General features: G+C 31.7%; 2 protein-coding genes across 2 annotated transcripts in view; one reads left to right on the top strand and one right to left on the bottom strand.

Moving 5' to 3' along the window:
• Positions 1 to 5,763, bottom strand: part of LOC139495648 (mediator of RNA polymerase II transcription subunit 23-like) — a 46,043-nt gene extending 40,280 nt beyond the window's left edge. The window contains exons 1-2 of the mRNA XM_071283943.1: positions 5,598 to 5,763; positions 1,327 to 1,449 (exon numbers count right to left, since the gene is read on the bottom strand). Of these exons, the coding sequence (XP_071140044.1) occupies positions 1,327 to 1,449; positions 5,598 to 5,651 (177 nt within the window). The 5' untranslated portion in view covers positions 5,652 to 5,763. The remainder of the gene's footprint in view (positions 1 to 1,326; positions 1,450 to 5,597) is intronic.
• Positions 5,764 to 15,895: 10,132 nt separating this feature from the next.
• Positions 15,896 to 61,010, top strand: LOC139492064 (protocadherin Fat 3-like). Its single transcript, XM_071280226.1, has 24 exons — positions 15,896 to 15,939; positions 25,274 to 25,410; positions 26,664 to 26,831; positions 37,433 to 37,508; positions 39,237 to 39,403; positions 41,326 to 41,511; positions 43,364 to 43,479; positions 44,191 to 44,359; positions 45,889 to 46,022; positions 46,814 to 46,985; positions 47,691 to 47,824; positions 48,628 to 48,799; positions 49,099 to 49,232; positions 49,819 to 49,990; positions 50,787 to 50,923; positions 51,470 to 51,638; positions 51,894 to 52,052; positions 52,271 to 52,411; positions 52,675 to 52,797; positions 53,910 to 54,092; positions 54,745 to 54,932; positions 55,951 to 56,317; positions 57,718 to 58,078; positions 59,490 to 61,010. The coding sequence occupies exons 1-24, from the start codon at positions 15,896 to 15,898 to the stop codon at positions 59,539 to 59,541; spliced, it is 3,861 nt and encodes a 1,286-aa protein (XP_071136327.1). The 3' UTR covers positions 59,542 to 61,010.
• Positions 61,011 to 72,089: the final 11,079 nt, after the last annotated feature.

The raw sequence follows: 72,089 nt of genomic DNA, 5'->3' as shown, positions 1-72,089 counted from the left end.
TATGCAATATGAAAATTAGAAAATGTATTGTATCATATATATACCAAGCTTTGTATAACCAAGTGTTTTATTTTGTAAACAGTACACTAAAGATATTTGCCTTTCCAATGTTTCGTTGTAAGACTTAGCTCTTATGATACAAGGATATGCCTTGAAAGCAGTTTTTGTTCCTTGATTGAACACTTCTGATATTAACTCCAATTTCATATAACTTTGCCTTATCAGATTCTGTTATAAAAAATAGATTGTTTTAACAGGGTTTAAGCTAGGATTTTGAGGGCTTTAGTCACTTTTGAACGCTATTAAAATCTAACTTATTTTGTGGAAAAGCAAGGGACCAATGATGTATATTACTAGCTTCATCTTTTGACTTTGTCAGATTTTAAGGGATTGAGGCACCAGCATGATTGGCATTTATTGTATGACTGTAATGGCCCTTATTATGAATGATTCTGAAATGGGATTAGGAAATTTAGTTCACACTTTCTCTTCAGTTTCAGGGGACATTCCTGATCAACAAAAGTTGGATTCTAATTTATTTAAACAAGGAATCACAGCAGAAATTAACTTGCCACGATTATCTCACTGCATAATCATTATCCTTATAAAAGGTATAAATCGATATTTGAAAATCATTTCTATTAAGTTGGAACTGATCGTTTGAGAAATATTGAAATTCAAATGCCAACTGTCCAGGGTGTAACAATTTTGATTAAATGATGAAACTACACTCCTGGTTGTTGAAATGCAGACTGACTGATTCTCCTGGGGAAATAATTATGATGGTCAATTATGAGGTTTATTAATAATTAACGGATAAGTGACCCATCCGATGGCGATAAGCGAATTAGATGTAATCACAACTTGTAACACCTGTTGGAAATGTTAATTACCTGGTGGTCATAAACTTGTCAAAAACATGAAGACAGGTAGATTTATAGTTTTTTAATGCGATTTTATTTTTACAGTAACACTTTCAAAATTTAAGTGATGAAATTGATTTGAAATACTTTCGTCAATGAGAAAACCCTTTTGTAAATTATGAAAATGACGAGCACTAGCAAAATCACTGGTTTATGTCTCAGAATTACTTAACTTAGTAGAATGGAAAATTATGGATGATGAAAGAGACTGTTGTGAACACCCAATTACATGTAAGCAACCAGATGTGTCTTTTGACAGTGGGGAGAAAAGCAAGGAGACTGACAGGATAGAAAGTTCGCTCTAGTCTACTATTCTTTTTCTGTTGCTAAGATCTTCCTCAATTAAACTGACTAAAATAAATGTACATATAGGTCTTGATGATACAATTATGATATAACTTACTTCTTGCTGGGCCTGAGTAAACATATTTTTCATTTTGTTGACACAATATTCCTTCTTCCATTTTTCTGTTTCTTCTGTATGACAGATAACAGAACAAAAAGCTTCTTCAAATGCTTCACCTTTCTGAAAATGAATGATAAATCAAACATAATGTACATGTAATGTAACAAGTGTATACTAGGTGTATAAAACTTACAAGCACTGTAGCATGTCTTGTATTAATAATTAGTCATTAAACAAGCTCATTTACAAAAATGTATGTCATGCTTACTTAATTGAATTATTAAAGGTCTGTTTGCCCCAAAACAATACTGGTGTCCCTCCCATTCACATTCACACCCTTTTTACTGCTTTTGTGTTTAATAATTTTGTAATTGGTATTATTTTTTATTGTTCCTTGTTTCAAAATAAAATGAGATTCTGACAACATTTTCTTTGTGTTGAATAAATCTTAATCATGTTTTGGTTTGTGTATTGCTAAAAAAAAATCATTGTTTCTAAACATGCTAAATAAGCATGATAAGTTAGATTCTGAAAATATTTTTGTTTTGTTTAAATAAATCTTAATCGTGTTTGGTTTAGTGTATTACTATAATTTATTTTTTATAGTTTCAAAGTATTCAGGAAAATACATGTATCTATATAATACATGTATTACAACTGGAATTAAAATAAAAATTGGGTGCACATGTGTACGATGCGAACAGGCATATTGGAGTATACATCTATATATTCACTGTATTTACAATGTACATGTATCCATGAATAAATATAAAAAAAAATGATTAAGGTTCATGTGGACCCTATGGCTAAAATGGCCGTATTTTCACCTCAAAATTTACTCTGAGTACAGACAAACCTGCGCATCTGTAAAAAAATTCAGACATAGCATGCCCTAGATAAATGACTTTCAAGTATGTTTTATGTTTTAGAAAAATAAAAACTTACCAGGATTTTGAGGTAACATGAATGACCGAATAACACTGTTATTATCCGAATAACACATGTAATGACCGAATAACTCTTCAAATATCAATATTAACACATTTGAGTGACTTTTAAACATATATTATTGAATAAAATTATAATAGAAGTGTATTTAATAACCTATAAATGATTTACAAGTTGCAGGTAAGTTAATATTGATCATTATAAATTTATGAATATCGGTGTGTATTTCCAAGATGGCGACCAAGGAAATCGTATAGAATGAATAAAAGAAAGATTGCATACAATCCCTCAACCTGTTCATCTTAGACCACCAAAGTGGAGCCCTCACGCCACGTCAAGGCAATGAACAATGTGAGGGTGGGCCTTTTTTAAATAAAATATGGAATAGTAAACTGTTTAAATTAGTTTTTGTTTCAATTTTAGTTAGTTATTAAAAAAATTATGATCTTTATCAAATTATTATTTTTTTAATTTAGAAATGGATGTTAACCAAGCCCCTAATTTGCCAGAAGAAAGCTTTTTTTAACAGGAAAACTCAAATCAACTTTAAATACTTTTTTTTTTTTAATAATTTTAAATAATTTTATTTTAAATAATCAAAAATTATTGGTGAAACATTGAACATTATTACCCTTTCACAGAAAGCTAACATAGGATGTACATATTGTATATAGTTGTAAATATTTATTTGTGTTCTTTTTTTCATTTTTATAATTATTGGTCAGTGTTCTCCTTTTTTCACTAAGGTAAGGTGGGTGTTTTGAAAAAAAACACTTGCAACCGGTTGATTTTTTTAACATTTTCAACCGGGTTGATTTTTTTCAGTTTTACTGTGGGTTCGGGTCACAAATAGAATGATAAATATTGTATTTACATTTAATGGAATTGAACCATTCTTCTGCTATCACTGCCAGCCTTTCATTAAATGATTTGACAAAATAGTTTTGTGCATTTCGGATAGCAGTTCATAATTGCTTTTGCAGGACTCCCTCCTCCTACGAAATCTGCTAATGCATGGCCTATCGAACCAAGTTTCTGTCCTGTTCCTTGCTTTGGTGCTGTTTTGGCACACAGAACAGTAATATCTTTCTGTGACGATATCCATTGAAAGTCCTGTTCATATTTATCACCACCCCTCAAATGAGGGGTAATCTCTCAATTTAATGACTATCCCTTTTATGAGGGGTACATTTAAAGAGAAACAAATGAGCACATATTTGTTTTGGGCCTTTTTATCTCATTATGGACACTCTTGTAGAAAAGTTGTACCAAATAAAACGATTTCCCCCCTTTTAAGGTAATAAATCTAAGTTTTTCTTTTTCTTTTCTTCCGAGTTTCTTCCACAGTAATATGACCCCTTTCCTGATGGACAGTCCCTCATTTGAGGGATATCCCTCATTTTGGGATTGTTCCCAACCTGTTTATCTTCGCGATCACCTGTGTGCCGATTCTGTTGTTTTGATACTTTTTTTTCAATTTCAACAATTTCAATTCAACTATCCGTTTTAGTTGACTTATATGGCTTAGAATTTTTCTGGTCATCTGCCTTTCTATTCCCCTGATTAATAAAAGAAAACATTGAAATTTGACAATCCGCCATTTTTGTCAATGAAAACAAACTGCGAGGCGCGATTAGTATTTAAATTTTTATGGTGCGGAACCGAAAAAAATCCGGAATTTGAAAAAAAAAGCCGACCACCTCCTAAAATGGAAAGGTGGTCGGCACACCCGGCTTAAATGCTGAATGGAAAACACTGTTGGTGTTGGTAATGCAGCCTTGGTAAACCAAGACAGTCACAAGCCTGTTTAATGCAGAGTGTCCATACCGTAATATAATTTCATTATCTCTTAATGATTAATTATGTAATGGGCACGTGTCAGTAAACAACAACCGAATTAACAATATAACAGAACTTTGATATTTAAGATATATCCATTGGACTCACTACCAACGATATGCACAGCACAAATGTCTTCATGGTTTTTTATACAAAATTATAGTTACTTGTAAAAACATTTATATTTGCCAATGAAAATCTTTAATTTAGTTTTGAGAAAATTTTATTAGAACAAACATACGAATCATCCATTCAGAAGCTTTGTTTTTATTAAAAACAATCAAGTATAATAATTTTTTAATTAAATTTGAATTGAATATGTGAAAATTCTTAATTACATTTTATTTAATGTTGAGTAAATTGTTATGAAAAGTAATTAGTGATTGGAGTAATTGCATTGCTTTGATGTACTGGTTAAATTTTCAAATCCTTTCTGAAAAACAATCATTAGACAATTCTCTGTACATAAATGTATATACAGTAAAATATTTAATACTATATTTTCATAGCGTTTTCCTTTGAAGGCATATGCAATCTTTCTTTTATTCATTCTATACGATTTCCTTGGTCGCCATCTTGGAAGTACACACCAATATCCATAAATTTTGGTGATCAATATTAACTTACCTGCAACTTGTAAATCATTTTTAGGTTATAAAATACACTTCTTATATAATTTTATTCAATAATATATGTTTAAAAGTCACTCAAATGTGTTAATATTGATATTTGAAGAGTTATTCGGTCATTACATGTGTTATTCGGACAATAACAGTGTTATTCGGTCATTCGAGGTACCGAGGATTTTGCTGTGCACTTTTTTTCATTCCTCCAGAAGGTGCCAAAATAAACTAAGTTGGGAAACAGGTTTGAGAACTTCCCCACAGGTAAAAATTAAAGTGAGTATTTTTAATTGACATGGACATTAGATGGACAATAGATACCTGACAATAATTGGTTATTTAAACTGTGTACCTGAGTGGACCATATCAAAGTAAACTCAACTGATTGTTAATTTTATCATCTTCTGCAGAGACGAAAAAAAGTGTACCGCAAAAATCCAGTTAAGTTATGAATTTTCTAAATCATACAATGCATTTGAATTCTATTTATCTAGGGCATGCTATGCCTTAAAACTTTTCCAGATGCACAGGTTTGCCTGTACTCTGAGAAAATTTTGAGGTGAAAATATGGCCATTTTAGCAATAGGGTCCACATGAACCTTAACATGTACAAATTATGTATATTGATGTACATTTTTGTATTATATTACAAAATAGCAATAACCAGTTTAAAAATAAGCCTGCCTTTACATCATATAAGGAAGGCTAATCTACCATAAATTAACATGTGTCAATTCTGCTTCTAATGGTACCAAGTTACTTAAAATCAAGTAACAAATTTACCCCAAAAATTTAGTTTTCTGTGAAAACATCTCAAGAAGCGAATACTTATGGCCACACTCTGTATATTTAACTTACTAGTATATCATTGAATACGTCAAAAACGACATCTTCTATGGTTCTTTGTGACATTTTCTTGTTTCCTGAAAACAATTTACATTAGATTATAAAAGAAAAAGAAAACAATTTTGTATTTTCCTCCATGGACGCCGCCATTTTCTACAATTCTAAAGTAAAAAGCAACGTCCGAGGGAGAACGAGAAAAATCCGTTTAAGGTACAGAGGTTTTCTAAATTAAAATCGATAGATTTTTTGAAGAATTTTCAAAGATGTATTGAATATTATATCCGGTTTTTTTTTAAATATTAAAAAATATGGATCTTAGGGTTCCCTTTAAAACTCGAAAAATATGTCTGTCATCCGGGATAGAGAGACAACAAAAATGAGCGATATAACCTTTTTAAAAGAGATTTCTAATAATGTGCATAAAGAAAATAAAAAAAAATGAGTCACAGGACTGTTTTCAAGCTGCCCCCCCCAAAAAAAACCAAACGTAAGTGAGTAATCAGTTTATCTTATTTTTACACTGATGAGCTCAAATGAACTAAGTATTTGATGATCATTCGCAAACCAACACACTGATTCACGGTGGGGCGTCCGCCAATAATTTAACCCCGCCAAATTCAATAAAAGTGTCTGTCCCTAGCCAAGAGCTTGTAATACAGTGGTTGTCGTTTGTTGCTGTCTTTATCATATTTGTAGTTAGTTTACTGTTTGTTTAATACTTAAACCAAGTCGTTAGTTTTCTCGTGTCACTTTGATTTGTTTAACATTTCGGGGCTTCTTACAGCTGACTATGTAAAGGGTTTTCTCATTGTTGAAGTCCGTATAGGGATCTATTATGTTGTAAACGTATGTCACCTAGTGTTTGGTGATCTTTGGTGAAGAGTTGTCGAATAGGTAATTATACCACATCTCAGTTCAAGGCTTATTTTTGTACTTTACAAAAAAAAAACACATACAAATCATACAAGCAAGCCAAGAATAAAACGCATACACACAAATAAAAGCCAAACAGAAAAAAATGAACAAAAAAAATAAATAAAATGATTGACATACTGCAAAGCAAATACCCAAATATCGTCATAAAATAAAGAGAACAAGACAGAACAGAGCTAACTAAATATTCATGCAAAGCTTAACAACACAAGATACTAGAGAACAACCACATTTCTGCCGATAAACTACGGTCTTAATGATATAGTTTTATACTACGCTTGTGATAATTATAAATTATAAGAAATGACTGTAATATTTTTTCTGTCTATTCGAAATAACATAAAAAATGTGTTGCACACTGTTATATAACCCGCTTTGTGCGTTATTCAGTGTGCACCAATCTTTTTATGTTATTTCTTCATAGACAGAAAAAATATTACAGTCATTCCTTATTAATAGAATTGAACTTTACAAAACCGTAGTCAGATTTGATAAAAAAAATGTTGTCTTTTCTTTTCTATTCATTTTTTTTAGAAACACTAAGAAATCTGAGCTCAGTTTGTCAAATATGAAAATCATAAATTTTCTTAAAGAAAGAATGGATTATCCCATTCCTTGGTACAACTGGGATAAATATTTTTTTTTGTATTTATAATAAAATAGATTTACACCTACTTAATAATTACATTTCTGACGTCAAAGTTAAATAATTATAGATTAATAGCAGTCATTTTGATTTCATCTTTTATCCTATTATTCCAAATAAAAGAATTAAATCACAGTGTAAAACCAATCACTTTTAGTATCTTTTTATACAAATAAATACTTTCTGGTCAATTTCAATTCATTTGATGTTTAAATATTAAAATGACATGTTAAAAGACCACATACAGATTTTCCCATAAAACCATCGGAATGTACATACTGTTTCTTGTTTCGATTGTTTTACTGCAAATATATGGTAAAGTTAAAACTTTATTTATAACAAGTGTAATTTAAAACAAACATTCACCGTGTCTTATAATTTAAGGAATGACTGTAATATTTTTTCTGTCTATGAAGAAATAACATAAAAAGATTGGTGCACACTGAATAACGCGCAAAGCGGGTTATATAACAGTGTGCACCACATTTTTTATGTTATTTCGAATAGACAGAAAAAATATTACAGTCATTTCTTATAATTTAATTTTAAATTCCATAGAAAACCATGAAAAAACGTTGATGACGTCACGGTCACATGACTGAATTATGTCTATGGGCTGATAACAAAATAACGTCAGCCAATCAGAAGACGCGTTACATCCAAAATTAAATTATTAAAGAATATTGAAAATGTATGTTTTGAAAAATTTAAGGAAGAATGGTATGACAAGATTATGTCAGATGATAAAAATAAGTTACGTACATATAGAATTTTCAAAAATGTATATGGCGTAGAAAATTATTTAATTTTTAATAATCCAGGTAGATACAGGAGTGCTTTAGCAAAATTTAGATGTGGTGTAGCACCCTTCAGAATTGAAACTGGTCGTTATGAAAATATTGATATTGAAAATAGATTATGTTTTTAACTGTAATGATGACGTTGAAGATGAAAATTAAAGATGAAATTAACATGTTTTGTTATATTGTTCTGCATATTCATATATTCGTAATGTTATTTTTAACCATGCTAGTATTGTTGATGAGATTTTTTTTTACATATGTCTGATAATGAAACAAATATATTTCTTTTTACAAATGAAAATATGGTATTTTATACTGCCAAAATCTGCTATGAAATTTTAATAAAGCGTAAATGTATTTTATATCATGATAGTTGACTTAAGCTGTATTTGTATTATAATTAATGAAAAATTGTTTTATATATAGTCTCTCATAACTCTTTATAGAGTGGCTCTTGTTGTTAATTTGTGTTTTAAAAAGCTGTATATTTTATATGTAACAAGTGGTGAAAATTTAATAAAGTATGTGTCTTGTCTTGTCATGCTACGATATCATTCCACTCATTTTTAGATTATATGCAAATTTAATAGGTATAGCAAATATTGGATTTATATGAGTCATTCCGTTTTTTGTGTGTGAATCATTTAATTAGCATCATACACTCCTCAATGCGCATCACTCCCATTCATGTCCAGTGAAGGATGTTTATTCAATATTGTCGACATCGCGATATCTACAATGTTAACACGATATAGTGTCAACAATGTTTATATTGTTTGAACCCTTATATAATGTATACATCGTTGACATCGTGATGTATACAATGTCAAAATGATGTTGTGTTAACATCGTTTACATTGTTTGAACCCTTATATATTGTTTACATCGTTGACATCGTTAACATTGCGATGTATACAATGTAAACACGATGTCGTATCAACAACGTTGACATTGTTTGAACTCTTATATATTGTTTACATCGTTGACATCGTTAACATCGCGATGTTTACAATGTTAACACGATGTCGTGTCAACATCGTTTACATTGTTTGATCCCTTATATATTGTTTACATCGTTGACATCGTTAATATTGCGATGTATACAATGTAAACACGATGTCGTGTCAACATTGTTGACATTGTTTGAACTTTTATATATTGTTTACATCGTTGACATCGTTAACATCGTGATGTTTACAAGGTTAAAACGATGTCGTGTGAACATCGTTGACATTGTTTAAACTCTTATATATTGTTTACATCGTTGACATCGTTAACATCGCGATGTACACAATATTAAACCGATATCTAGTCAACTTTGTTAACATTGTTTGAACTTTTATATATTGTTTACATCGTTGACATCGTTATTATAGCGATGTATACATATAAGAAGATGCGGTATAAGTTCAAATGAGACAACTTTTTATTTAAGTTACATCTTTTATAAGTATACCCCTATAGGTTTGACATTAATACGGAGTTTTGGTTTTTATCGAGTAGCAAGCTATGAAAGGCACAACAAAACACTAGTGTAAAACTATTTGAACAGGAAAAATAAAGGTCTAATGTAAAAAAAACATGAAACCAGAAACACGTATGAACAATTCAACAAACGACAACTACTGAACGACAGATTCCTGACTAAGGACAGGTGCAAACAAATGCAGTTTGTTTAACGTTTATATACGTACCATAGACTCAATATAAAATATAAACACGATTTTGACACAATATTGTTAGCATTGTTATGTGAACAATTTAAACAGAAAGGTATTTATAAAAAAAGAAGTGGTATGATTGCAAATAAGTAAAATTTTCAGTACATACATACTAACTGGCACATCTATAGATAACCGTATGGCCTTTAACATTGAGCAAAGTTTATATGGCATAGTTAACAATAAAAGACATGAAAAATGGAAAACAATTTTAACTATATAACTAACTGCTTAACCATGTTAACTTATTTTAAAAAAAAGAACGAAAAAAAATGTATATATTACAACAACAAGATGTTGACACTATATTGTTAACATTACGTTGTATACGATGTGAACGATGTAAACAGAAAGGTATAGACTTTATATATACAATATAAACACGATGTTGACACAATATTGTCAACATCGCGATGTATACGATGTGAACGATGTAAACAGAAAGGTATAGACTCTATATATACACGATGTTGACAAAATATTGTCAACATCGCGATGTATACGATGCGAACGATGTAAACAGAAAGGTATAGACTTTATATATATATATATACAATATAAACACGATGTTGATACAATATTATCAACATCGCGATGTTTACGATGTGAACGATGTAAACAGAAAGGTATAGACTTTATATATATAAATACAATATAAACACGATGTTGACACGATATTGTCAACATCGCGATGTATACGATGTGAACGATGTAAACAGAAAGGTATAGACTCTATATATACACGATGTTGACACAATATTGTCAACATCGCGATGTATACGATGCGAACGATGTAAACAGAAAGGTATAGACTTTATATATATATATATACAATATAAACACGATGTTGATACAATATTGTCAACATCGCGATGTTTACGATGTAAACGATGTAAACAGAAAGGTATAGACTTTATATATACAATATATATACGATGTTGACACAATATTGTCAACATCGCGATGTATACGATGTGAACGATGTAAACAGAAAGGTATAGACTCTATATATACAATATAAATACGATGTTGACACAATATTGTCAACATCGCGATGTATACGACGAGAGTTGATGGGAGTAAAATCTTTATAACAACCATGATTCTTTTAAATTCATCAGGTACAGCAGGTTAAATTAAATTTCGGTCTTCACAAATTGAAACAATCTTAGATAAATTATGATGGTACAGTTCCCCGGACTAATTCATGCAACAGAATAACCACAAGCGGATCAACATTTTCAATTTTAACCCACTAATTAGGAAGCTCATTGAAGAATATCGGTCCAAAATTCATTGTTCTATCCATAAAAGTCTTGTTTCTCTATCGTTTACTGAGAAACCGACGCATCACACTTTAGCGCATTACCATTATATTTGCGCGAGAAAAAAAAATGCGTTTGCGCAAAGCTTTAATCACAATTGCGCGAGGAAAAAAACGCGTTTGCGCAAAGCTTTAATCACAATTGCGCGCATTCTTTTAGAGGTAAACTCTGGTAAATAATGCAGATTATACTTATTTATTAATTCAACTATTTATTTTCGAGCAGGATAAGTTCGTTTTATTAAGCACACGCACTTAGTGAGTTAGTCCTGGAACATTATACAGATAAAAATGCAGAAAAAAGTATGATTAAAAGTACTAATTTCACACGTCGTAACATGCTTAAAACTATACGTACTAGTTAACTTTTGGATTCTGCTGTATTCCCAAAGACTTGAAGAAAATGGGAATCAGACAAAATACATTTGCAATGATTTACGATGCATCTCTATAAAATATCCCCTGACTTAAAGTGTTTTGTCTATTCCAGCGTACACAAATCACCCGCACACTCCTAATTTGTCTCCTTGTGTGTGTCTGGGTGTAATTTTACAAACTGAATTAAATTATTTATAAAATTGCCGTTCGGTGAAATAATGAAACAGAATGCTATTTACTCTGAAATATTCGCAAATGTAAGCAAAGGGTGTGTGAAAACGGAAATGTTATGCGCTCACAAAAACGTATACTATACTATTCTTTATAATATGTCTGGTTTACCCAATTATTTAAAAAAACAAAAACATGAACAGTTTCAAGGGAAAAAAACATTTAAAAATATTATTGTATTTTCGGTCACACCAAAGATTCAGTTTCAAGTATATCATTATATATTGGAATGTAGTCACTATAGGCACTAATAAATCCCATTGATTTATGTTGCGCCTTTTATGCTTTCTCCTTAAGAACTGCATATATTTTTTTTTATCTTATTGCACAATTTTTTTGAGAAGGTTAAATCCTTGTGACAAACATATTTTTCTGGGGATTTGTTCCACGTTTGTTAAATACTACAAATTTTTCAAAGACTTTGAAATGAAATTTCAATTAATTACATTCACGATCCGATACATGATCTTTCACGATCTTATCGCAATGCTTGGCCATCGTTAGGTATTCTTTCACGATCATTTCCCTCGATAAACCCAATGACACCCGTAATAGATGAAATATAAGAAGCACCAAATTGCAAAGAGTAATAAGTTTATTTATTGTATATATAAACAGAATACAAATGCAACATTATTATTTTAGATAAAAAATAAGATGGGGTATGATTGCCAATGAGAAAACTCTCCATAAATGACAAATAAACTCATCATAAATACCAGGACTAAATTTTATATATACGCCAGACGCGCGTTTCGTCTACAAAAGACTCTTCAGGGACGCTCGAATCCAAAAATGACACAGAATTTAAGAACTAAAGGTCACCTTCAACAATGAGCAAAGCCTATAGCCTTCCCCTAACCTTTGATTTAATGTGACACTTCTACCCTTTATTGTCAAAGTTTTATATCGACGTTTGTTGACTTGGATTTATTATGGGTCCAGGTATACACGCTGGATAAACAGAATAGAAATATCTTGTATATACTATAATTGAAAAGAAGTGGCGTGTTAATGCATGATAAGAAACAACTACTGATTATTTCATAGATCGTGTCAACATTTAAATGAATTGTTTAATAAACAGCTGCGCCATGAGCGCATGATACGCCCTTCGTCTTGTGTGCGAAATTTTATTCAATAATCATAAATAGTTTCTGAGATATAGGACAACATGTGAAAAAACGCCTTTTTCACAAAAAAAACTCAATAACTCTAAAATAAAATTTTGAATCATCACCAAAAAGCAAACAGATCTTTAGATTAATATAACTAAGAAGTGTGTAAAGTTTTAAGCAATAATCTTAAATCGTTTATGAGATATGGTGCGACATGTGAAAACATGTGAAAACCCTCCTCTTTTTAACAAAAAACTCAAGAACTCCAAAATAAGATTTTGAATCATCACTAAAAAGTATACAGATCTTAAGAATAATATAACTGAGAAGTGTGTAAAGTTTTAAGCTATAGTCTTAAATTGTTTATGACATATGGCGCGACATGTGAAAACCCACCGTCCTTTTTTTACAAAAAAACTCAATAACTCTTAAATAAAATTTTGAATCATCACAAAAAAGTATACAGATCTTTGGATTAATATAATTAAGAAGTGTGTGAAGTTGAAAACAATAATCAGAAATCGTTTTTGAGATACAGCGCGACATGTGAAAAATACACACCCCCTGTCATTTAACTCAAAAAGTTGAAATCCTATTTTCACCAAAAATTATACAGATCGTTTGACCATTATAAGAAACAACTATATTAGGTTTCATGAGATTTGGATAAGCGGTTCTCAAGTTACGGTGCGACATGTGAACGCCGGACAGACGGACAGACGGACAAACGGACGCCGGGCATATGGATACCATAATACGTCCCGTCAAAATTTTGACGGGCGTATAAAAAGGATAAACATGAGTTATAAAGGTATCTTTCATTTCTTGTTTAACACATGTATAAATACATTAACATTATTTACGCTTTGTTTTAGCCCTACATTATGAAAACCATATCTACAAAAAATGTCTCTGAGTGAACATGCCAAATTCAATTTTCTTTTGGCTTTTTAAATGAACTTTCCAACATTTCTTTATAACATGCCTTAAGTATACATTTAACAGTATTTTTAAAAATAATTTGAATCAAAACTGAATCAAAACTGAATCATTCTTCTGTGTCTTTCATAATACATTGGGTAACGTCCCAATTCATGTAGTAAACCATGTTATTTACATCAGTTTAAAGAAACTTTAGAATACGTTTTATAAAACACTAATGTACTTTCTCTTTATCATCAGCTTTATGATTACAGACATACTGCACAACTATAATTATAAATACTAGAAACATAAGTTCAAATAAAGACACTTAACGTTTCACAGTTATAATAATCATCTACAATTTTAGTACATTCGGCCTTAATTGATTTGCTAACATTTAAGAAGAATATGCTCCCACTTATATGATTCAGCACATTATGCTAATGTATACGGAGTGTGGCCAAAATTATTCGTCACTTGAGATTTTTCACTATATTAATTTCATATAAAACTGCATTTTTCAAAAATATTTTGGGGTCATTTCTGGTTTGATTTAAGCAACTTGGTATCAATAGAAACGGCGGAAGTGTTACGGGTTTATTTGTTTATTTTATTTGTACTTATGTTGTGGATTACTTTCATTGTATCTGATGAGACTATAATAAAGTATTGAACTTGAACTTGAATGCTTCATTCAACCAAATTAAATTGTATTATTTTGTAAGCTGTGTTCAAATCAAGAATCAACAAACACAACTGAAGACAAACTATATGACTAAATAAATCATAGTACTGAAGTACTGAACATCGGATGACCGCAAGTTCTTGTGGATGGTCAAAAGCTCTTGTCACAGAAAATATCACATCTCTATAAACTGAGGTTAATCTACAGAAATATTTTTCTGTGACAAGTTCGTGCGTGGATGATGATTAAATGACGAAACATTTTCATATTATTAAGTTATGTTGGGAACAAAAATATGTTTATCAGAAATCATTGAAGAGATGTTTTTATAACACACGATGTTATTTTGCACTCGTTAATATCCACGTATTTATCATGTTTATAGGTGTTATAAACCCAAAACGAAAGTTACGGAAATCTAATGCCCTTACGGTTATCGCGATGTAAAATTATTCAGTGGAAAATTCTTCATCTTTTCACCCAAATTAAACCATAAATGCCTTAACATTTTTTTTAAATGTGTTTTTTTTATGAAATACATAGCAAAAAAATGTAGGCCACGAACACTTTTGGCCATGTACGGTAACTCATCAAGAATTGGATGTTGACAATAGTGACTCATCGCATAAGTCAAACTAGACCATAGACCACGTATTGTTATGCATTTAATTTTCTACATTGGCTAGAGGTATAGGGGGAGGGTTGAGATGTTTTACCCCGCCGCAATTTTGTGCCTGTCCTAAGTCAGGAGCCTCTGGACTTTGTTAGTCTTGTATGATTTTTAATTTTAGTTTCTTGTGTATAATTCGGAGTTTAGTATGACGTCCATTATCACTGAAATAGTAAACATATTTTTTAAGGGGCCAGCTTAAAGGACGCCTCCGGGTGCGGAATGTTCTCGCTACATTGAAGACCCATTGGTGGCCTTCGGCTGTTGTCTGCTCTATGGTCGGGTTATTGTCGCTTTGACACATTCCCCATTTCCTTTCTCAATTTTATCAGTACATTTAACCAAAAAAATAGTTCAGAAGTACACCTTTCTATTTTTGTTGGATCAAGGTCAAGGTCCATATTTGTCAGTATTTATTGCAATGATTAATAATAATTCTTTATATTTGCAAAACAGACAAAAACCAATTTTGGTTATGGCAAATACATTGACAAAACAAACATGATCAAACATAATAAAAACTCGACAATATTATAATGACTCTTTAATGATATTTAATAAAAGAAACAAATGCTTTTACATCATTTGGTGTTGATGGATTTAGTATAATCACGAGTTTATCAGTAAAATTAAGTGTATTAAAATTTACATATTTTTGTATATACTGATTTTAGAAAGATTTCTCTTTTATTTTCATTTATTTTACAGTTAAAGAAAAAATGAAATTCATCGTCTAAGATATTACATATTTTACAATTTCTTTTATTTCGTGGTATTTTGGTATATCGTCCAGTTTCTATTAAAAGAGACAATGATCGCTTATTCTATATTTGGTTCACATTTTTCTTGTTTCTTTACTTGGGTGTGATTGGTAGAAATGAAGATTTCTGTCTCTAAAGATATAAAACCATCTAGGACAAGGTAACATAAATTACTGCTGAACGTTTCCATAATTTTTTTTTCAAGAGGCACCTCAAAGTATGATAGTACACTTTCATTATAAAGTATTTTATCATATTCCCTTTTATTGTATTCTATTTTAAATAAAAAGGACAATTTAAGGAAAAACATAAGCGTCAATGAAGAATATATACACATTTGAGAAATAAAAATATTATATTCTATAAACACACTAACAAAGGCCGTAGTCTCCTGACTTGGGATAGGCGCGATTTTTTTTTTAAAAGATCTCAACTCCCCCCCCCCCCCCCCCCCCCAAAAAAAAACAACAAAAAAAGCCCATTAAACAGCAAACACACAGTAAAACTCAGTTTAAAAGAAGCCCGAGTCCGATGTCAGAATAAGTGTTTTTGCTTTTTATTTTTTGTAAATTGACCGAGTAGCCCCAAAACCTACTTTTTTGTTGCTTTTGTTTCTTTCTCAAATGTTTGAATCATACGCTATTGAATGTCCATATTTTGAATGAATTCGATAGTATAAATCAAACATCAAACCAATAGCGTGCACACATTTAACAATTTGTATATTTATTAAGGAAATGACCAAATGACGAACTGTCATTCAAAAATTAGAAATTCTATATTAAAATACACAATAAAGATACTCTGAATTTCAAATAAATCTTGGTTAACCCTTTCTTATGTTATATTATTTATATTTTGATCGTTAACTTACATAATTCAAATAAGAACATAAGTTTACTAACATTACTTGACGTAGTTAAATGAATGAATGTCGATCTGTGAGAACAAATACTTGTTTCAAACCGGTTTTTAATAGAAGGCGCATCTTTTCTTGTGTTCTCTAACAATCAAGGGAAAAATAAACACGCGTTTCCGGTAAGATTTAAAACCGTTATATACACTTATTTTGCTCTTAGATTAATCGAGTATCGTTCTGCCTCTTTATGGTAGATGAATGATCGCACAGCGATTTAGTTACAGTTTTTATTGACGATTTTCCCAATATTCAACTGATTCAGGCATCGTACTATTCAGGAACCGTACTTTGACCTCTAAACGTACACGGTTTTACACATTGTGACTTGGATGGAGAGTTGTCTCATTGGCACTCATTCTACATCTTCTTATTTCTATATGTTTACTATTTCCATATATGAATGAGTCGACAGAAGATGTCTGATTTACGTAAATTACACCACAGGGCCAATGACATAAAAATCATCCAGAGGTCAACATACGGTCTTCAACATGTTAAACCCCGCCACATTCTGTATGTGCCTGTCCCAAGTCTGTTGTCATTTGTTTTTCGTTCATTATTTTGAACATGAATTAAGCCGTTAGCTTTCTCGTTTGAATTGTTTTACATTTGTAATTTCTGGGCCTTTTATGGCTGACTATGCGATATGGTGTCTGCTCATTGTTGAAGGCCTTACGATGACCTTTTATAGTTGTCATTTTTGAGTCATATGGTTTTTCTCATTGGAAATCGTACCTAATCTTCTTTTTTATATTCAAGTAAAGATGGGTATGAATCACAATATAACAAGCTCTTAATTACTCCGAGTCGAAAAAAATAACAAAACTATAACAGATCTGTCATCTTCTGCGTATTCTCAAATTGACGGGGGAAAAAAAAATACTGACAAATATGCCTACTTAGGACAGGCACATGCACAAACGGCGGGTTTAAACTAGGTTTGACGAGATCTTAATTTATTCCTTATTATCTATTAGTCGTTTTGTAGTTAAAGTTGAATCTATATATAATTTCTACGGAAAAGCGATTTGTAAATTGTCAAATAGGCGTAAAACGTTTAACCATGATATGTAGTTTACGTTCTAAAGTGTTTCAATACATGATCATTCTGGTTAATCGTACGGGGAAAAAACTTATTATCAACACATGAACATATCAATTTCAAAGGATTAAACTACAGGGAAAATATCAGCAATTCTACAAAATATTCATGACAAAAACAACATTTAATTTCACGTGATTAGTCCTTTTTTTTTTTTTATTATTTTATCTTAATTAAAGTTAACTTTTTACAAGTATTGATGAATAAACGAACACGACTACCGTTAACAGGAATATCAAAAGTCACAATCCCATAGAACTGTACAAGTCATACACGAGAAAGGCAAATTAAACAAAAAATGGATAGGTATGCAGAGTTATAAAGAAGGAAGAGTCATATTAGCAGGGGAAAAAATCAGTATTGAATATTTGACCAGAATGACCAAGCTATAAAGGGACCCAAACATGACTAGTGTAAAACCATTCAAACGGGAATATTTGTTTGTAGGGTATAAATATTTAACAATAATGGGTAAACATTTACTAATTTTTGTTCAGTCTTTGGTTTAGAATGAAAATAGTTCAATTTTTTTCCGGTATGTAGGAGCTGTTCCTTTTTTTAGCATATAATCTTATGAATTAATTGGATTATTCCTCACAGAATGAAGTTGCTGACGTCAGCCAACAAAAGGTCATTTGTAACCAATTCAAACAACCTTACCATGTTTAGTCTCTACTTTTCATTGATAATAGAAAAGAACTAAAAATTATAACCAATCATATTTGATAATTATGTAAACAATTATTTCTCGGTCATTTTTAAATGACCGGATTTCTATATGCGAACGATCATTTCTGTTTGTTAAATGATGATGCATAGGTATACATGATTTAAAAAATAATAATAATATTGGAATGAACAGTTTACTTCGCCTTTTTCTTGTTTTACTGCAAATATATGGTAAGATTGAAATAAAATTTAGTATATATAATATATCTTAGAAAAAGCTCTTTTTATAGTGTATTTGTTTTGTACTGTTTGTTTCTTGATTTAACATTTTAAAAATGCAAGACCACAAAATTTTAAAACTACGTTAATTTATATCAAAATACACATTGGTTATGTCTACTCTATACAAGTCAAGGATAAGTATAATAATAAAAAAAAAAGGAAAAAAAACCACTGGCAAAATGAAAAAAAAACACAGATATGAAGCAAAACTTTTAAAATTGGAAAAAATATAACAAAATACTTTCGGATCCCGCTTTATAAGTTTGTACATCAGGATTGAAGCAATATGGCAACATAAATTAACCAAACATACGCATTAACATGTCACATAAGAGTCTACAACGATTAGTGTTAGGGTGACATTTGCGCTCGTTTCGCCTTAGATTTGATGAAATTTCTGACTAAATAATTTTAAAAAGTTCATTGCGTAGATCATCGTACAAAGTACACTCTAACAAGACATGTTCCTCAGTTTCAACAATGTTTTTACAGGTTTCGCAAGTCCTTTGTTGCACAGATCTTTTAGAGTACATACAATCTAACTCTCTTTCATCTTGTAACAGTATTAAAACATTTGACTTTTCTACTCTTTATACAAGTATTCCACATTCCAAACTAAAAGACAAATTGAAACAGTTGGTATTACTTTGCTTCATAAAAAAGAATGGCCAACGTAGATACAAGTATCTTGTCTTAGGGAGGGATAAATCATACTTTGTAAAGAATCATTCTGATTCAAACAAAAAATTCTCTGAAATCGAAATTATCAAGATGCTTGATTTCTTGATTGACAACATATTTGTAACGTTCGGAGGACGTGTTTTTCAACAGACTGTCGGCATCCCAATGGGAACAAACTGTGCCCCTCTACTTGCCGACTTGTTTCTTTATTATTATGAGGCTGACTTCTTGCAGGAACTTCTTAGGAAGAAAGATAAGAAGTTAGCAATATCCTTTAACTCTACTTTCCGCTATATAGATGACGTTCTTTCACTAAACAATTCAAAATTTGGTGACTATGTGGAACGCATCTATCCCATCGAATTGGAGATAAAGGATACTACAGATACAGTTAAGTCGGCTTCATATCTTGACTTACATCTAGAAATTGACAATGAGGGTCGGTTGAAAACAAAACTTTACGACAAAAGAGATGATTTCAGCTTTCCAATTGTGAACTTTCCATTTCTAAGTAGCAACATTCCAGCAGCACCTGCACACGGGGTATATATCTCCCAATTGATACGATATTCCCGTGCTTGCATTTCTTATCATGATTTTCTTGATAGAGGGTTACTGCTCACAAGGAAGCTATTGAACCAAGAGTTCCAAATGGTGAAGTTGAAATCATCCCTTCGTAAATTTTACGGACGCCATCACGAGTTGGTTGACCGTTATGGAATAACCGTTTCACAAATGATATCGGATATGTTTCTTACGTCGTAACTACAATCCCCTTCCCTTTCATGAATTTGACCTACCGAATTAGACTATTTACCGGATTTGTAATCACATAAACAACACGACGGGTGCCACATGTGGAGCAGGATCTGCTTACCCTTCCGGAGCACCTGAGATCACCCCTAGTTTTTGGTGGGGTTCGTGTTGTTTATTCTTTATTTTTTTATGTTGTGTCATGTGTACTATTGTTTTTCTGTTTGTCTTTTTTCATTTTTAGCCATGGCGTTGTCAGTTTGTTTTAGATTTATGAGTTTGACTGTCCCTTTGGTATCTTTCGTCCCTCTTTTTTTTGCACGGGTAGCCTCTCAAATCGTCCAGTCTCTAGGCGGATCGGTGCAACACCACACCGAAACTGCGCGTATGCTCTTCTATGCGATGGAACTATCACTTTTTACATGTATTCCTCGATGTGTAATGACGTTTTAAAAGTTCTATATGTCCCCAACTTATTTCCACCGTTACCAAGTTTTATTGAGATTGTTTGACCATTCATTGTATAATTTAGATAAAAGTTTGTCATATAGTACATCCTTAACTTAGGCTTTATCCACATTTTCAGCGTTATACAGGATCATCATGTCTGCTGATAAAAAATGTTGACGGATTCTATAGTTCCAGTTTTTACATTTACGTGCGTTCAAGCTACACACTTCTGACCACTTGAAATTTTTTAGTTAAGTCTATTACGGTTCATGCTTTTTAGCCTACACCACTGGTTACTGACACTGTTCCGTTGTTTTATATTAGCTGGTATCCATCCCGAGTCACCGATTATCGCCGTGTTTGGTGTATATCGTCCAACACCCATAAAAAAGCGAATCGTTTTATTCTGAACCGCGTTTACACAGGAAAAGTTTTTATCTCCCCATACTGCTGCTCCATAGCTGATAATACAGTATAAACAAAAACGACCCCATTGCTAATTCTAATCCAAAGCATTATATATAATGGGCGTTTTTCAATAAAAGCGTAACTTTCAGACCTAAAAAAAATGGAAAATCAACTTGTCTAAAATTTAATTTCAAGAGTTATTTTGAATACTTCTATAATAGACCTGTTTGTAAACAAAAAGTGCAATCTTAAATATTCTTTAAAATGATATTATTTTCATAATTTGTGTACTGTTTCGTACGAAATTTCTTCTAAACACACATATTTTTTGCAATTTTAAATGTTTCCTATAGACATTCCAGTTTGTTTACTTTAAATACTAGAAAAATATCATTTTTTTTTCTGAATTGGAAAACCATTTTTATCGATAAAGATTAGACAGTACTTCACATATGAAGGTTCAACTCACGTTTCGTAGTGGACAACACCGTTTCGTAGTGGACAACACCGTTTCGTAGTGGACAAAAAGTTTCGTAGTAGACATCAACCCTATTATATGTTAATAAAAACATAATAAAAATTACATGAAACTAACCCTTGTTATTTGTTTTGCACGAATATCATTGAAAAAAGATTTAAAAAAAAACTCCATGGTAGTGGTAGTGTCCACTACGAAACGTTTTTCTCCCATACTTGTTTCGTAAGGGACCGTTTCATAAGGGACGTATTCGCATGTTTTATTTTTTCCCCACAATCCCTATATTGCAATAATAACAAGACTGATTGTATTCATCAAAGCATTTATCAAGCTGTACACTGATATTTTTTTCATAATTTTAAAACCAGATACTGAAGGAGATTTGACCCGTTTCGTAGGGGACATTATCAAAAATACGGTATCACTCTGGTCCATTTGGTGTGCTCAATTTTTCTTACCAACAATTTTTTTGCCATTATAAAAGCATCACTTCTTTTGTAAGACCCTAATGTATATATCTCTTGCAAACAAAAATTACATTGATTTTATAAAACTGTTTATTGGCAAATTTTAATGACTTCGTTTCGTAGTGGACATTTTGTGAGGGACACACCTTCTGAAATTAAAAAACCTATATTGAAATGTGTTTATTAGAATATGTTGGCTCTGAACATACTTTTGAATTATTAAAGAACTTATGTAAAGTAAAAAAACATTTATTTCTTCATTTTTTTACGATATTTTAGAGTATGAATGTTGAACAGGCGGTCTAGGGACATGCGGTTTTGGTTGTTTTGGACCATTCAGGAGTCAATATCTTATCAATCCCTCTAAAAATAAACTGTTTCTTTGCTTAAAAATGTTAAATCTAATTCAATATACTGACTGCACAAAAAATTACTTGCAAAGATCAAACACATTTTTTTTAAAGTGGATAGGACAAGAAAATACGTTTTTATTGAAAAACGCCCATATATATATAAGTGACATAAAGATATGAATGTTGGTCAGTGAATGAATGCTTGTCAATGGTTTAAAAGTAGGAATAATAAATACAACAGATTTACTATTTATGTTTGATTTTATTTAAGAATTAAAAGTTTCTATTTTTAACAAAGAAAGCGCTTCATAATTAAAATTTGCACACTCTTATTATAGGATTAAACGCCTTTTAAAAGGATTTTTTTGGTGTATAAACTCGACCAATTCACTCACAAACAGACTTTTATGATATGTTTGTGAGTGACTTGGTCCAGTTTATACACCAATAAAATCCTTTAAAAAGGCGTTTAATCCTTATAATTCTTTAACATTAGAAATAGGAATATATGTTTCCACACTCATAACCTCTATCCCACGTAAGTTGTATATTTGTGTCATTGCATAGGCCTGGCGCATGAATTTAATTGTTGGCTTACGCAAAAATATGTACCCTTGAAATTTGCAATCTGATAAAAATAAACTACAAAAATTCTTATTATTATTCAAACGATTTTTTATTTTTTTTGTTATTTGTTTTAACGATTAACGTGAAGTGAAATAAATTTTGTTAACGTCTGTGTTATTATCGCCGCCATCTTGTTTACATTGGTTATGAAAAGAAGTTCGGTCAACGTCGTCTATCGAAAAATAAACCAACGTCAAGATCAACTACCGGAAGTCCTCTCGACCAATCATATCAACGTATTCCCTAATATGCAAATTATATACGAATTATAACGCTTTAAAATTACAAAAAGAAGCATATTTTTTTTTGGATAATTATAGTTTGCGACAACCATGAAATACGTCCACGAAATAACTAATTAGATCAAACCTTTTGACTATTTCTGTATGCATTTTTTATTCAACGTTGTCACGGAGAGGACAATTATCTATAGATGTTGCATTTCATACGGAAATTATATATGACATTTTGCTGTGCATACAGGTTTTGTGTCATGAATGAATGCCCAATATCCTTTGTTTTCTCTCTATTCGATGAACTGTAAGGATAGCAGCATATACTTAAAGATGTCATACTTTACTTTCTTAATGCATATTTCTACATCAATACAAAAAGCGTACTATTTCCTTGATCAGTTAAAAAAGTCCAACATTTTTTTTTATTGAAATCACTTGGTGGAAAACCAGTGGACAGTTTTTTTCTGCAAGTAAACATTACATTCACTCTGAAGTTAAAGTTTTAAAAAAACAAAAAAAAACTTTCTTAAACTATCCTGGTTTTGTACCAAACTTGGATAGAAGGTTGATTATGATAAACAAAAAAAAGCCAGTATCTAGTTGACGGAAATTTTGTAAAAGATATTTACTGTTTTCCGTTTATTACTTTCAAATGAACATAGTTTTTTCTTCCAGTTAATATAACATGCAGTCTACAGTTAACGTTTTAAAAACATTTTTAAGATTCATAAATCATCCTTGATTTTTACCAAACTTGGACAGTACATAGGAAATTTTTATAAAAAATTGTTTCCACACTTTTATTGATTCTACGACTACTGACGATAAATATTCATTTCTGTTCTCGTACTGTGAAAACCATACTCCTAACAACAAAGTAATTATATATATATATTGATATACATGTACCTGTGTACGCTGTTTTATTTAACAATATGTCGTCCCAGGTTAGAATTGTCTTTTTGACACTGTTCCTATATTTAAAAAAAAAAATATTTATTAATCCTTTAATTATATTGTGTCATTGATCACACTTAGTCGTTCAGTTCATATTTACTTGCTTTTGTTTAATTATCTTTTTGACCGACTTAAGCCATTTCAATTGATATTTTATAGTGTGTCTTTTCATGTTATAATAATACCATTGGCGGATCCAAAAAGGGGGGGGGGGTGGTTGGAACCCCCTTGTTTTGGACGATCAATGTATTTGAATGGGGATAAATAGGTGGACCCCCCCCTTGTCCTGGGTTGGGAACCCCCTTTTTTAAATGGTTGGATCCGCCCCTGTAATACATTACTGTCTCAGGATAGGGTAAAATTGGCTCCTGTTAAATCCGCCGCATTGAGGCTGTTGTTCAGAGGTTGTCGTTTGATGGTGTGGTTTATATGATCAGTTTCTCGTTTTTATAGATTTTACCGCTGGTCATTTTAGGGACCTTTATAGTTTGCTATTCTGTATGAGCCAAGGTTTCGTGTTGAAGACCGTACTTATAATTGTTAACCTTTTATACATTGTGACTTGGATGGAGAGTTGTCTCATTGTAACTCGTACCACATCTTCTTATTTATAATTATAAGTCTTCAACATGCCCACATACAGAATCTCACAAAGACTTTCATAATTCATTAACATACCTATATACTTTCAAAATATTCGGTTATGGGACATCATAAGTTTAGATCTGCAAGTGTTGAAATCCCTCATGCGCTGTAAATTGGATTTGTTTTAGTTTATGAATGATCTATACACCTCCGCGGTACACTTTAAAGTAAAAATCGTACTTGAAAAGATAACATTATTTAACGGTTAAACATTTTCACTTAATGTTTTGCGCGGATGTTTTGCAGTTACAAGTAACGCTTTTGATTTTACAATTTAGACAAGCAGTTTATATCCGCAATTTTATTTTAGGGAACAAATAAAACCAAGGTAAAACTAAATGTTGTGTTTTGTGTAGGCCTACTGTTTGTCTTTGCATCGTTTTTAATTTTTGTTGTTGTGGCATTTGCATTTTTTTCAACATTTTATGGATAGTTGATAGCAAATTAGTTTCATCCTAATTTTACAGTCAAACAATACCCTTTAACATAGATTTTAATACTATTTACTTTACAGGTATTAGTGGTATCACGCCATGTACCGGTAATGATTATGTTGGGGAACAGGATCCTAAAAAGAAAAAAGAACATACTGATGCCGAAACAGGTAAATATAAGATCCTTTTTCTAACTTAAATGTCACTAAGACGGATGATACTAGAGGGAGAGTCAAACTCATAGATTGAAAATAAATTGACAACGCCATGGCTAAAAATAAAAAGACAAATAATAGTATAGATACAATACAATACAATATTCTATTAACGTCTCAGCTTTTATAAAGCAATTCATAACACATTGTTATAGAAGACACAACATAGAAAACTAAAGAATAGGCAACACGAACCCCGCCAAAAACTTGGGGTGATCTCCGGGGTGCTCCGGAAGTGTAGCAAATACTGCTCCGCATGTGGAATTATGAAATAATTCTTTCATGCCATGCTCTATATGCTAATTTTAACATGGGTAGGCATTATGTGTGTCAATATCTTAATACCGAGCGTCAATGCCTTCCCATGTTAAAATGAGCATAGAGCATGGCATGATAGAATTATTTATATTCTAATAGGAATACTTTAAACTTTTGTACTTCGAAGCGGACCTATAATACACGCTCGAAATGTCGACATTTTGATTGAAGAGCCAAAACCGTTATAGTAAATCGACAGTTTAACGACAAAAAAACCAAAAAAAACCGGGCTCATGTAAACTTACTTTAATAATGTTTTAATTTAATATACTAGCGAGAAACACCAACAAAAATGTCCAAGTTGATCTCCAGCGTTGTTCAAAATTCATCTGACGTTGTAATTTCAATTGTTCAGCCCATGTTTTATTGGAATTAGAACATGACTTTGTATGCAAAGCTAAAAAAGAACGTCATATTAAAATGGTATTTTTTACTCCATTTTAATTTTCGGGAATCAGAGGTTCTTGACATGGGACAGGCCCTAAAATGCAGCGGTGTTAAACGTGTTTGGTGATGCTTAGTATCTCAACCCTTCTCCATTTCCATACCTCTAGCCAATGTAGAATAAACAAACACGTCAAATGCGAAAAGTAAAACTCAGCTTAAAATAAGTAGGTTATTCCGAGTACATAGATTGGTAATTGTTCCATTTGGATTGTTTTTTAATTTGAATACACGTTTCAGTATGTTTATCAAATACGAGATTTGCTTGTATGAATTTAATGTTTCGTGAAAATTAATTATAAAGTTTTAAAAATTAAGCACTAGGAAATAATCAATTGTAGTTTTCAGCAATTGAACGCAATTTCTATAAGAAAATATGTTCAACTTAAAAGCAGAAAACGGATTGAAAGTAATGTTTATGATATTGTTCATTTTCATCTTTGTAGGCACTGTAGTATTGTTGAATCAAGACAAGTACATATATACCTGCTGTGGGTTTATATACCAGTGGGAATTCTATGCGAGTAGCACTGGAACAATTGAGGCCCAAGTTTGGAGACATGTATCTGGAAATACGTATACAATGGTTGGATCAAATACATTAACAGCGACAAGTAAGCATTTTAACTAATTTGATGTAACCCAGCATTTGACATTTTTAATACAACACATAATACTAGTAGTAGAAACTTATTAAAATTGAGAATGGAAATGGAGAATGTGTCAAAGAGACAACAACCCGACCATAGAGCAGACAACAGCAGAAGGTCGCCAACAGGTCTTCAATGCAACGAGAAATTCTCGCACCCGGAGGTGTCCTTCAGCTGTCCCCTAAACAAATATATACCAGTACAGTGATAATAAACACCATACTGAACTCCAAACTGTAAACAAGAAACTAAAAGTTAAAATAATACAAGACTATCAAAGGCCAGAGGCTCCTGACTTGGGACAGGCGCAAAAATGCGGCGGGGTTAAACATGTTTGTGAGATCTCAACCCTCCCCTATACCTCTAGCCAATGCAGAAAAGTAAACGCATAACAATACGCACATTAAAATTCAGTTCAAGAGAAGTCCGAATCTGATGTTAGAAGATGTAACCAAAGGAAATAAACAAAATGACAGTAATACATAAATAACATCAGACTACTAGCAGTTAACTGACATGCCAGCTCCAGACTTCAATTAAACTAATTAAAAAAATATGTCTTCATCATATGAATATCAGGCAAAATCCTCCCCGTGAGGGGTTTAGTATCATACCATCATAACATATACGAGAAGAACATAACCCTTTCATGCCAACAACTGGTTTATTAATAATAAGTGTGTTTAGTTCCGATGTAAAGACCCTATAAGTGAATCAATATTAACGCCAAAATATGCAATCTTTAATGACTTGACAATAGTATCGTTACTATATTCCTTCTTAATAAGTCTATTTTAAAAAGGTTTCCATGTTATGATAGCCATTATTAGAAGTCATAGTTATAAAACAAGAATATGACCTGCATCAATTCATTAGATAATGTATATCAAACAGATGGTTAGATTTGTCTCGTTTAGTTTTCCGCCACATTAATTTGGAACATTTCACTTTCATTAATTAAAGTTCAAAATTTCTCAATGATCGGAAAACCTCACTTTTCTCGAATGAATAAATATTTTTATTAACGGGATGGTATGAACGAATATCTATTCAAATATTATCGATGAATTGAATTTTTGATCAGTTGTTCCGGCTGGTGAGCATGTCTGAAAAAAGAGTTGAATTACCTCTATGTAAGAAAAATTCATAGGTTTAATGCAAATATAACAAGGTTAGAATTTACAGTCTATTTTAGCCCTATGCACTTAAAAAAACCAATTATATTTTATGCTGACATTTTGGAAACATTTTGCGAAATGTTTTGAAAAACCCCAGCATCTAAGAAAGAACTTTCCTTCCATTAGAAACTTATTATAGTACTGCAACTGACATCGAAAAAGACGCTTAGTTAACGAGTTTAATGGTCCGGAATAACACACGGCTGTAAATTGTTTTAAATGATAGAATAATATCTATATTTTAATTTTCGTCGGGTCGTAAAAAGTTTCTATGGTCACATTTTTGTATTTTATTCCTTTAATTGGGGTACCCCTCGATTTACGGTTTTGGGTAGTTACCTTAAAATCCAAAAATATATTTTTTGGTTAAATTTCCCGCTATTTTCGTAAATATTTTCTATGCACATATCATCAAGGATCATCGGAATGATGAAGACATAAATATAATACCATCTCCAGGTAAAACTTTCAAACTTAAAGTTGGCTGTTTTTTTAGATAAATATTTTACGCGTTTTTCTTTGAAAACGAGAAAACATATGATTCAAAAACAGTATTTGACATTTGAGAGGACAAAACATATTATTGCAATACTGCATGCAAATTTTGTTGGGCAAATTCCAAACAATTTTGTCAAAAACTCAAAAATAAAAACATCATTTGTACCTTTTTTAATTACGGAAATTTCCTATCCGTCAATCAGCTCCACCATTTATTTTTTCATTCACAATCAATTTGATAGTTTCGATGTGATTATGTAGATTTTGTAGGAGAAGTTAATCTATTTTTGAGTGATTTGAATATATATAGTAGTTCTTTTGTGTATTTTCTGTAAATAAGTTATATTTTTGTTAATAAAATTTTGACTTTATATAAAAGTTAACCAAATCCTTCGGATAAGATCTTTTTCCGGATAATGACTATAGTTGACATTGTGTGAAAATACATTGTACGTCAATGTTTAACCTCAGAGCAATTAATATGCATGCAAGTGGTCGGGGGAAAAGTACTATTGAAGTTTCGCAGAGATTTGATGTGTGACAGAGAAAGGTGATGCTAAAACCAACTTCTCTTGATATTCTGCTTTCCGTGGTCGAATCATCAGTGATGTTATGAGACTTGCACCAGAAGGCAAAATTGGTGCGTCTTTAAATTAGATTGATTGATTGATTGTTAGTTGCTTAAAGTCCAGTGGCAAATATGTCATGCATGTCCAGGACGAGAACAAGCTAACAATAAAAACAATAGGTAGGTTTTGTCATAATAGAGGCCATTCGGGATGATGATCGGGAAAATTTAGACTGCCACTGGAAAATGATGGGATATTGAATTGGGACAGAAGTTTTCCATTGCAACATGCCACCTACGGACCCCTGAAAGAGTTGATGCAAAGGTTTTTAACGTGCAAAGAACGTGACACTCCCTTTACACGAGGCATCGGATTTAACGTCCCCATTCTGACCGGACGTGACTGCGAACTTGATACATCCCGCACAGCTAAACGGACGCCAAACTTCGTTTTACTGCCGGTTGGGGGAAGACCAAGTGACCATATTTCGTTTCCCCAGTCACCCTTGGGGAACTTTAAATTAGAAACAACAGAAATCCATATATGTGATCAAATTGATCGACATGTATCCTCACAACCTGACACTTTTATACGATCTCGCGCTCAGTTTCTTCCTTGTAGTTTGGATATGAAAACAGGGTTTTGTGTAAAAGAAAGAAAAACCTTTAAAAAAACAGAAAACTACGCAAAACTGAGTCCTCTAAACGTGTTGACAGTCTTTTAAGTTGTGCTTATTAATGTGAGTAATCATTTATCCATGCATAACCAAGTACTTATTGAAGTCAACACCTGTGCAATTAAGTAAAACAGTCACTGAAAAATTAGAATTTGAACTTGCTGTCAGTTCATTAATAACGATTGTTAGTGATGTGATTTGTTCTTCCATAAGAAAAAGCCTTTTTCATGTAGCACATCCTCTATATATACCGATCAATTTTACCCAAGATTGTCTCTGATGCTTACCAAACTGCCAAACTCCAGAACTAACTAGATATTGTGACACCTTACAATTCAGACACAGTGGGGCCAAGGGATATGAATTATAGAGTTTAGCTCTGAACTCAATTTAGGGGATGCCATATCTGCTGCAGGAAAATTGAAGTCTATATTAAGATTTTCAGAATTACACCAAGGTGTGTCTGAAAATATCAAGGACACATTAAAAGAAGAACAATTACTTCATCCTGCCACCAGTGCTCTTATGAGCTATGTCCTCGTTTTGGTATTTCTATGGAAATGATGCCCGCATAGCTTGTTGATAGATATAGGAAGATGTGGTATGAGTGCCAATAATACAACACATCATCCAAGTCACAATTTATAAAAGTAAACCATTATAGGTCACGGTCCGGTCTTCAACACGGAGCCTAGGCTCAAAAGTTAATTTGAAAGTTAAACGATGAAAAATAACACAAAGGCGCTTCTGAACCGTATATTGTCCCTAAAGATAACAAAAATTCGTAAATGTATGACTATTACAAAATCAATCGTTTCTGTAGCAACATTCGCCCCATTACATTTGGGATTGGCAGTGCAGATACATCATGCATATGCATATTGGAATATGGGTCACGAACAACCATTGATCGAAACTTTGTACTCACATTTCTTTAGTGTTTCCTATGCAAAGGTAAGACTATATCTGACGAGTTTGACCAAATCATGACGGTATTTACGCTCCAGATAGCATTTGTACTAAAAAAAACTGTGTTTGCTTTGAACAAACTCTGTCCTGCGCCGAACTTGTTCTTATAAAAAAGGGAAGTGTCTTGTAATGCTATTACGCGTACTGAATCCGCATATGATGACTAAGAGATTGATTCATGTCCCTATTTTATGAATACTTGAGCTATTGTGTGTCGCTTGTAAAAGTTATATAAGGATCATGACTGATTTTGAATTCCAACATTAGAAAATTGGCATTGCATTGTATAATTTTTCATCCTTCCCTTAAAAAATTAATGAGTTAACTTTTTTACAAGGATTATCCCACTAAAAAAATGTTCATGCACCAAACTGACTTTGTTTAACACTCAATTTTTTTTAAACCTCGCATTCGCCTCTGGTGACTATAGTATATTTTGTGTTATAACTGCTCTGTCCAGACTTTGCAAATACACAATATGTATTTATCTATAACTAGACACTAATTTTCACAAAATACACAACCTTTAAGATGCAAAATTAAAAACACTGTTTCAGTGCTTGAATTTTGTTTTTTTCAAAGATAGATAAAATATTGAAATAATTTGATAAACTGGTGTTTTATACTTTAGAAAATAATTCTGTAATATACTATAGTGAAATACTATACACAATATGAAAGTTTATGGATGTGAAAAGGTCAAGGCCACTTCTTCTTTTGCTATGTCTTAAATGGAAAAAAATCAGAAGGTTCCAAATCAACGCCATTTTGTAATGGCAGCTCTTCATATACGTAGTCAAATATGTCGTTTTATCATCGTTTATAGCACATGCTTATGATTGAATCGTTTTTGTAGCATTCTATTGAATAAATATCAGAATATTTCTCCTTTTTGTTCTTGTGGTTGAAATATTGATATTTTTAGGACTGACCTTTGACCTCAATTTCACAAAATTGTGACCACTCTGGATTTTTACGACCCAACTTTTCTTATTGTACACGTTTTCCTCTTTCCATCGATATATAATTTAGGTGTGTGTTCTTCCGGACCATTAAAGTTTTAAAAAATGAGCTCTGGTTGCAGTACTATTATTCGATATTGGGATATTCTATCATGTAATCAGAATATTAAGTAATGATTAAAATGGCAAGAAGTGCAACCATCGCGTTGTCAGTTAATTTTCGAATTTTGATTTTGAATGGTACCCTTTATATAAAAACCGGACGGTTAGATAAAATCCACGCACAATCAAAACACTAAGACTGGATTTGGCTGGACAACTGTTTTACCTCAATGACAAATACGCCTTTGCTCCACATACAAAGTTCATTATTTTTTTTAACTTTTGTATGAAAAAAACGTTACATGAACTGCTTGCTAAGGGAATTAGACATTGAAAAGTGTACTTGATAAAACAATACTACAATACAATACAAATACAATACCAATAGGTTTATTATATATAGTGACATTGTGTATAACAAATTATGTTCAATATTGAAATATTTCAATTAAATTACACCCGGCCCAATGGACCTATGAGTCACTTCAAATAGATACTATAGTATTAATTCAGATTGTATATACTAGTACTTCAATCCTGTTTTCTAATAACATGGAATATTTTCAGTTCTTCAAACTTTTACACTAGTATTTCCCCATTTGGCAAGCGGCTTATCACCAACTGTTTACTTATCACCAACACGACAGGTGCCACAAGAAGACGATGAACTTCTAACCCTTCCGTTTACGTGATTTGATTGGTGATAGGTCGCATGCCAAAATTGAGAAAAAGATTTGGAGTATGGCCCTAAATAGTGGAACATATCCATGATAATTTGTGACACAGATATTACATAACGGTGAAAACAAATCACGATGGCGTCTTTCACACATTTGTTTTTATTCAGTGCAGGTGGCCTGGGAAAGATCTAAGATAGTTTAGGATGTTTTCTTGCTATTCCTTTACCTTTGTCAACAATTTTGAATTTCATATACCAGTTTAAAGGGGCACTAGCTGCCAAATTCATGGTCACCGATTTGACTCAAATTCTCATATTTTATTTATAATAATGTAAAACATTTTTCCAAACTATCAAAAGTATAAAATAAACAATTTACAGGAAATGGTCTCAATAAGATGTAGCTTCGTTTCGTGTGAATTTTAGCCAAGACGCCATCTAATTAACTATCGAGTTGACCTTATATGACCATATAAGCGATGTAAACATAAACATGGATATAAATAGATTAAGCAACTCGTGCAATTGGATTTTTATAGGTCTGTTAAATTTTGTATTATAGATTAAAAATTTATGTTTATCGTCGTTTTTACCTTGATGAGAATGATTTTGTGTGGATCGAAGCAGTTAATCTAATTATTTACCTTTGTTTCACTTTCAATGTTGACGGACAACGGACAATGCATGATTTATTATATTTCTTTCTACGGGGTTAAATTGGAGTTTACATGAATACGGATTTAATGAGGTCGAATTATTCACTTTCAAGTGAATAATTCATTATCAATGTTTATGAGCTTAATTTGACAAAATTGAACCATTTCAGCCGATAAAAGCAAATTATTATTTCACTATTTCACTTGATTAATGGTTGAACAAAAATAAAATTATGCTTTTGATTTTGTATATATCTCGTAGCTAGTTCCCCTTTAAATCAATGGATTCTATTCATTTGGGAGATGTAAGTACGCAGCCACGTTCGATTATTAATCTTTGTCAAGTAATTCTGTTTCTACAATCTTCTCTCTATTTACGTTCGGCATAAAAACATAGACAGTGATCGTTTGATATATTAAAGTTGAAATATCAAAAGTTATTTTTTCTTTTTCTATAATCTTCACTCTGTTCACGTTCGGCATAAGAGCCTGAACAATAATCTTTTGACATAGAAAAAGTTTATAATCAATGTTAAGTTTTTCTTTTCTATAATATTCTCCATGTTCACATTCGGAAATACAGCCCGAACAATAATCTTTTGATAAATGAAAGTTAAATATCAAAAGTTATATGTTTTCTTTTTCTACTACTAGCATAATTTAAAGGGGCAGTAGCCACGAATTATATACAAAAATAAAATAATGATTTTTTTGGTTCATCTATTCAGGAAAGTGACATAGTTCAATTTTGTCACAATAAACTAGGAAACATCGATGATGAATTATTCACATGCAAGTTAACAATTCGACCTCATTGAATCCGTATCCGTATTCATGTGAGATTCAATTAAACCTGTACACTAGAGATTGATTACGCATGATTTATGCGTCTTCTGTTGAGGAAGAAAAAAAAAGAATGTCAACATTGAAAGTGAAACAAATGTAAATCATTTGATTGACTGATTCGATCCACAAAAAACCCTCATTCTTTTACAAGTAAAATCGAATATTAACTTGTTTTTTTTAACCTATAGCATGAAATCAAACAGACATAGAAAAATCCAGTTGCACGAGGTTGCTCTCAATTTTATTTATGTCTATATTTATATCGTGTTATGTGACCATCGGTAGTTTTTGGAGGTCATCCCAATAATTAATTAGATGGCACCTAGACTAAAATACACATGCAATTCTGATATTTCTTATCTAATATATGCATTGTGAAATGTTTATTTAAGACTTATTATAATTTGGATATGTGTTTTAGTCTGCTATAATTCAAATAGGAGAATTTACGTCAAATCGGTTTTAGTTTTAACATATTTTATTTGTTGTATTAAAGTAAAATGGATTAGACACAAGTAAATCATACTAATAAAGTCTTCTCCATAATACAATATAAAATTACAATAATTGTTTAATATAATTGACATGCATATAAAGCAAACAGTTTATAAAGTATGATACTAGCTTTCATAGGTAAAAAGAGGAGAGTTAAAAAGAAATTGAAAAAGAAAGATTGAAAGTTATATAATTCTGTGACAATGACGTGTGTATTGGTGATGACGATGATGTTCCGTGCCAGTAACAATAACGCTATATCAAGGCATAAGAAATCTGTTTTACCTTTGTATATTAATGTTATTCATTCGTCTAAATAACAGCCCAACAATGTTAGATATGTAAATTTTTAAGCAAATATTTTTGTTATTTCCTAGCCAGGATTCAATCTCATGCTACTGAGATATTGTGGCACCAAATCACCTTGCACTGTGCGCGACGCGCTAGACTTCTCGAGACATCCCAGACTCTACAATTATAAAGCTTTCGGTGCCCGGGAGTTACCTTTCCTCGTCAGTTTAAATCTAGCATCGTAACACAGTGCATGCTACATAAAGCATGAAGATGGAATTGTTACAGACCAGCTGAATTGTTTGTTGTAAAGGATCCTACAAATTGTAAGATGCAGTCACAGAACATTTGAGAAGGGGGAACTTGGAATAGTACTGATAGTTGGCAAAACTGTTTACCATATGAATAAAAAAAAAGTGGTATAAGTGCCGTAGAGACAACTCTCAATCTAATTAACAATGTATAAAATGTTAACAATTATAGGTCGAAGAAAGGCCTACCAATTAATTTTCATCGTTGTCCTGTTAAATACGAATTATATATACAGAATGCGTTTTCAGCCTTGTATCATCATCACTGGTCACCCGATTGAAAATCTTTCATAGAGTTGTAACTGGTTCAGACGTATTGATAATATAATTATTTCTGTGACTGCATCCTACATTAAGTTATAAGATCCTCTACGAAAGATAATTCAGCTGATCTGTAATATTCCATCTTCATTTTTATATATATTATAACTTGTTTTTTTTTTTGCATTGTACAAATTATAACATGTACACAATTTGTGTAAACGTTATAACCTGTACGAAATTGCAACTTGTACACGACATATATACATAAGTAAAGGCAACAGTAGTAGTACACCGCTGTTCGAAAGTCAAAAATCGATTGAGAGAAAACATATCATGGTTACAAACTAAAACCGAGAGAAACACATCACTTATGAGAGGAAAATAACGAAACAAAAGAAACACTAAAGTGCAACAAAAAACAAACGACAATGTAACCCACAGAGAAACGAACTATAAGATAACAACTGCTATTTTTCTGACTTGGTACAGAACATTAAAAGAAAAATATGGTAGGTTGAAACTGGGTTTGTTGCTAGCCAAACCTTGCACTTTTATGGCAATTTTAATATAACACTAACATAACACCATTACATGACAGGAATACAGTACAAATAAATGCAAGAAACATCCAGGACAGAGAAAGACACAAATAAACAATACAATAGTAAATTTCGACATGCTAAATAAAGGCAACAGTAGTAAACTGTAGTTCGAAAGTCATAAATAATGTGTTTTCAGTCTTGTGTCACCATCACTAGTGATCTGATGGATAAAATCTGTCGTAGAGTTGCCACCGGTTCTGACGAACTTATATATAAATCGTCTTAATTAAAAACAAAATTGGCATCTGCTCTGAATATAACACCCGTGATGCGATTTCAAATTCCAAAGAATCAGCAGGATTTGGCAATATATATGTAGGACTCAAATCTGTAGTAGGTTCCAAATCTATGACAGATTCCTAATCTATGGCAAATATGACGTTGTGCCATCCAAATCTATAGCAGATGTTTTACAATCTTAATCTATGGCAAGTTTTGTAATTTCCTAATCTATGGCAGATTTTTTTTGTTTCCGAATTTATGGACGATTTTGTGCAAATGTAGAACAAGACAGTACATATACGACCAGTAACTTGTCTTAAACAAGTGGAAATGTACGACATGTCTATAAATGTTTGCGAAATAAGCATTCCATAATGGTCAACCTTATCAGGATGGTATAACCATTTTCTTTTTGGAAATGATGAATTCATATACAGTATACCTCAATACAGACTTCAGGATTAAAATGATGTACCCCGTAAAACAAAATATAATCATGGTACCTATTTAACCCATTCATTAAACAACTAGTAAGTCCCCTTAACAAACAAGAAAGGAGTGTTTTATTAAAAAATAAATAAAAATAAACAGTTTGAATTTTCAAATAATACTTATATCATTGTTAATACATCTTGTTTATTTTGTGATAATTTAAATCAAATTGGTATCCGTTATTTTCATCTTTCACTGAATAAACTTTGCCAGCCATAGACAGTAAAATATTTACTATAACTGTTATTTTTAAAATATCCGGTACTGAAAAAAACGATGCCCTAGTTTGTTCATCGCGGGTTTCGGCCGGTACAACACATTTTGTCCCTATTCCGGATAATATGTCAAATCTTCCTTTAATGCCGCATATTGTTGTCAAGGGAAATACCTTAATCTTGGATCGTGTTCAAATATATGAGCTCCGCAATATGTGGCGGCGACGATGTAATATTGCGTTATTCAATTGTGAAGATCTGCCATAGATTTGGAGAAAACAAAAATCTGCCATAGATTTTATTTTTTTGGCGTTTGTAACGTCATATTTGCCATAGATTAGAAATCTGCCATATATTTGGAATCCACCACAGATTTGAGTCCTACATATATATTTTATTTAAAGAAATCCATATAAAAAATTTGCTAACAATACGCCAATAAGTTAATTTGCTTACCTTATATGATATTTATTTCTAGGTTCTAGACCTTATAAAATGTCAAATATTAAACACAAAGTGAAATCGTTTTATTTTATAGGCGCTGATAGCGAGAAAATTCAAACCATTTCTAATGGAAAGAGAATTCGGACGAATAAAGACGACTATGTGGGATTGTAAGTCATTTCCCTAAAGCGTAATTTGAGTTTCGGTTACATTTTATAACGCTTTACATAACAAGTTGTTAACCTCACTCATTTGGTTTACAGAGAAAAATGGTTGCAAAAGAACAAGTAAGGGTGGTAAAAGAGAGGAGAAAGATACCAAAAGGAAATTCAAACTGATAAATTGATAATAAACCGACAACGCCATGGCTTAAAAAAACAACATATAAACAACAGTACACAAAAACAACATACAAAACTACAGACTGAGCAACATTAACTCCACCTAAAACTGATCTCAGGTTTTTCCAGATAGATAAGCAGATCCTTCTCCACATATGACACCCGTCGTGTTGCTCATGTTAGTACAAACCCGGTGATAAGTCTAATTCGGTAGGTCACATTAGAGGAATAGTTGACGGGATGATAGTTACGACAGTAGGAACATATCCGTTGTCATCTGTGAAACGGAAACAACATAATGGTCAACCAACTCGTGATGGCGTCTGTTAAATTTACGAAGGGATGATTTCACCACTTGGAACTTTTGGTTTAATAGTTTATTTGTGAGCAGCAACCCTCTATCCAGGAAATCATGACAAGAAAAACAAGTTGCTGCATAGTAATGGAAAGTTCATCATCTTGAAGGAAATCTTATCGAGAAGACACATGGAAATTTAATAGATTACTCAAAAAAGTATAATCACAAAAATACTGAACTCCGAAAAAAAAAATCAAAAGGAAAAGTCCCTAATCAAAAGGCAAAATCGAAAGCTCAATCACATCAACCGAATGGATAGCAACTGTCATATTCATGACTTGGTACAGGCATTTTCAAATGTAGAATATGGTGGATTGAACATGGTTTTAAAGCTAGCTAAACCTCTCACTCGTATGACAGTCGCATCAAATTCCAGTATATTGACAACGATGCGTGAACAAAACAAACAGAGACAATAGGTAAAAAAATATCGAAAATAAGGGTACAGCAGTAAACATTGTGTTATCATTTTAATCACTTTAAAACAAAAATGCTGAACTCGGAGGAAACTTATTGAATTATAAGGACACATTTTTAAAAATATAAAATTGCTTGTCAAAATGTAACAACATTATGATCAGTATCTAAAAAAATTAGATTACCGTTTTGATAAATCTACAAGAGGCAGATGATTACTCTTTAGCATCTAAATGAAATGAACATATAATCAAACATGTTTGTTTTCAAATGTACCATGTTTATAATTTAATACGCCAGACGCGCGTTTCGTCTACATAAGACTCATCAGTGACGATCAGATAAAAAAGTTATTAAGCCAGACAAGTACGAAGAGAATTAAGGACCGGAAATTAAAAAAAACGTTGTACCAAATACGCCTAAGGTAATCTATGCATGGATCTTATTTTATAGTGGCTGAATCTGAATTAAAGTTATGATCGTGAAAGATCAAGTACCACTATTTTGTGGTCATAACAAAGATTGCGAAAGATCCGGTCTGCACTCTTATATACATATACATTTATCAATGTAATTGGTCAGTATGGTTTTTACTTGTTAGGAGACACACATCTATGATGGTTGAATGCCATTTGATCTGTATTTATAAGACAACGCCGACTAGTCAGGAGGGTTATTTTAATATTTAAACATACGAAGAACTTTTAAGTGATACTATATTTTTCTACTATTATATATACCCATCTGTCAATTCGGTGTTACTGTACATTTGTGTATTGTAGACATTCCACAGGCAATTTCATCATCACTCATAAAGACGAAGGAGGGGGTAAAAATAGGAAGAAACTAACAGGACAAACATCAACTATGACAGCATCTCAAGATCTAGACTGGTCAGCTGCGGCAGACAAAAATGAAAAATATGCTATATACTCATACGTTCAACAAAGTAAGTCTTTACCAATTGTTTTACAGGGCAAGAGTATCAAAATATCTTCGATGATGATATTGTATGATGTGCTAAAATAACTATTTGATTACCTTTATCGAGAATGGTAATCGTACCTGACAAGATCTAAAACTAGCGTTTAAATTATTTCTATATATTAATGAGACTGGAAACCATATGGAACAGACGGTATACAGGAATTATTTACTCTATTGTTCAAGTTTGAAACTAATAATTATCATTTACTATTGACAACAATAGTATGAAGCAAGAGAAGGTCAATATGTTAAATCCATTAATCATGAAAAGTGAAACGTAAGATAAAAACACAGCACCAGTCATTGGTATACTTGTAAGCGAGTCAATAATTTTCTTAGATTAAACTGTGCATCAAAAGAAACGCTAGAAAATGTGTAACTTCAACCATTGATAAATAAGTCCATTTTGTTATGATTACATCTTCTTTATTGCGTTATTCATAACAAGATTGATTTTTTAAAGGGCAACGACAAAGACAAAGATGCAGATAATAACTATTGTTGTTACCAAGCCCAGATATTGTGTATTAATTCTTTTTTTTAAGTTCAGAAACAATTTCGTTTCGTTTAAATATAAAAAAAAGCATTCACTTTCATATTCACAGTTTAAGAGTTATAGATATAAAATACACATATTATTAACATATCTGAAACGAATCTGAATGTGAAAATGATTTGTAAACACAAAACTTTGGTTGATATCGTGTATTATTCCTTGTGAAATAAATTGTACGTCATGTAGTTGGATATTTCAATTTCAAAGTAGATAGCCCATATTTTATTTAAATGTAAATGATTATGTTATAAAGGATTACAACTTATTGTTTCATATTTCTATGAATTATTCATATCTGCACTATATGGTCAGATCATATGTTTTCGTACGTCATATTATTTCGTACTATGCACTCTTATCAATGAAAAATTGTGATGTCACAATGCATTCTCAAAAACCATGAGAAGAGGATACATATTATAATTGGAAACATATGACGTAACCAGGCAATTTTAAACGCAGCCAATAAGTTGTTTTTGCATTTTCGTTATCAAAAACAAAAGCACTGCTGGTTTCAGTAACTTCCCAAACTTTCATATATATCTTAGTTATCATAAGAACATTTTTAATGCATCTAGTTTGACTGTAGTACTGATGTAATTAAATAAAGTGCTTAAATTGAGATCAGATATTGTGTCATTATGCGTTATTCATTAATTTTTTCATTCTTTTCATACCAAGATAATTATGGACCAAATTAAAAAGTGATCATACGTATACGAAATTACCTCAAATTACTGAGGTTTTTAAATCTTTTGAAATTTGTGACTTGGTATAGCCTGTTTCTTTTTATGTGTGGTGTTTCTTTGTATAATTAAAATTTGATAATCTTGTTAAATTAGGACTACACAACGCACTGGTCTCGCTCTTTTTGCAGTGCGATTTCCTCAATTTTAGTTTCTTACCATAACCTTTAACGCTTCATAGATTTAAACATCGGATTAATAACTATGTTTGTCTTAATTTAATTCCCTTATCCTTCTAACTAGACGCGTTTTAGATAATGACTTGCTAAACAGTATAGATGATAGCAATAACAATAATTTTATAAAACACTAATATGCATACCTATGTATCAAATACATAATGCCCTTACTTATATATTTTGCTATTGTTTGACGGTCCTAACGAATTAGGGGGCACAATCCTAGACTTTTACATATGAATTATGTAGAAATCGTAAATAAAATGATGCATTCATTACGTGACTATAACTCTGAATTGATACCATTATCATTCTATTGGTTTTTTTTTATTGTCTTCTTGATTTCTGGTAATTTCATTTTTGTTTAGTTTCAAAAAAATTGCAATCTTGTTACTTTTTTTAGGTGCCACTCCATCATTGTCCGGCTTAGGTACATCAACATTTTTCAACGATGAACTTTCGATAGGAGACAGCGCAGGTACAATAACGACCACTGACAGCGATCCAGAAGACATTGGAAGCTTAACACTGACAATATTATCAATTTCGAATAGTGGAAGCACTTATTTTGAAATTGTGGCTGGTTCAAGTAAGTAAATTGAATTCCGTTTGACGTCTATAAATACACTTATCGAAATAGTTTTTAAGGTTGCCTAATCATTTGTATAGAATAAAACATCAATCACAAATTGAAATAATTCTGTTATTTATATATACTGTAGAGTTAGTCACTTTAAATAATATTGATGCTACCAATTTACTGCACCAGATCTGCGTATCAACAATAAATTTCACTTCAGTGAAGCTAGAGTCCAAATTCGTTTGAAAATGTAAAGTTTTTTTTTAAAATGAGGAGCTTATTAACACGATAATCCAGAACTTACATTTCCTTTTATGATTTGAAATGTCATGCCTTAAATGAGACTAGCAAACTAAAAATTCGTAATCACTGCACTGCTTTTTCAGCCTTTGTTAAGAAATGTATGTTCTGATTGAGATTGTGACACGGTGATATTTGCTGTGCCCCTATTTTGACAATTTCACGTATTATAAGAATAGAATAAAAATAAGAATACTTTATTAATCCAATTATGGACCCTTGCGGGTTTTAAATTTCATACAATTATTACAATGATTTGTGTTATAACAATGACATAATAAAATGAAATACATCACAATAGAACACTGAACAGTTATTGCATGCACATGGAAGAGAAAGTAATATGGGAAACAATCAAGTTCTGTAAGGATTATTCCCCTTTAAACAGATACTGTGTTTTGAGCTGCATAAAAATGAAATGCAGCCCCAACTGATTAGATATAAGGGTATTTTTCTCCAATGTACACACAGCAACCAATTACTAGATATTATATAGATATAGGAAGATGTGGTCTGATATAGGAAGATTATGTCTGTTTCGTTCACGCATCGTTATAAATATAATGAAATTTGATGCGACTGTCATACAAGTGAAAGGTTTAGCGCTATAAAACCAGGTTCAATCCACCATTTTCTAAATTTAAAAATGTCTGTACCAAGTGAGGAATATGACAGTTGTTGTCCATTTGTTTGATGTGTTTTATCATTTGATTAGGGACTTTCCGTTTTGAATTTTCCTGGGAGTTCAGTATTTTTGTGATTAAAAATTGCTTTTGAAAAGGTTAAACAAAATCTTGATATTCCACCAACATTCACGATTTGTAAATGAGTCACATCGAGAATGTCTATTCTTGCTTATTCTTTTGTTTTGTTTTATAGAACCAAGTTTGATTATTCAGAAACTAAGCTATTAATTCCCTCGGGGATAGTACCCAATTGGTATACAGTCCATTTAGTCTTCTGTAGGATTTTGGTAACATATTTTAATTTCAAATGAAAATGAGTTTTTATTTTATAGTGTTTATAAAGTTAACAAGCAGTTAAATGAAAGAATTGCGTCAAAAGTCCAGGAATATTTTCTTGTGAAAAATGTGATATTTTACTTATCATTGATAACAATATAAGTGAAATGTGTAATGAGAGAAACAATTATAATGTCAATATATGAACTGTGTGTGATTGGCGACTTAAAATCATAATGTTATATAACCATAATATTGGAATTGATAATTCTATAGAGGAGGCATGCTGTCAAAAATAGTATTATAATTAATATAATTAATCTTTATTTCTTTTTTAATGCTACGTGTTTGTATTGTTTATTATGATAACTTGATAACTTTTGGCTATGTTGTTTTTTTCTTTTCTGTCAATGTACCTCCTAACTTTTGTACGTGTTAATACATCTCTTGTTATCAAATGTTTAAGTTCAAGCATACCTGATGTACATGTATGTTTAACAAGAAAGCACTTCGGACACTTGAAATCTATAACATTTCAATTTCATTGAATATGATTTACAATAATGTATATGATATAGCGCACATATACTTTTTGATAGACGATATAACAGTTAAAGCTGTACCGCCTGTTGGAACTTATCTGGTAATGATGGAGGTCGAGGATCCATGCACTTTATCATCAACTGGAGGAAAAGCTATAACAATAAACAACAGAGTAAGTGTGTCAAAAAGTTGTATATAGCACTGTTCATTGCATATTATAACTAGATAAGTTTTCTTCATTTCAAAAATACATGTCTTCGTTTATTAAAATTTTACGAAACAAAAGAATCCGTGCTGCAGCATTTAAATTGTTTCACAATTGTCAATGTATTAGACGTCAGAAGCGATTAATAATTAAACCTAGACATTGAGAAACTTGGTAAGAAATGTGTTAGAGAAACAATTTTGTACACAAAAAAAAACCCTTGCTATAATTAAAAAAAACATTACTCCTCCTTTAACCAACCAATACCGGTATGAATTTTCTAAATGTTTATCTGTGGATTTATTTAACAAAGGAAAGCATAATCCCTTTTTTTGAAAACGTATTAAAATAATCTTCTAATAACTATAAAACATTTTGACTTGACTATTAATTTTAAATGGTTCAAATTGAGTATTTCTGAATAGGATTTAGAGCAAATAATAATTCAGCATTGCCCCACATGTCAAATACAATAGGTATATGGGACTCCTTTCGGATCGTCATGCCCATTTTGAAGCAAGCACTAAATCTTATCTTCCCAGGCGAAAGAAACTGGTCGATAACCGATGGCAATCAATACAAACTTAAACTAACAAATAATTCGCGATGGTCATTGAAAATCGTCCCCTAAATTTTGTTGGAAACTATTACAATACTCCATTTGCATTGATTCTTCAGCCTCCAGAAATGAACAACCTTCCAGGGTCTGTATCAATATCAGAAGATACAGCGGGTAGTACGTTATTTTTTACAATCAATGCCACAGACACAGTTACTGATCCATTAACGTGTACAGATATTGGAGGTTCAACAATTTTCTCTGTTACAGCCATACCATCAACTTCAGGTAAACTTTCTCTGTTACAGACATACCATCAACTTCAGGTAAACTTTCTCTGTTACAGCCATACCATCATCTTCGGGTAAACTTTCTCTGTTACAGCTATACCATCAACTTCAGGTAAACTTTCTCTGTAACAGCCATACCATCAACTTTAGGTGAACTTTCTCTGTTACAGCCATACCATCAACTTCAGGTAAACTTTCTATTGTTCAACAATAACGTCATCCACATGTACAGTTAAAATATGTCTGTTACAACCGCACCATTAACTGCAAATACAATTTCTGTCACAACCATACCATCAACTACGGGTGAAATTTCAGAATAAATCTGGCGTTAATAAGATCTTTTTTTTTAAGTTACTTCTTATAGGAGTTATTGGCCTAAAATGACGATTTTTAACTAATTTTGTCGATTATCATGAAATATATAATAACCAGGAAGACAATTTTCAGTGTTATAATGATCGGCACGAGAAATAAGTCAAACATGGGAGAAATCATGGAAAGTTATAACCCCTATCTAAATGGTGATTTAACAAATGTTTTTGCCTTTCTGTTTATCTTTAAAACTATTATAGATAAGAGAAAGTTTAATATGCAAATGATCAAAAGTACATGATCTTCAAATAATTCAAGATAGCCAAAATGGTCGTTCGATTCTTCATAGAAGTAATTTTCTCTTAGTGACAGTTGTTTTCATTTTTGCATTTTGATCAAACATATAATGAATACAGCGGCATAGACCAGCATGATAAGATCTACAAATTAGACAATATGGCCGTTAACTTCTCATAGGAATTATTGATCTCTACTAATAATATCTAAGACAAGTTCTACAAATAAGTTAGTACTACTAAAATTATGAGTTGTATCCATAAGAGAGTTATTGCCATTAAGGTAATGTTTACCAAAACTATTGAAATTAAAGGGAACCTGTTAGCAGCAAAAATGATCAGCTTGACAAAAACTACAAATAGACTAACAAAGCTAAAACAAAACAAATCCAATCCTTTGAAAAGCAAAACGCCTTTGAATGACTGTTTTTACACAGTTTGTTTTTGTTTTTATGCAAAAACTATCGGAGATTAAGAGTCAATAGAACAGAAAAAAATATCAACTAAAAAGAGTCATGAATAATATACTCTAGTCTGTAATATTGGTAGGTAATCATTGCTGATTATGCACAAAATTTCAGGTGAGCAACTCATGCACTTTATAGCCTCTAGATAGTTTTTAGAACTTACATGTCAATCAATTACTTTTTTAAAAACTCATCAACTCCTTTCTAAGTTCTACTTTAAGTTGACCACTAATTTGGATTGAGTGAAAGCTAAAATTTTATAGTACAGATTATAAAGTAAAAGAAAAAAAAAAACATACAATGTTGATAAGATCGAAAGCATGAAGCTTAAATTTCAAACATCTGCGACTGTGAGTCTAAGTTTGAACTGCTATTTCAAATTGTTTGCTCATAAGTTTCAAAGTATATATGATTATCTGTTATTGTTATGATTGCATTTCCTTTTTAAGACTTTGGAGTTTATTTAAACGCTGGAATTACACTTGACTACGACACCACATCAACCCATACAGTAACGGTTGAATGTAGCGATGGAGATGACACAGATGATGGCACATTGACAATTAATTTAATAAGAAATCAGGTGAGGTAATAATTATTTTTTATTGATATAACAATCTATAATCAATAATATATATATATATATGTATATCAAATTATTCATTTGGGTTTGTGTCACTTTATGTAAATGTAGGTAAAAAGTCAATCAAAAGTTTTCTCAACTGCCACGGATCATTTCTTTCGTAACATTGATAAAACAAAACTTAATGCAATGTTAATTTTGTATCTATTTTAAAGGTTTGACCTGTATAAAAAATGGACAAAACTGAGGGTAAAAACCTATTGAAAAACTTGAATCAATCAATGATTCCTATTTCCATGGACACATAGTTTTTCATAGATCAAATGGAACTTGAAAAAGAAAACCATTAACACCCTTTAAAGCCTTCTGTCTTGAATTCTGCAATGCAATGCATGTTTGAAATGATATAGACAATGTTCTTCCAGAGCACCTGCTTTCACTCCCGTTTTTAGTGGAGTTCGTGTTGTTTCTTATTTATTATTTATAACTGTTGATGTAAATGTCCTTTGGTTATGTGAGTCTTGGTTTACTCTTTGGTTTTGTTTGTTATTGTCTTCTTTTTTGTTTTGTTTCTATATATGTAGTAAGTTAATAAATATAAAGTTGCAATCAACCACTACATATTTCTTCAAAGTTTTATTGAAATTCAGTTCGATTTAACAAGTGTAATTTAAAACAAATCAATAAACATCTCTGTTATCAGTGAACTGGGAGTTTTATGTTAACGGTCATCAATATAAAAAATGAGATTAAGCATAGTTAATAAAAATATACACCAATTTATTTTGCAGCCGCCAGTAATTCAAAGTTTACCTGATACTACAAGCCTTTCAGAGGATGCCAACACCAACACCTTACTACACACACTAATTGTAACAGATGCAGAGAGTAACACGATAACGTGTACTCTGAATCCCACTAGTACTATATTTGATGTTTCACTTATTGCACCTGCTAACACTGGTATGTAAGTTAAAAGAAGTTTTAAATCATACTTTTTCTATTAAATCTCGTTGAATGTAGAAGGAAAATATAGGTGATTAATCCGAAGCTCTATACTATATTTATTTGCACCAGGAACGCTCAAATCCCTAAATCTTAAAACCTGGAGTGTTTATAGCACAGGGAAAGTCTAATTAAATCAAATTAACGTATTTGAGAAAGTAACGCTGACTTTATGATTTCAGTTTATATGTTATAATAAAATAAATTAGCATACTACGAGTTCAGGTCACTTAGGATAATAATACGTCTGTCGGGTAATTTGATGTTCTTTTCAGTTTCCTTTGTGTTCTACGTTCATTTACGCTTGAATAATTATCGAAATTTAAGGTATTGCACATTTCAATCATTATCAAACATTATTAATTGAAAAGCAATACTGTAAGCCATGCATGTACTAATTTGATTTCAATATTTAACGCATCGTTGCAAAAATAATGGAATTTAATGCGACAGTCATACAAGTGAGAGGTTTAGCGCTATAAAAGCAGGTTCAATCAATCATTTTCTACATAAGAAAATGCGTGTACCAAGTCAAGAATATGACAGTTGTTATTTATTCGTTTGATGTGTATGAGCTTTTGATCTTGCCATTTGATTAGGGACTTTCCGCTTTAATTTTCCTCTTAATTCAGTATTTTTGTGATCATTTTACTTTTTACACAGCATATGGAATCTACCTGACAGGAGGAACACCATTGGATTACGATACCACTTCCTCTTACTCGCTGACGGTAGAATGTAGTGATAACAGACGAAGTGATACTGGTACCTACACGGTCAATTTGATACGAAACACTGTACGTTTAAAAAAAAATAGAAAACAGAATGATGAAACTCATTTTCAACAATTAAGTTGCTTTTGATTTTCATATTGTAATCATAAAAATAAAATGGCTGAGAAGGAAAATGTTTCAATCATTGTTTAGGCATACTGGTTTCATTTTGGTATTTCATTTGGATAATATGATAATAAAGGGAAATGATCATGACAAAATGAACAGCAATCAGTAACATAATTGAACACTTAGAGTAGTTGCTTTAATTTGGACAATTGTGGAATATGAATTCAAAAGGGATTGGTTGGAACACATTTTAATAGAAGAAGATATACTGCTATAAGAAACTGATATCAATACGGGGCATCGTAAACAAATTTCGAAAATAAGTTCGAGTCAGTGGAGATTAAACCCAAATAATTAAAATTTATTATGTATCAACATTTGAAAATAATTTAAAAAAAAACTAAAAAATTTGTAAAATCCTTAAAAATCATATACGTAAAAGATAATAACTTTGTTTGATGATAAGCAAATAACATTAAGAAACATAAATGAATGTGAGGACTCCTTTGTATTCCTTTAAACAATAGATGGTTATTTAAAGAGGAAAAAAATGACCTTTACATGAATGCATCAAACATGTATGTTGCTTTTAGGTTAAGAAACAGTTAATGCCAGGGCTATGTCGTAGATTTGCTAAAATTTTGCATACAACTTTGGATAATTGAATTATAACTGCATTTCTGAAAGTCTTTCCGAACTTTCAAAATATAAATGACCTGTCACCTGGATTTCTATATTGTTTATTTATTATTTTGTAGCCACCAGTTATACAAAACTTACCTGATTCAACAAGCCTTATTGAGGATGCCAACACAAGGATCTTGCTACACACACTAACTGTAACAGATGCAGAGAGTGACACGATAACGTGTATTCTGAATCCCACTAGTGCTATATTTGATATTTCTCTTATTGCTCCTGCTAACACTGGTATGTTTTGACTAGTTTACAGTAAAACTGAACTTTTGATGGGGGTACAAAAACACTTTGCAATGTTTTCATTTTTTTTCGTATACCTATATTCACATAAAAGCAAGTAAAAATATACTCTTTCGTTGTCGGGGTACCCATTTTAAGATTACAAAATGTTGGAAAAGTGGACCCAGTTGCAGGTATTTTAGTTTTATTTTCATATCGGTAACTGTTATGTATAAAGAAACTAGACAGATGTTTTTTTTCTGCGGAGCTCCATATTTATGTTATTTTACTTTTTGCAATATTTTTCACAGCATATGGAATCTACCTGACAGGAGGGACAACTCTAGATTACGATACCACTTCCACTTACTCACTGACGGTAGAATGTAGTGACAACAGACGGAGTGATACTGGCACCTTTACTGTTAATTTAATACGAAACACTGTACGTTTAATTTTTTCTTTAAAGAAAACAACTGTTACATTTGAATAAGAGGGGATATGGATTATATGTCAGAGGCAGCAAATCAAATGTCTTACAACCACCAACAAATGGCAACAACAAATACAGTCTTTTTCATATTGTCGGCAACAAAAAGAAAATATCTACACAGTGTTTCTTCCACTAAAATTCCTAAAAAGTAGGACAATGAAAAAAACCCACGTTGAACACACATTTGTTATTAAGAATAATTAACTAAAAACGTCTGCTTTGTTTCAAATAAATTCCATTTATCATTACTATACAAGCATTTGCTTTATATGTAGAAAATTGTTCATGACTATTAGAATCAAAACTGGAAATAGAAAGTATATGGCAAGTATTTAAAACAAAGCATAAATTATATAGAGTTAATTTTAATTGAAATTGTTTATGCTAATTAAATAAATTTCTGTTTACAATTTATTCTTTATGTGTCATTTTTTATGAATGGGGATCATTAAAAGTTATGGTACAAGTATTTTAAAGTTATCCCGACCTACAACGATTTGTTTTCAATTCGAGAAAAAAATACATTTATCTTTTGTAGCCACCAGAAATAAACAGTTTACCAAATACAGAAAGCATATCGGAGGACGTCAGTACCAGGACTTTGATACATAACCTGAACGTAACAGACGTTAACGCTGCCGATATCATCACTTGCACATTAAATTCAAACAACGCTTTATTTGAATTAAGTAAATTACCACCTGCCTTAGGTTTGTAGTAACAATATTATCAGTTTTTTTTATCTGGTGTCAATATTTAAAAGTAGCAGCATTATGTGAAATACCGTGATACAAGTTTAGGCCTCACAGTCATAAAACTTTCGAGCATGATTTTTGTACTCAGACTCGAAAATCAACCAATCAAATTGCTGGGTTTCATGTTTCGAGCATGATGTTTGTGCTCAGAGCACTAAGCAAAGTTTTATGCCTTCAAGGCTAGAAGGGCAAACATCGAGTCGAGTTTAAAATAAATTACATATGTTCTAAGCCAATGAAGGGGCTATACTGGTTAACTTGGAATATGTTTAATCATTTAATTTCAAAGAGTTGTATACGTTTAGTTGAATAAGTTTAATGTAACAAATTACAATGTTTATCTTCTATCATACAAAAGACAATTGAAACAAGTGATGCAAAATGGTAAGTATTTAGTATGGAAGAGCTCTTTCTTAATCGATTGGATGAAAAACACAGATACTAAAGTAAATACATTTATTCGTTTGAAATGATTTAAGTCAATTAATCTAATGTTTGTATAAAATTTTGGTTTTTGAAATAATTTGACATTGAGCATTCCAGAAGTGACCATACGAGGGCGCTGTAAAACTGGTAAAATTTACATTACAAAAAATCTACTGTTGAAGCTCGTACTTTTACCTATAATTGTTAACTTTTTTATAGATTGTAACTTGGATAGAGAGTTATATAAATGCCACTCATACCACGCCTTCTTATTGATGATGACACACTATAAAATATATATACCTTTAAGTGTTATATTTTACAGATGAGTACGGAGTATTTCTAAAGGGAGGAACATCTCTAAATTATGACTCAACACCGTCTTATTCACTTGACATAGAATGTGCTGATCATCGTAGAAATGTCACTGACGTACTGACAGTCAATATCATTCAAAATGAGGTAAATAAAGGCAAAAGTAGTATACTGATGTTCATATTTCTTAGACTTTGTTATATTTGTTAGATATTGTTATTGTATGCAATAAAAGAGGGACGAAAGATACCAGAGGGGCAGTCAATCTCATAAATCGAAAATAAACTGACAACGCCATGGCTAAAAATAAAAAAGACAAACAGACACACAATAGTACACATGACACAACAAATAAAACTAAAAAATAAGCAACGAACCCCACCAAAAACTAGGGGTGATCCCAGGTGCTCCGGAAGCGTAAGCAGATCCTGATCCACATGTGAATGCATATTAAATAAAGATGCATATTAATTAAAGATTTATAGTATCGATGACCAGCTTTCCTCGATCACTAAAAGCATGTATATGTGTTGTATTTTCATAGTATTGATCTAATTGGTAACAATATTAAATTTTCCCTGAATTGTTTACAATGTATAATATCTTAACTTTATACTATAGAAACTGTTTCATTGGTTCATTTAGAATAAAATAATTTCGTTTAGTTATATTTCGTATTGTTGTTTTTTTCAGCCTCCAACCATTGTTAACTTACTAATGAGCTCTGAGATTCTAGAAAGCATCACTGCAGAAAGTTTATTGTATACCGTATCTGTTACAGACCCGACCAATGACACAGTAACATGCACTTTGACAACAGCCACTACTATGTTTTATTTGCAAATTGGATCAAATCAGTATGGTAGCTATCCGAATAATAATTCACTCTTTGAACTTTAAATTGTAACATCTGTCCTTGTCATTTCACTTTTACGTCATTTGACTTGTCAAAATGTTTCGTTTGGGCTAACGTGATGAAGGTTTATATCATTATCATTTTTCATGCGCTTAAAATCTGTATCAACACACGTTTATTATTTATTCTGTAAAATACAGTTTCACTCAATCTTACATAAAACTACTAAACAATTAAAAATAATTACCTTTTTCAATACAGAAACCGAGATATATGTTCGAGGGAATCAAGGATTCGTATTTGACACCCAAAGGCAGTATACATTGGAAATCGTGTGTGCTGATCAACAAAGAAATGATTCATCTGAGTTTTACATATACATCCTGCGTAACATGCCACCATATTTTACTAATATCCAAGGTAAATATCATTGATTAGAAAAATATGTTAATGTTTATTATAATTTATATGTTATGTAGCATAGTGTTCAAGATAGAATTAATGTTCGCGTTATTTACTGGTCAGTTTCAAATTTGCAAAATATTCTTTCTTAGTCGTTGTTTCTCAGAAGTTCGAGATCAACAATTTTAAAATTGGTGATACTTTTAAAAATTGTTGAATTAATTATATATCTACAGATAAAAGTACCGTATCAGCAAAAACCACGACAATTGGTCAGGTTATATTTACTGTACAAAGTATAGATCCTGAAAATGACAACTTACAATATACCATGACTACTAGTATTTTGACCGCACCTTTTCTGATAAACCAAAATAGTAAGTATATTTACAATTTGTTTTATAGATTTTTACACATTGTAATGAAACATTTTTTAAATTATTCTTTTTAGATACAGCTATAATATTTCGCAAACATTTCTTTTATGTCGACTAAAAAGCTAACATTTAACATAAGAAGCAATACAGAAGTACTTATTTCAAGGTTGTTTTTTCAGACTTTAAATGAGAAAGTTTTATGATCTTTTAAGTATAATTGATTAAAACAAATGACATATGTTGTATTTTTTTACTCTTTATAGCTGGTGAAATATCACTTAGTCGTTCCATAGCAGCTGAGTTAGTATCTGGATATGAGCTTTACATCAGTGTATCAGATGGGAGGAATGTGATTGCTAGTCGAACGCTATCAGTACGCATTACAGGTGCGTTATTTAGTGATAGTCGTCTGTTGATGTATATCATATTTGTTTTTCGTTATTTATTTTGGTACAGCAATCAGGTTGTTTGACCGTTTTCTGATGTGAATTGCCTTACATTTGTTATTTTGGGGCGTTTGATAGCTTACTCTGTGGAATGGGCTATTCTCAATGATGATGGTCATACGGTGAACAATAGTTGTAAGCTTCTGTGCCATTTATTGTCAATTACAAAATATTATATTTTTTCGCTATTTTGTGCATTTTCCTTTTGATCTTTTCTTGTGATAATTTTCCATATCATGCTACTCGCTTGAGATGGAAAATTATCGCTAGAAACTAAGAAGCCACGTGGCGTTGCTAATGAAATTGACAACCTCGTCATAGGTAAAATAGTGATAAACAGATTATCATTGGTCATCTCAACTCGATTGCTTTTCTCACTTTCGCCATAACAGGCTCAAGCGAGAAAATCAATCTCGTTGAGATAACCAACGATAATCTATAACTATCTATAATTACTTAAACGGCATATACTACTTTTATCTATAATTACTAAAACAGCATATACTGATAGAAATTTTGCACTGTAGAGTAATCAATGGGCCATTCCAGTTAATATCTGCTAAAGGGGGTTGGATGGTCCTTTCTGAGGGGTGTAAAATTTATACATCTTGGGGGTGAAAATTTTTGTTTTTTTCATCTGACACGTACACTTATACGCAAAAACTTCTGAGGGTCTTGCAGCAGTAAATAATTTAAAATAATTACATCTTAGGAGTTACAAAAATGCCTATGTCAGATCTTAAGGGTGCTTTTTAATGTAGACAGTTACGTATCATGCATTATCTGGTATTGTATTTAAAATTCTGATGGGTACAATCCTTGCAGTAAAAAATTCTGATAGGTCATTTTTTCCAATGATAGCCCATCCACCCAATATGAACAGAAACTCTACATCTGATAGGTCTTAATTTTTAGATCTGATAGGTAGTTTTTCATGATGTTTTTTTCTGATACCTATAAACTAAATTCTCCCCATCCATCCCCACCTGTCAGAAATTAACTGGAATGGCCCAATATCATATTGATGCATCAAATTTAATGCCTTTTTCCAGAAATCAACAGTCCTCCAGAATTTCTAACTCCTTCTCACACTGTTACCATATTGGAAGGAATAAATATTGGTTCAACAATATTTCAACCAGTGCTTACAGATGCTGATGTGTCAGATGTTCATACATTTTCTGTGTCATACTCGCCACCAGAGGGTGCTGTTTATTTCCAAGTTGACTCGTCATGTATGTTTTTATCTACTTAACAATATTTAAAGTGAAAATGAATTATATATATTCAAATAGTAAGATCTTTTTAAATCTGTAGTTCCGCAAATGTGCAAATCACAAATTACCCCCTTTTTGTAGCATTTACTGAAAATGATAGTAATACTAGTATATGTTTTTACAAATTTTTTCTATCGCAATAATCATAATCATGTACTATAATATACTAGTAGATGATCTCTTTACAGAATTTATCTTTGTCGTATACACAATGTTCAATATCTTATAATACCAAATATATTTACCCATGAATAAAGAAGTAAATTATCGCATCATTCAGTTATTGTACACTAGTAAGTCACCGTTTGATTTAACCTAGCTCTTATTGACTATGAATATTTCTTCGAAAATATTTGATGGGTTTATTTCTAAAAATATACAAAAATATAATAATTGACATATAAGACAAAGAAAATTATATTACCAACCTCTCTAATAGCAATAATGTTTTGAACAATCATATTCAGACAATGCTTTGAAAATACACTGTACATTGTAGAAATTATTGTGTATTCAATATAGTTAATAAAGAATAGTATTGAAATCGTGAACTCCGAAGTCACCGTTATACAACACTATTTTCCATTTGATTTAAAATGCTCTTTTTCAGCTGGTATAATATCATCGCTGGCTAACATTGATTATGAGATTATTCCATTCAAAACATTCCTGTTGATGATTTCTGGTTCAGATTCTCTGATGGAAGATTCTACAAATATAACTCTGAACATACAGAATGTGAATGAACCTCCAACATTTACAAAGAAAAATTATCAATTCACAGACACAGAGAATACTGTAAGATCCAAAGTGTTTTTACTGATTTTAATTTAAACATAAGCTCATTGAACTCTGCACATCATTTGCGTTGTTTCTTATTCTTTCTTTTTTTTTAAGCTCAATATGCCCGAACGTCCAGTGTGAGCTTTTGTCATCACAAGGTTCTGTTGTCGTCATTTCAGTTTTACGAATATCATCTACCTCTGAAACCATTGGGCCAAATTTGACTCAACTTAGTCACAACCCATAATGGGTTATCTACTTAAAAAAACATGTTCAATGACCAACATGGCTGAAAAAAGAACAAAGAGGTCAAATAAAGTTTATGTCTGTTATTTTCAAAACCGCTGTAGATAAATAAAAAACTGTAGGCGACCTCTATACTATATCTCGAGTATTGGCTTTAAACGACAAATTTTACCATTTTTTTCAGTTTCGACTTTTATCTCGACAATATATATAGTTAGACAGAATTTATTATGGCAAAAAACACAAGAAGACAAAATCTGCAAATAAGTCTGCATAATAGACGATTTTTCCTAATTTGCCTTTTATCTGGAAAACTATGTTAGATAAATAGAAACTTTCGATAGCACAACTGATCAGCAAGATGAAATCTACAAATAAGTCTGAATTACCGAAATCGTTTGTCGACTCATTATTGAAGTTATTGCCCTTTAATGACAATGTTTTTATAATTGAATTCTTGCCTATTATCATGATTATCTGGAAAACTATAACAGATAAATAGAACTAAAAAATTAAAAAAAATATCAGCAGGATAAGATGCTTCCATACGTCAATATGACTGAAATTTTCAGTTAACTATTGATAGAGTTGTTCCTCCATTAATAATGATTTTCTGCAAAATAGACACCCTGACTTTCTGATTTGAATTTTCCTCGGAGTTCAGTATTTTTGTGATTTTACTTTTTATCATTAGTTGATGAACAAAATTCTAAAACCTTTTGGATACTCTTTTTAAAATAAACTTGTACTCACAAGCAATTAATTCCATTCTTTTTGTTTTTTTAAGGCAGGAACTGTTTTACAAAATCCATATTACCAGTACGCAGATGAAGATGGTGATACTTTAACATTTTCTTTTAACTGTGGCGTCGACACAGGTAGATTGAACATGGATTCCACCACAGGACTCTTATCTTACGCAATTAATTATGATTTAGATGAAATTGGCACTGCATCCCAAATTAACTGTGATGTTTACATTAGTGATACTGAGTACACAGATACTGCTTACGTGAATATAACTGTGCTTAATGACAATGATAACTCACCAAAATTTGAACACCCTGAATACACATTTTTTGTACCAATTACCACAGGAGTTGGATCTGTTGTTGGTATGACACAAGCAACAGACATTGACATTGGAAGTAATGGTTAGTACATAAGATAACTTTGTATTTAAAGTCAACAGTAGTATACCGCTGTTTGAAATTCATAATTCGAATTGAGAGAAAACCAATCCGGGTTACAAACTGAAACAGAAACACTGAAGTGCAACAAAAAACCAAACGACAATGCAACACACACAGTTTTGTTAAATATAAACATTTAAAATATATAGTGTAGCTTCATGTTACCTATACCAGCTCGTTACCTATACCAGCTCCTATACATTTAAAGAATTCTAAAGAAAAATCTTAAACGTTTTGCCTGAAGACGGAATAAATTCATAATGAACGATCGTAGTAAATGCAGTAAACACATTAAAAGCTTATTAGTTGTTGTTGCAGTTGGCATTTGTGTTTGTATAGACCAATAGAAGTAGGCTCCTTATATTGAAGACTTGATCAATTTGATAGGCCACTAGTCTAAATGCCACATGTTCAGATAGTCTGTAAGATGAATTCGCTACACAGTGTATTTAAATTCAAAGGCCACATATATATCGTATTAGGTCACAAGCACACTTTAAATAGCGAGTATCAGGTTGTCTACATATTGATATCGTAAAATATCAGCTGATAGTCACAATATAAACATTTTTGACGTGTAAGCGAACGAGCTAATAAGTCTTCATATCGTGTCGATCAGCTGATATTTCACAATTTCAATGTGCAGACAACCGAAAAACGATTTATCGGGTTGTGTTTGCGTATTTTACATTCTAGAAACGTCTTGACAAGTAAGGGTCACACTTAACGTCGGTTCATATGTTATGGCTTCGTTGACCCAATTCAGGGGTCAGCGTTGTTTCATATTCATTCAATGATTTTATATTGTTAAAAACATGCACTAAGTTGTGATACCATTTGAAATGATTAGTTTGTTAAAATAACGTTTCGAAGATAGCATTGTGTCTGTGAAAACTCCTTCCTCTGCAAGGTAGAACCTATGTTTTTACCAAAATACTGAACACATAATGTAGATGCCCACGCTGGAATTCTCTTGATTTCCTCCAATTTTCCGACAAAATTTACTGGTCGTACTTTCTAATTTTGGTGTAAATATTCATATATTGTACATAGTAGTTCTAAAAAACATTACATCGGGCGGTGATACCAAGCAATGCAATCAATCAGAAGGATAAATACAAAATCATTTGTTAAATTAAAAAAAATATAGATGAATGCATTGATGATCATACTTGTATTTAACATACCAATACCGATTATGAACAATTAACACAGTATTTTTCTTTAAAATCCTGTATTCATATGCTTTGCTAGAACAAACCTCACTTTGGGAATGAAGTACGTAAATGTATAGTTTTATAACTACTAAAGTTATGTTAAATGATATGACACATTTAGTACACAACTGAAATATTTTACAGGCGATGTCCATTATCACCTTACACAGGAAGGCGTTAGCAATGCTTTGTTTGAAATTGACGATAACGGTTCAATAAAACTTATCCAAAGTCTAACTAGTTATGCTGAGGGTTCAGTCTTAGATTTAACAGTTTATGCCGTGGACTCTGGTGGAAACCAAGATACAGCTGCAGTTTATATAATGCTTCCTGTTCCATATGAACCTACAGCTTCAACACAAAATGAAATACAGTACATGACATTCTTTTCGTATGCTCCAAATATGGCCTGGTTTGTTCCATTGACGTTTGTCCTGTCAATTACATTGATTGTTGTTATTCACACACTATACACTTCGAAGTGTTCTTGCAAATCATCCAAACAGTAAGTAAATCTATTGAATAATCCAGCAGCCTTTAGAAACTCTAAAGCGATCAAATATGTGGTATGAGTTCCAATGAGACAACTCTCCATCCAAGTCACAACTTGTAAAAGTAAACCATTACAGGTCAAAGTACTTTTTTTAACCACGGAGACTTGGCTCACACCGAACAACAAACTATAAAGGGCCCCGAAATGACTAGTGTAAAACCTTTCAAAGTTAACGTTAAAGTTTAATTTTAGTACCGATGATCATTATATTTGTTATTCTCGTGGGATTTTTTCTGATGCTTGGTCCGTTTCTGTGTGTGTTAGTTACATTGTAGTGTTGTGTCGTTGTTCTCCTCTTATATTTATGCGTTTCCGTCAGTTTTAGTTTGTTACCCCGATTTTGTTTTTTGTCCATGGATTTATGAGTTTGAACAGCGGTATACTACTGTTGCCTTTATATATCACACTAAATACCTAGTATTTAAAGAAAATTAATATCAATTCACAGACTTGGTACTAGCAATTCCCACAGAAAAGCAATACCGATAAAACTGAATTATTAAAGGGCATGCATAAGGTCTTTGCATCGGAACTAAACTCATTTATTCTAAAAACAGTTGTTGGCATGACACGGGTTATGTTCTTCTCATATATGTTATGATGGTATGATACTAAACCCCTAACGGGAAGGATTGTGCCTGATGTTCATATGATGAAATCATAATCTTTCAGTCAGTTGAATTGAAGTCTGGAGCTGGCATGTCAGTTAACTGCTAGTAGTCTGTTGTTATTTATGTATTATTGTCATTTTGTTTATTTTCTTTGGTTACATCTTCTGACATCAGACTCGGATTTCTCTTGAACTGAATTTTAATGTGCGTATTGTTATGCGTTTACTTTACTACATTGGTTAGAGGTATAGGGGGAGGGTTGAGATCTCACAAACATGTTTAACCCCGCCGCATTTTTGCGCCTGTCCCAAGTCAGGAGCCTCTGGCCTTTGTTAGTCTTGTATTATTTTAATTTTAGTTTCTTGTGTACAATTTGGAAATTAGTATGGCGTTCATTATCACTGGACTAGTATATATTTGTTTAGGGGCCAGCTGAAGGACGCCTCCGGGTGCGGGAATTTCTCGCTACATTGAAGACCTGTTGGTGACCCTCTGCTGTTGTTTTTTATTTGGTCGGGTTGTTGTCTCTTTGACACATTCCCCATTTCCATTCTCAATTTTATCATAATTAAGCCTGCTCCGTTCTAAGACATCACACAACAACCTGTTAATGACTTTCATTGCATATAACTGAATTTCACGATGCAACAAAAAAACTAAGAATTTCAAACAAGTTATATATATGTATTCGAGATGAAAAATCTTAATGTTGTATCTTATCTTATATATAATCTTCTTTCATTTATTTTCAGGAATAAAAATAAAAGAAAAAGAAGACCTCGAAGACGACTTGAAAGATATTAGTTTCGTCGGAGCACGTACTTTTTTAAAACGAAATGTTAAATGAAAGATAAAACTATTCACGATCTCATTTAGATAAAAAAAACCTAGATATTAATAGCTCTGCAAGGCTGTTCAAACGAATTCTTTTGATATATGTATTTATTACAATAACCACAACCTTAATATCAATTTTATTAAACCATACGCTGAATGTACCATATAGACATTCAAAACCCGTGCATTGGATATAAACTGACAACGCCATGGTAATTGCTATGAAGGATTGCAGGTATCCCGAAATGGCCAGACAGGTCTTGCTACATTAGTTGCACTCGTCTTGATGCTAATGATATGTGATAAGACTAATTATGTGATGTCACATACGAGGGAAAAGGACGGGATTGTGGTTAAGACATTTGAAATATATCAATGGACACAAGTGTTAAAGATATGCAATGACGGTCACCCAAATAGGAATGGTATAAAGGGAAAAATGTATATGCCGAAGGGCAAATTTTGCAGAGTGTTTGTTGAAAAATACGTCTTCCGAAAAAATGAAAAAATCAAGGATATTGATGATATCTGTTTAAGAAAATCTGATGTTAGACGTAAAATTTCTTAGTTAGGTGACCTTTAAAAACGCACCTTTTGCTATAGAAAATGAAATAAAGCATCCCATAAATACAATTCAATCTATTCCATCACTTAACTTACATATATAAATTGAAATAAGAGTCTGTTGAAAACGAAACTTAAAGAGAAAAGAAATGATTTCAGCTTCCTTATTATGAACTGTCCATTTGTCTGTAGCAATATTTCGGCAGCACCAGTGTAAGGAATATATATCTCCAAGTATTACTGTAGATATTCATGTGTTGAGCAAATGAAAGGACGTCTTGCATTTTGTTATATTTAAAACAATTTAGAATATTGCAATTATAATTTCATGTATATAATTATGTAAATGTTGTTCTGTAGAGTTGCATACATCATGTCGACTATGTTTATTATCTCATGTTATACATGTATATGTGTCTGAGTTTATCTGAATAAAGTAATTTTGCTATGTAAAGTAAACATAATATTACATTGGTTGTTTTTTCTATAAGGATTTTCCTAAAGGAAATTTGTTGGTTACAAGAAAACTATAAAACCAATGGTTCCAAGCTATTAAGTTGAAGTTTATACTGAGTCCACGAGTTGGTTAGAATGACATTTGTCTATAGATATGTTTTGATTGTAATGACCACAAATCCATCCTCTTTTCTCGAAATTGTGCGATGGCCGACGTGGAGCAAGACCTGGTTCGCCTTCTGTTGCACCTGAAATCTGTCTTAAAACTGTGTGAAAGCAGACGTGGAGCAAGACCTGCATGGCCTTCCGTTGCACCTGAATTTCCTCTTGAAATTGTGCGATGGCAGACGTGGAGCAAGATCTGCGTCGCCTTCCGTTGTACCTGAAATCTGTCTCAAAACTGTGTGATCGCAGATGTGGAGCAAAACCTGCTTGGCCTTCAATTACACCTGACATTCCTCTTGAAATTGATTGATAACAGACGTGGAGCAAGGCCTGCTTTGATTGGCCTTCCGTTGCACCTGAAATCTCGTTTGAAATTGTGTGATAGCAGACTTGGAGAAGACCTGCTTGTCCTTCAATAGCACCTGAAATCTCCCCAATATAAATATTTTGTCAAATTTTTGAAAATTAAACGAGCCAAATTAATATTTGTCAAGGTGTTTGGTACCACCTTAAAGGTTCATATCAGATTTGAAGTTGAAGAGCATTTAAATATTTACTTAAAGGGTAGAGGAGTTTGATATGTTTGTACTATTGCAAGTAAAACAACCAACTTTGATTGTATGTACTCTTACAGCTTTTCTTGAATGTTATAGTAACGATGTTTAGAATGCAACTGCTAGGGTAGTTTTTACAGTAACTCTGACTTGTTGATTTACTTAATGTTTATAGCTTAAAAAGATTTCATAGAACACTTTACAAACCCAGTAATATAACGTTGTTTATATGGTTTTAATTGCTTCTTAAAGTCTTTTGCGATTACAATAGGATTTTTTTTCTAAATACGAATAAATATAGAATGAACCGTGAACGGCTTACCCAGAGACATATATACACATAAATGTTTCTGGCTTACCTGAGAGCAACCTCAAAACAAAAGCTAACTAACCAGACAACTAAAGGTCAAAATATGGTCTTCAGATTAGATTACTTTCAAGGCACACGAAATGACAAAAGAAGTATCTTGATACAAGTTGTCTTGGAACACAAGTTCTTGATTTTGACTTGAAGGTGAAATCTAATATTGTGGTGTCATTGTAATCATAATGAATTAAAAAAAATTGCACCATGAAATCATATGTTTGTTACTTGTTTAATCTATTTATTTGTATGCCCCACCTACGATAGTAGAGGGGCATTATGTTTTCTGGTCTGTGCGTCCGTTCGTCCGTTCGTTCGTTCGTCCGTTCGTTCGTTCGTCCGTCCGTCCGTCCGTCTGTCCCGCTTCAGGTTTAAGTTTTTGGTCAAGGTAGTTTTTGATGAAGTTGAAGTCAAATCCACTTCAAACTTAGTATATATGTTCCCTATGATATGATCTTTTTGATTTTAATGCCAAATTAGAGGGTTTACACCAATTTCACGGTCCATTGAACATAGAAAATGATAGTGCGAGTGGGACATTCGTGTACTGGGGACACATTCTTGTTTCTATAGTATTTGATAAGTCATGAAAAGTTCCTGGATATATTAACTCATGCTTCATTCATACTTTATATGAAATTATTTCCAAGATATATACCATTTACGTGTTCTTCAACACAAACTATACAAATGGCTTGGCTTTTATATCACTCAATCGACAATTTTTGTTTGAGAAAAAATTACCCCAATCATCGATTTAATACTCAAATCTATAAATATTCCATTTAACCGTTTGTCGCTTTTATCATTTTCCAGACACATTATTTTATCTTTGGAATGCAATATTAATTTGTTTGACCTGTAGGTTCATCTCATCATTTTTGGCACATTTAAGTGAATTTTATTCGTCATGAAATCAACAGTTCAGTTTGAAATCAATTCTTCAACAGTTAGTATTTTTCAAATCAAAATTTAAAATATTGAGTAGTTAATGACCTGTTGCTTTGGTTTTAGGGTAGTAAGTCCTGTTTGTTGAATTAACTCAATAAAATACATTGTATGAATAATTAATGAGATCAAAATCTAGTTGTAAAGGTCAAATGTAAGTTATATGGTATATTGTAAACACTTTAAAGTACATGCGTCCCATTTGCTTATCTGGTTTCACAAAACACCAATACAGCAACAGTAATGAAGAAAACGTACATACATTTCGAAAATATCAGTCCTGCATTGAAAGAAAGTATACCATTTCTGTCTCATAATTCGTAAGGTACCGGCAACAATGGACTCTCTCCAACATTGTGGAGAAGAAAAGAATTCATGACAAAAATGTCTTTTTTGGTTATCTTGTCAAAATGAAAATTCCGCTTGTTAGTTTAAAAAAAATATTTTTCAGAACGTTCAGCGGTCTCAGGAATAACCTCAACCAACATAAACATCTAGAAAGAAACATAAAAGCCATCGCTTCAAAAGTAAATCGAACCAACTAAAACACTAACGCATTGGCGTGAACTTTTTTTCTTACAATTTAAAAATGGTTTACATATACACTGTATATCTGTATTCAGCTTGAATGTGATTGAATATTGATATTTTTTCAACGAGGCTTGGTATTCTGTAAGGAACTTCTTAATATACACAGGTTGAATTTAACCCCAATCTTTAAAAGGACCCAGTTTGAAGTTTTTGGAATCAATAAAAAAAAATAAAAGTTTACCAATTTGGATATATAACTGGGAATGGAAACGAGGAACTTGTAACAGAGACAACGACCCGACCAAATAGCAGAAAACAGTCCAAGGCCACCAACACCCGGAGGCGTTCTTTATCTGGCTCTTAAACACTTAACGCTGAAAAAAATAATTAAACCAAAATTAAAAAAAAATAAAATCATACAACACTAAAATAGGTCAGAGATTCCTAACTTTGGACAGGCGCAAATATGCGGCGGTGTTAATCAAATTTGTGAGTTCTCAAAACTTCCCCAATACCTGTAGCCATTTAAGAATAAACAAACACACACAGCAATACGCACAGTAAAATAGTTTAAATAGATGCACACCGAATCCGATGTTAGAATAGGTAACAGTTGAAAATTAGGAAAATGACAATGATCAGCATTAATTAACAAAGGACTACTAGCAGTAATCAGCATGCAAGCTCCAGACCTTAATTGAACTCATTGAAAGATTATATCTTCATCATACGACAATCAAGCACAATCCCCTCATTTAGGGGTTTAGCACCTTAAAATTATAAAAACACGAGAAGAATTTAGCCCGTATTATGTCGAGAAGTGCTCTTTGAATTAATGTGTTTACTAGTTTTTTCCTATGCAAAGACCCTAATGAGTGAATCAATATCTATTTCAAAAATGTCATGTTTAATAACCTGACAATAGTATCGTAACTATGTCCCATATTGGTTATATTTTAAGGTGAATGTTAAAGCCATGGCGTTGTCAGTTTGTTTTAGATTTATGAGTTTGACTGTCCCTTTGGTATCTTTCGTCCCTCTTTTAAACATCTTGTTCTTTTTGTAAAAGAAGGAATGTGAAATATGTAAAAATACGGCTAGGTCCACGTTTAATGGTCGCACATTTTCTTTGAATTTTGAAACTGATATAACTTGAAAAACAAACAGTATTATTTATTTACTCACATGAAACAAACCGGGATGTGGTATTCAGTACGTAGGAGAAACTGGACGATATTTATCTAAACGCACTCAAGAACATCTGTATCGTTTTAAAAGACCCAATAAATTCAAAAGTATCATTTACCAACATCTTAAGAAGCACAACCATCCTTTTAAATATTTAGCAGTTCAACCTTTAGAAGTAGTAAATAAGCAGCCTGGTGAATCCCATTCAAAGTTTGTACGATCACGGAAAATAATTGAATTCAATTGGATTAAAAAATTACAGACAGTCTACCCTCTTGGTCTTAATGATAATATCATGAGAATTGGTAATATATCTAGAACCGATTCCGTTAACATTTTGGATATAGTTTCTAAAACTGTTCGTAAAAACCGTTCTCACGGTCGTAGGACAAATCGCAATCAAATAAAATTTCGGACCAAGCATACCAATATTTCGGACCTAATTTCTATTTCAATAAACAACGGCAGACATTATCTGTTAACAAAACTCTGTTCGTTACCGGTTAATAAGTTAAATAAAATTTTGGAGGATTGCAACACAATTTCATAAAACAGTCCTAAGTATGAAATTGTTCAAATTATTATGGCATATTGTTATTCTAAACTATTTCCCAAAATTGATCGCCCTGAAGATCATAAAAAACATTTTATTAAAATAAAGTATGTCAATAAAGGTTTTGATTTTGTAAATATTGCCGGTATATTTAACGACCATTCTGTTAAAGAACAAATTCCTGGATATTTGACAATACTGAGCTACCTCTTATTTGTTATATTTACAAGAAATCTACCCGGAAATTTGTGTTTAATTATAGTCAACTGTGTAAAGATGTTAATATCAGTGAAAATACACCTACTTCATGTAATGTAGTACCTCCGAATATATTTATGGACCCATTTCCCATGTTATAACAGGAGTTCTTAACATCGTTCAAGACCGAGAGTTAAAATTATTGCTCAGTAAAGGATCTAAATATCGTCCACCGTCAATTATTAATTGGAATGAGTGTCGTAATATCATCCACGACTCACTCCATACTTACTGTATGAAATGGATAAAACGGGAAAAAGCTGACAAAAAATCTTTGGACTCTTTTTTTAATTCAGTAATAAAGATAGTTGATATACGTATTCAACATTTTAAAGAACATTTTACTATTAACAATAACCACAAAAAACCTATTTCTCGTATCAAACATAAACTAAAAGAAATAGCCAAGAAATTTGTTTTTGTCCCGGCCGATAAAGCTGCTAATAATATTATTATTGTTTGACGTAAATTTTACATTGAGGTTCTGAAAAAAGAAATCACCAATTCACCAACATTTCAACTGACTCCATTTTCAGAAAACGACATCTGTAACAAACATAAACTTTTAGCTACCGCTTTACAAGCAGAGCCAAATACAATGAAAGTCACAACTATGTACTGGCTTCCGAAGCTACACAAAACACCTTACAAATATAGATTTATTTCGTCTTCAAGCCATTGTTCCACTACTAAATTGTCTATTCTTCTTACCAGCACACTTGGTACAATTAAAAACCTGATAATGAATTGTTCAAATAAGGCCTTCGAAAATAGTGGAATTAATTACTTTTGGAGTGTCACGAACTCGTTGGAAGTACTTGATAAATTGCATGCTTATATTGGTGATTTTAAATTTGTTCAAAGTTTTGATTTTTCTACCCTGTATACCACATTGCCTCACATTCTCATTAAGAAAAAATTCACACACCTAATTAAATGGGCATTTAAAAAGTCAGAATGTAAATATATATGTTCAAACTCTTTTAGGTCATTTTTTAGTAGCAATAAACAGAAAAACTATGTCAATTGGACATGCTTTGATACTATATATGCCCTTGAATTTTTACTAGATAACATTTTTGTTCGCTTTGGGGATTCCGTATATCGTCAGATTATCGGAATTCCAATGGGGACTGGGGACTAACTGTGCACCACTTATTGCGGACCTGTTTTTGTATTGCTATGAGTTACAATTTATGACAAAAATAAGCAAAGACCCATCGAAACAACATCTGATAAACAAATTTAATAATACTTTTAGATATTTGGATGATATTTTGGCTCTCAATAATGACGACTTCAGTATGTATATCAAAGAAATTTATCCTGTTGAACTTACTTTAAATAAAGCTAATACTAACAATGACCACTGCCCTTTCCTCAATCTTGATATTTATATCACTAACGGAAAGCTGAATACTAAAATTTATGATAAAAGAGATGATTTTTCATTTCCTATCGTTAATTATCCATTTTTAGATGGTGACGTTCCCTTGTCACCATCTTACGTAGTTTATATATCTCAACTTGTACGATTCGCTCGTGTATGTAACAATGTTTAAGATTTTAACGAGAGAAATTTATGTATTGCTGAAAAATTATTACACCAGGGTTTTCGATATCACAAACTAGTCAAAACATTTACCAAATTTTATCATCGGTATAAGGACATCATTCGTAAATATAGCTCAACATGCATACTTCTTATACGTTCAGGTATTTCACATCCAATTTTTATGGAAATATTCTTTATAAAGCACAAAGGTGTCAGTATTCACCTCAAAAACTAACCTTTGAATAGACTTACTAAGAAGGGATATAGTTACGATACTGTTGTCAGTCATTAAAGATTGCATATTTTGTCGTTAATACTGATTCACTTATAGGGTCTTTGCATCGGAACTAAACACATTTATTCAAAAACCAGTTGTTGGCATGACACGGGTTATGATCGTCTCATATATTTTATGATGGTATGATACTAAACTCCTAACGGGAAGGATTGTGCCTGATGTTCATATGATGAAATCATAATCTTTCAGTCAGTTTAATTGAAGTCTGGAGCTAGCATGTCAGTTAACTGCTAGTAGTCTGTTGTTATTTATGTATTATTGTCATTTTGTTTATTTTCTTTGGTTACATCTTCTGACATCAGACTCGGACTTCTCTTGAACTGAATTTTAATGTGCGTATTGTTATGCGTTTACTTTTCTACATTGGCTAGAGGTATAGGGGGAGGTTTGAGATCTCACAAATATGTTTAACCCCGCCGCATTTTTGCGCCTGTCCCAAGTCAGGAGCCTCTGGCCTTTGTTAGTCTTGTATTATTTTAATTTTAGTTTCTTGTGTACAATTTGGATATTGGTATGGCGTTCATTATCACTGGACTAGTATATATTTGTTTAGGGGCCAGTTGAAGGACGCCTCCGGGTGCGGGAATTTCTCGCTACATTGAAGACCTGTTGGTGACCTTCTGTTGTTGTTTTTTTTCTATGGTCGGGTTGTTGTCTCTTTGGCACATTCCCCATTTCCATTCTCAATTTTATAACGTATAAGATGTGATATTGGTTTATATTTACGAATTATGTCCTTGTACCGATGATAAAATTGCGTTACTGTTTGGATTTTTTTAATTTATCGAAAACCCTAGTTATACAGAGATTTCTCTTGTTAAATTCAAATAACGTTGTTGCATGTTCGAGCAAATCGAACAGTTTAGGATATATTTTTATCCTTGAAGAATGCTCTACCAGCTTATAGTATCAATTTTAAATTCTTGATTTATTTATTTTCACCTCACTTCACCCTTAAGAACATCCTTAAGATGATGACAAAAAAAAATTGTTTACCATATTTTCATTATTAAGGCCTTTTAAAGCTGACTTTTCAGTTTTAGTAATGATTGTTGTTGAACCTGTTAATATTGTTTAATTGTCAATCAAACCATAGCTCATTATTTTTTATGTAAATTCTAAAAAAGAGTATTAGAGTAAACAAAGGCACACAAACAAACAAACAAATAACAAACAGTTTTATTCTGTTATAAACAATACTTTCATTTACAGAAAGCAAACTAAGATTACTGAACCTAATGAAAACAAATTATGCCGTGCAGTTCTTTATATACTACTCAATGCAACAACATTTTATAAACAGTACAATAATACACGATCTTGAGTAAAGTCCAGAATAGGTTATTCAAGTTCAATAAAAAGAAATCTATATTCAAAATGGGAATTGATAAAGTTTTCTTTCCTTTTTTTGAAATGACTTCTGATACAATATCAAGAAACTCAGTGGATATGAAAACTGGCTGTTCCAAAGTAAAATAATTAGAATTCTTGCTTTTTTATATTGTTTGCTCTAACAGGACATAAAAGTCAATACCAATGCTAGTTAATATCATATCAAATAATTATAAAATGAAAATGAATCATAAATGAAGACATGGGTCACAAAAATGGAAGCCAGACATTTTGAGTGGCACACAAAATATATTGAAAAATAGGTACCTAGTAAAATTAAGCTTCAGCAACGGTCCCGAATGAACCTGATATCAACATTGAATTTTTAAGGTAAAATAGTAAATGTCGACCATCAAAGCAAACGATTTTTTTAAAAGTTGAATTCAAAAACTTATTTGGGCTGCGTAATAAGGCACATTATGTAATTTATTATAAAATGGCAAAGCTTGATATCAAATTATCAGTGTTGTATATATAAAATGTAATTGATATTTATGTGGCTACATGTACCAAGACTTAAGCTACAAACAATATTAAGACAATTTTAAAATAGTGTTATTTGTTGACCTTACCTAACATGAAAAATCACCAATAGAAGGCATTTTCTTTATATTTAAAAGTAAAATTAAAAATGTACGAACACAAATTGTCTTTCACAACAAAGTGAGATTGAGCAAAGTTTAAAGAAAGTTTATCATTTTTTTAAAACAGTCTTCTTTATTTTACCTTATTTGTTGACAATCGTTTGGGATTTTTTTCTCTCATTTTATTCAAGGGTCACTTGTACTTTTATAAACTTCTGTAAATGAAAACGAAGATACATACAAGGTCCGAATATAATGAAACTATTCATGAGAATAAAAATAAAATTTCATCACAAAGATTTTTTTATAAATGTTTTCTTTCTTTATTTGACATGCGTATGGAAAGAGAGTTAAACTATTTTAGGCATATAAGAGACAAATATTGTACCTTAATAATTTGATACAATGAATTTTATTTAACTGGTCAATAGGTATATCTAGGTATTAGTTTTAGTTCAAAATGTAGTGAACTATCATCAAACGCAGATCATAGAGTAGGGCATTTCGGTCTTTTTCAACCTGTCTTTCAAAATTTGCAGTGAGGAGTTCTTTAAATGCGTTTATTTCCGATGCAAAAACCCTATGGGTAAATCAATATAAATTAAACAAATTGACATTTTCAACGACCTCATCTTTTGAATACGTCTGTTTAAAGGTTTGGTAAGCATTTTAGGTGAATGACGACATTTTCGTGCTTTGAATCGATCATTACCATAAAAGATTTGATGTAAAATACCACATCGTATAAGATGTTTGCACATTGATTTATATTTACGAATGATGTCCTTGTACCGGTGATAAAATTTAGTAACTTTTGTGACAAGTTTATCATATCGAAAACCCTGATGTAATAATTTTTTCAGTAATACATGTATATAGATTTCTCATCATAACATAAAATACGTTGTAACAGGCACGAGGAAATCGAACAATTTAAGATATGCAAACAACATAAGATAAGACATAACACAAGAAATTAATTTGTTTGCCATATTGAAATAAACAAGGCCGTTAAAAGCTGACTATTCAGTATGGAACATGATCATTGTCAATCATAACATACATCATTATTCTTATATAAATTCTAAAAGAAGGATATCAGAGTTAACAAAGACACAAATATAAAATATAAATAAATAACAAACAATTTTATGCTGAATAGTATAAAGGAATGCTTATTTACTGAAAACAGAATGAGAGAAATTATTCTGCTAATTACAAATAATGCCTTGCTACATTCAAATAAAGAATGGATGTCTTCAGAATATATTTCATACAGCTTAATTGTAAATAGTACAAAATACACGATCTTGTGTAAAGCCAAGAAAAAGTTCTTCAAGTTCAAGGAAAAAAACAGTGTCCACGCTTAGAAGTATCGATATTCAAAAAGGGACTGATCAATTACTTCTGAAAAAATTAGAAGAAACTCGATGCATATTAAAAATTAAAAAAAGTTGTTACAAAGTTATTAATTAGCATGCTTGCTTGCTTGATTAATTGATTGTTTATATTTTCCGCTCTCACAGGACAAAAATGCTATCCCAGTGCAAGTTATATCATATCAAATGAATATAAAATGATCATAAATTGGAAACGAATCAGAAGGGTACATGGGTCACTAAAATTAAAGGCATTAATTTTTAGTGAACACTAATAGCCTGTTTTTTACGTTGATATTAGAGTGTAATAAAAGAAGATGTGGTGCAAACATCAATAGACCAGCAAGGCAAAAGTGTTTTTTTTACAGTTGAATTCAAAAACTCATTCATGCTGCGTAATAAACCACATTATGCAACTAATCATAAAATGCAATGCTTGATATTAAATTATCAATGTTACATATATAAACTGTAATTGATATTTAGGTGGCTAAATGTACTATTATCGTTATTGCTGATGTATCAGTGTTTACTCTAAAATAAACACTACAAGTCAACAAACAATATTGATACAATTTTAAAATAGTCATACTTGTTAACCTAACCTCACACGAAAAATCACCAATAGACGAAATTTTCTATATATTCTAAAGTTATTTACAGATTAAAATTAAAAATACACGAACACAAATTGTCATTAAAAAAACAGGATGTTGAACAAAGTTTAAAGAAAGGTCATCTTATCTTAAAGCAATCCTCTTTACGTTCCTATTTTTTGTTAACAATCGATTGAGGCATCATTATTTTAAGTAAGGGTCACTTGTACTTTTATAAACTTCTGTGAATGGAAACAAAGATAGATATTTACAAGTGTGTTAAAACTTAGTGTAACTATTCATGATAAAATAGATAAAATTTCATTGCAAAGATTTTTTATATATATCCTTTTCTTTTGGTTATTATGCCAGCGTATTGAAAGTAAGTTTAAACTATTTAACATTGCCATAAAATCGTGAGATTAGCTAGTCACAAAACCAGGTTCAACCCATATTTTTTTCTTAAAATGTCCTGCAGGAGTCAGGAAAATGCCAATTGTTGTCTTATAGTTCGTGTCTGTGTGTATTTCATTGTCGTTTGTTTGTACTGCACTTCAGTGTTTCGTTGTTTTCGTTGTGTGGCAAACATCAAACGACCGTCAAGGAACATATTTCTTTTAGAGGTGAATTATAAAACTCATTCTTGCTGCGGAATAAGTCACATTTGGTAATTAAGCATAAAACGTCAAAGCTTGATATCAAATTAATTGATAATTAGATGTCTATATGTACTATTATCGTGATTGCTTTTAAATTAAAACCACAAGTCAAGACTTAAGGTACAAAAAATATTGAGACAATTTAAAAAAAATAGTCATATTTGTTATAACCAATAAATGCGATTTTCTTTATATTTTAAAGTTATTCACAGAACAAAATTAAAACTGCACGAACAGAATTTTTTTTTCTCACAACAACAGGTTGTTGGGCAAAGTTTAAAGAAAGTTCATCATTATTTTAAAACAGTCCTCTTTACTTTCCTATATATGCTGACAAATGTTTGGTACATTTTTAGTATAATCAAGGGTCACTTGTACTTTAATAAACTTCTGTGAATGAAAACCAAGATAAATATTTAAAAGTCTAACTCTTCCCAAAGGGTAAATATTTGATGTAACTATTCATAAGAA

Source organism: Mytilus edulis, chromosome 1 (assembly GCF_963676685.1).
Source record: "Mytilus edulis chromosome 1, xbMytEdul2.2, whole genome shotgun sequence".
NCBI classification, from domain to species: Eukaryota; Metazoa; Mollusca; class Bivalvia; order Mytilida; family Mytilidae; genus Mytilus; species Mytilus edulis.
Note: the sequence above shows the minus strand (reverse complement) of the source record. Positions and strands in the feature narration are given on the sequence as shown.

Excerpts from the sequence above, each read along its gene's own strand:
- LOC139492064 (XM_071280226.1), top strand. The coding sequence starts at position 15,896 with ATGAAGATTTCTGTCTCTAAAGATATAAAACCATCTAGGACAAG. Across the intron at positions 44,360-45,888 it reads AGCCATACCATCAACTTCAG|ACTTTGGAGTTTATTTAAAC; the intron begins GTAAACTTTCTC and ends TTCCTTTTTAAG. Across the intron at positions 49,233-49,818 it reads TTAATTTAATACGAAACACT|CCACCAGAAATAAACAGTTT; the intron begins GTACGTTTAATT and ends TATCTTTTGTAG.